This window comes from Crocodylus porosus, unplaced genomic scaffold (assembly GCF_001723895.1).
Source record: "Crocodylus porosus isolate Cpor-Errol unplaced genomic scaffold, CroPor_comp1, whole genome shotgun sequence".
In the NCBI taxonomy this organism is placed as follows: domain Eukaryota; kingdom Metazoa; phylum Chordata; order Crocodylia; family Crocodylidae; genus Crocodylus; species Crocodylus porosus.
The window spans coordinates 20,961,553-21,033,276 of record NW_017728915.1 but is presented as its reverse complement, the minus strand read 5'-3'; the positions used below and the strand labels follow the sequence as shown (position 1 = coordinate 21,033,276).

Sequence of the window (71,724 nt, the reverse complement as noted above, 5' to 3'; positions counted from 1 at the left end):
TAAGGTCACTCTTTTCAGATTTCAGTTAAAGTGGATCTGACTTTTTTTTTCTCATTTTCTAATATGTTAAGTAGATCAGAGGTTACCAACCGTCCCTTTTTGTTCCAGAACTGATTGCAGCAGTTGTAACCATATGGTTTAATGACAGGAACGGGGAAGAATAAGGCAATCTAGGGTGGAGAACCAGGGGAGAAAAGCATCCAGCTGGAACTTCAAGAGGCAGAGCCTCAGCTGGGGTAAATCAATAGAGGGTATAAAAGACAAAAGAGCCATGTGGATTTACATGAACTGAGGATCTGGCTCTAATTCCCCTATTTCATCCAAGGGATGTTCTAGCCATTGCATCACACTTCTACTGCTCTGTTACAACAGACCTTATTCTTTCAATATTTAGATGTATATGTTGTTGCATAACCAAGCTAGCTATTCCTGCTAAGTTGTATACTGCACCTGTCCAGAGAGCTATGTATATGTAATGCTGGCAGGGGGAGTAGGAGCAAACAAATATTTTAAGATGGACATTAGGCTTGGAATGAACCTGCCTTCGTACCTTTAAGCGTGTTTGTCTTTAGCTTCATACTTTAAATTAGGCATAGGCTTAAATGCTGTGCTGAATGTCTATATCTCATTAGCAATAGCATATGGAGGGGTGGACTGGGCACCAAGTGAGGAGGGGCATCAAAATCATCCTCCATGGTGGGGCTACTATGCTGGAAACTTCAGAACAGTCCCTGGCAGCAGCAGCAGGAAGTAGGGAAGAAGCGGGGCATGACCTCTAGGAGGATGAGGGGAGCAGCACAGTGTAAAACCATTGGTGCAGTCAAACAGGGTTGCCAATCTAAGAAATTCTTTTTACTGCAAACTTTTTAGTGACAATCAAACCTTTTTAACTTTTTTTACTATGGTTGATGTTAGCCCTTTAAATTTGAACCCTGCCCTTCCAGCTGGGATGTGGCAACAGGGCAGGGCCTGGCAAAAGAGTTATATTTACATTGTGTAGAAACAAATCAGTCAAATGTGATAGTAAAAAAAGTTTGGCTGTCAGTAAAAAACATGGGTTAGGTTGGCAGCCCCGGACGAGGAGCTCTGGCAGGGCAGCAGCGCAGGGCTGGGGGTATTAATTGGCATGGGACTGTGGCTAGGCAGCAGTGTAGAGCTGGGGGCTACCACTGATGGCCATATCCATTGCAGTCCAGGGACCCTGAATTCTCAACAGGCCATGCCCCGCAACTTCTGGCAGCCCACCAAATTAATGGCAGGATAGCTAGAAATGGTTCTTCCATTGAGCTAGTGCTTGTTTGGGCAGTCCTTCCTTATAATGGCAAGGACTGACTCAAGTTGGACAGTCTCTTTCATAGTTTCATGGTTTCATAGTTAGGAGGATCGGAAGGGACCTAAGCAGGTCATCAAGTCCAACCCCCTGCCATGGCAGGAAAGGATGCTGGGGTCAAACAACCCTGACTAGGTGATTGTCTAGCTTCCTTTTGAAGACCCCCAGGGTAGGGGTGAGCACCACTTCCCTTGGAAGTTGGTTCCAGCTCCTAACCACCTGACTGTGAAGTAGTGCCTCCTGATATCTAGCCTGAACCTACTCTCAGCTTATGGCCGTTATTCCTTGTAACTCCCAGTAGTGCTCGGGGGAACAGGGCCTCTCCCATTGCCTGCTGGTCTCCCTCAGCAAGTTTGTAGGTGGCCACCAGATCCCCTCTTAGCCTTCTTTTGTGTGGGCTGAACAGGTTCAGGTCCTGTAGTCTTTCCTCATAGGACCTGCCCTGCTGCCCCCTAATTATGTGAGTGGCCCTCCTCTGGATCCTCTCCATGTTGTCCACATCCCTCCTGAAGTGCAGTGCCCAGAACTGGATGCAGTACTCCAACTGCAGCCTGACCAGTGTCACATAGAGGGGGAGGATCACCTCCTTGGACCTGCTCGTGATGCATCTGTGGATGCACAAGATGTGGTTAGCCGTCCTGACTGTGTCCCCACATTGGCAGCCCATGTTCACCTTGGAATCAATAATGACTCCAAGATCCTTTTCTGCCTCTGTGCTGACAAGAAGGGAGTTCCCCAGCCTGTAGGTGACTTAAATAGTCACATAAAAGCATGTCAAAGCAATAGTCCAGAATAGTCACTTCTTGCTTATACTTGGTATTTATAGTTGTTTCTATTCAGCCTTTCCAGCTTTCTTTCCCCCCCACACCTCCAATTGTTAGTTAACAGTGCACATTTTAGATTATTGATTAGCTGTCTAACTCTGGCTAATTTCTTCTAGTTGTGTCTTGTAGTATGTTTGTCCAAGCCCACATAGCAAAAATGTTTCAAATTGTTAAACAAGTTTTGCTATATTATCTCTCCTGAGTGCATATTGTGTTAAATGTGTATTTGGATCAGTGTGAGTTGCTTTCATGTTCCAATTAATTTAAAATATTTAGTATAATAGCCAGGGTGCCCTATTAAAAACAGCACTTTACTGGAATTTCATGATCTATAGCACACCCTAGTGATATCTGGAAATAATGGAGTTAGACCCTAACATTTCTACCTTGTTCTGTAGTGGGAAAAAAGTATATGATCCCACTAAAAGGCTGAGATCCCAACAGGAAATGCTTTCAAATCTAATTTGGGAGAGATCTTTGAATGTCTTTGTCTGTAAGACAAAAATTTAAACTTGGGGAACTGCGAGAATACAGTATATTCTTGGATAAGCGAAGCATCTGTTTAATGAATTCATCTGGTTATAAATCTGAAGTGTTGGGCGTATTTTAGTAATAGAGGATAAGGCAAAGTAGCAAGGACTGCATGAGAAGAGAAAATGATCATTCCCTTTTAAGTTTGGGGGCAGTGTGGCGAGAGGAACTAGGTAAAATTAAGTCTTTATCAATGTTATGAAGGAGATCAATGCTAAAGATTCTACATAGGACTAAAGTCAGGAATGATCAATAGATTTCTCTTTTGTTTTAGCACGCTGCAGCCAAAACTATTCAACCTAAAGTTAGGCAATGTAATCCCTGCTTTTGCAGCTGAATAAGTAGCTTGGCTTTCAGGGGTGCTGACACACAAATATAGATTTAGATAGGGAACTTGAGGCATTTAGGATGCTGACTCTGCAAAGCAGTATGCAAATGATTATTTTTTAAACCATGTTTACTTTGCCTTTTTGCAGAATCAGGCCTCCCATTTGAATTATTTTGTAGTTTGTTTGTTTTTTTACTTCTGTAAATTTTCTACTTACTCTGGGTCTGGGTCCCAAAAGAGGCAAGATGCTGTTGAAGGACAGATGGAAGGTCATAACAGGACAAGTGATGGGAACAGGGAGGGAAAAAGAGCGATAAGGTCTATGAGACGATTTTCAGGAAGTCGAAGTGGGGTTTTCAATGAATGGGTTGTTGGTAGAGCTACTTGAGGATGGAGGAAATAGGCTTGAGGAAACCAAAGAGGAAAAGGAAGCCAAAAATAGTCAAAGTGAGAAGGGATAAGGAGCACTTCTGAGAAGTGGAAATGAATCAGTGATATACAGTACATGGGGAATTGAACTGATTGGTAAACATACCAATCAGGAGAGAGAAGAGTTGAGGCTCCAGAGATCATCTATAATTTATAGACCATAAAGATAAGAAGGCAAACATCATACAGACTCATAAAGAGAGATTCCTGGAAGTAGTGCTGAACTGAAGTTACAGAGCACTTCGTTGCTTAACCAATCTGGACAAAACAATGATCCCAGATCCTGGTTCATATTCTAGGCCATTTGTGCTGTGTCAGTTGCACCCATAAACTTGCTCCAAGTGTTAGTTGCCTTTGCAAGCCTCTCGCAACTTCCTCTGCTTCCCTTTCTGATTGAGCAGGCATGCTGTTCAGAAAAAAAGAATGAGATGTGCACACTCCCCCCAGGATAGCAGTGCCTGAAGCTGCTGTAATTTATGAAAGTTTCCAAACATACCTACTTACTGGTTCCAGTGGTATACCACTTTTGTGTTCTTGAAGCCAGTGACTGTGGTTGGGCATTTACATAAATACCTTTACTTTGATGGTTGGGCACTCTCATAACTACCAATACCTCTACCCAGCCCTCTCATCTCTTGAACTGAATGGGCTTGTTCAGCATAGACCTTCAATATATTTACAAAAGCTATATGGAAGAACTTAAAGTGGATTATTTTCCTTGTATCCATCCATCCATGTACCCACCGATCCATCCCATACTTGTTGTGAGATGTGTAGCAATATGGGGAGGAAGAAAAGTTTTCCTTCAAGGAGTATTCCACTTCCAATGATGTCAGCTTATCTAGAGACTAATGGAAATGAGCATTTTGTTTTATGTAAATAAAAGAGAAAGTTTGTAATAATGTGTGTTGTTTATTTAAATGAAATGTAAATTACTTTGTGAAACTTGGGGGGTTGGGAGGGAGAAGCAGCACAACTGAAACACACAATTGTTTCCAAGAATGCCTCACATTCATTCCAAATCCATATACAATATTTCATTCATGCTTAATTATTTCCCCAATGCTAGCATAAGCATTACTAGTTTCCTTTGTCTTCCTGCTTTTGCATGCAGTGTGATTAGCAAAAATGCTTGTGCACTACCAACTCCTGCACATATGGGGTTTAGCCTCATTGTTTCAGGGGTGGAGCAACAAGCAATATAAACATTAGTGCTGCCAAATTTGTCACACGTGAGCCCTCAGAGGTGTATAGATATCACTCATTTCATTTAAATCCCCTTCCATATTTTGCATTACTACCAAAACTGCAACTCCATTGTCTGGGTGTATTATTTGAAGCAGCTTTTCTCCCATTGTTTGTATACTGTAATCCTTTAGGTTTCTGTAGTCATCGTGAGAAGCTTACTTGAAAGAAATCACTTAGCTTTTACAGATCACTCTCTCCAAACCTGCTGGCAAAGGAACAGGCCATGACTAAAGCATGAGACCTATGATCTTTCAGAAGAAAATCTCTTCAGTAGAGTTTGTAATTTGTTGCTTTCATGGGGCTCTATTCTCAGGGTTTGTACTCAGTGTTATCTTTCCTCCCCTGTGGATTTTTCTACAAGGCATGATGGGAATGTGAGCTGAAAAAAAGTAACGCTGGCTATAGATATGTAACCTAGCACACATTTTATACCCGTTTCAAATGCAGGCAAAGGGAGACATCTACTGTTTGACAGAAATTAAAGATCCACATTTATTCTAACTATAACAAAATCTTGGCTATTTATCCCTCTGAAGGACATAAAAACACATCATTCTCCAACAGAGTTTTGAAGACTTAGCTCCTGCCTGTTTGGGGCAAACGTAAAAGATCCCATTGAACTTTTCATAGGACAATAGGCTGGCCAAACTATCCCCTTTCTGGTTTTAGGCTGTCTGCTTGGTTAATAGGTTCCGAGTCAGGGGTGGAATATTTCAGAGGTGATGTGACACATGTAGATATTTGGTATATAACATGCTTTGAGCAGTGTGTATGCAAAGTGATTTGGGATAATCTGGGATAAGTTACCCACACAGTTCACTTGAACAGTAAGATCCTTCCTCTGTAATTGGCCTTCCAAATACTATGCATGTCCCAGTTTAGCTGATGATAGCTCAGATCACAGACCAATATTCACTAATACAAATTAAAGACTATTTCGAAGTTTGCATGAAATTGGTTGGATGCCAAGATGCTGTAAGAGTCTGCTTACTGGATCACTTCAGCCACCAGGTCCTAAAGTTCCCACCTAAGCTCAGTGACCTTGGCAGCTTTAAATTGTTCTTCAACATTTTCTCTAGCACACTGAGCATAAGGTTGCTATTGCTTAGTGGATGCATTTCTGTCTGTCTTTTTTTATGAGTCTCTTTTAGTGCTCAGTGCAAAGATAATACCATTGCCAGCTAGGTTTGAGTTGCCCGGTGTATCTTTAATGGTATATGTAGGTAATGGTGCTGTGCTGTAAACTATGTATTCCAAAACCAGCCTGGATTCTTGGATCATCTTTCAAGCTCCTGATGACATAAGGCAATCAATAGTGGTTTGTGACCTTCTGCACTAGTAGTCCATCTTTTTGGCACTGAAACTGATTTTGCCCATCTTGGCACTCCATCACCTGAGAGTGTGAAGGAGAATTAGGGGAAACCTTTTAGAGCATCTATGATATTAGTGGGATGATACAGCTCTGTTGCACAGTTTTTCAAAATCACCTGGTTCCCTACAACCTGATAAGACAAACTTGTTCCCTGCATAATACCTCAAGAAGTACATAGAGAGCAGGGGAGGGACAGATGTTATATGGATTAACTTAATATGCAAAAACCTGCTATGTTATTTATTTGTATTCAGCTGGAAGACAGACTAAGGAATGCCACACCAGAAAGAGGAAGAAAGAGTTACCACTGAGAATACTCTCTGGTTGCACTGAGCCTCAAGAGCTGCTTTGATGATTTCTGCCTGTAGTTTTACCTGTAGTAAATCATTCACCTGTTCAAAAGTCAGTGGGAAATTTTAAAAGATCAGCACTTTTTTGTTATTGGGGTTTTTTTTTTGTAAATCTTGCCACTGGTGTAGGGATTTGAGTACGGATTTAGCTTCCTGCTCTTGAAAACATGTCCTTTTTGCATTGTGAAGAGTTCCAGAAAAGGCATGATTCCTGATAAACAGAAGAGACAAGCTGAGCTCAAGCACTAGTTATAGCTGTTTCCTTTAATAAGTGGTTCTTCTTTAAGGAGGGCTCCAATCCTAGAATTGTGTTTCTACCCCTACTTCTGCACTCACATTTTTTTCTCCACCATGGAGCTTTACTTGCCTTGATGCTCCAGAGTGCACTGTGTATTTGGTAGTGTAGAGAACCGTGAAGTTTCAGATGTGTGCAGTATGCAAAAAAGGAAAATGAGAAAGCTCCTATTGCAGGTAACATAAGGAATAGGCAGGGAACAAAACACCAGGGCAACAAATATTCAGAGAATAGGCAGGGAATTCTGGACCCTTTCAGACCAAGTGGTGCTAGCTCACTTTTTCCTGATGATTGGCCCTTTAAAGCCATGCATTTAGGGCTACTGTGAACATGAGCAACAGAGAACTGTGTGATCATGCAATATATGAAAACCTGCACTTCAGATGGAGGGATGCCTCCCACACTTTTAACACTTCCACCGTCTGAAAGAAATGAAACCAACTACACCTACTGGATATGTGCTGTCACGGACCTTTATCTCTAAATGAATACATTTTCATGCCTCTGTCTCTCTAACTACTCCATGCTGCTTCCCGCCCTCATCAATTATAGGGAGCATTTCTTACATGCTTTTGTGAGTAGTAAAATAATTGGCGATAGTAGTATTTCAAGTATCACCGATCTTATCTGAGTTAAGACCAATTGAATGTTTGGGAAGTTCACATCTCAGAGCTATTGTTTTAGGCTCCCTGGATGCAAGCAAACACAATTGCACTTCAAGTTTCGAAGGTTTTCTCAACATCCTTAACAGCTAAATGCTTTTTCTTCTCAAAAGGAGGATGAAACTCTGGAGAACACTCAAATGGTCTGTTATAGACCACTAGCTAGTGCTTCACACCCTCCTAGGGAAGTTTCTGGCCAGTCTTGCCAACAGTCACCACACAGTCACCCTAAGTTTCTGTCTCCAAGAGCCAAACCTCAGCAACACACAGGCTGGAGATGCCTGCTTTTAGGGGACCCTGCATAATCTGGTGTAAGCCAGTGGATGTAGGTTCAGAACCAGCAATGATACTTCTCTTTGAGAAGGGCTGGAGCTCTCTGAAAAGACAGCAGCGCCTCTTCTCTTGATGACATTCACTACATCCACAAAGGTGCCTGAGTCAAACTGTGATGCTCAAAACTCCTATTCAAATGCTCCCTAACCCCATTAAGTGCTTAGTATCCATAAGTCCCTCCATTTTTTGCCAGTGAAGTTTCTCAGGAACCCTTCTGCTTCTGTGCTGAGCGACTCAGTTGTTCTGGGATGGGGTCACTCTTCACCACTTCTTTGGAGTTTGTTCCATTTGCATGGTTTAATTAAAGATTTATTAGGCTAGGAGAGCAACAACAGAACTTCTTTGCCTACAGATCTAGGTACTTAGCAGGGGAAGTGGCAGGGAGCACATCTGGGTTCCAGTCCATGCTGTGAAAATTGTTTCTGTATTTAAGCAAATGGCTGTTTAATGCAAAATACATTACAGTCCTTGGAGCAAGGCCTGGAACCCAGGACTCCTCTCCTCTCAGCTGAGTGCTGCAGCTACTAGGCATAGAGTGATGCTCTCACTCCTTAATTAAACTATACAAAATGAACCAACTTCAGCTGGAGAGATGGAGAATTCCTTGCCCTCACATTCACCCAGCAAATAACCTGCAGTCAGCCAGTTAGATAACTGTCCTGCAAAGTTGGGAGATGAGGGTTGTAACCACCTAAGGATTGAACTGGGGTGTATGCACCAAGCACTGGGCTATGGCATAGAAGTGGGAAGTGCTCCCAGATTTTATAAGAAAGGAATGATCCCATCCCTCATTTTGATAAAATCATCTTAGGCACTGAATTCGAGAGGGTTCAGGGCTGTGAATCTCAGAGGGCTCCCCAGATTAGCGCTTGAACCCTGGAGACATCAGGAATCTAAAAGTAAGGTCTACTTTTTGTGCTAAATTCAGCAGGCCCTTCCCTGCTCCTATAAGAAGCCATGCATAGCCCAGTGCATTCATTACATCACGCCCTTGTTTTCTTCTTTCTCTTTTAGTTTTGCATGCAGTGTGATTAGCAAAAATGCTTGTGCACTACCAACTCCTGCACATATGGGGTTTAGCCTCATTGTTTCAGGGGTGGAGCAACAAGCAATATAAACATTAGTGCTTGTGCCCAGTAAGATGTTTGATTCAGCTGTTTATATCCTCTGGCCTCTTATGCAGTTGCCAGCTTGTGTGTGCAGTGTATACATAAGCAATATTAATTTGCAGGGGAGATCCATGGATTTGATGGTAAATTCTCTACAATGTAATTTAACAAATGAGCTCACTGGTTACTTACGGAGCTGATTAGATCAATGTTCTTCCTGAATGTGCATTAAAGAAGTTTGACATAATAGTTTCTACAGACACTGGCATTTAGCACCATAGAAATTAGAGGTGCCTGTAACACAAAGCTTCTTCCAAGAAGCTGATGTCTTGGAAACATGGAACATGGAAACAGAGTATATACAAATTTCCTACATCAACCTAATTTAAACTTTTTGAATTGATTATTTCTTTGAAACCAAAGAATTCCCCATAAACATAATATTTACATTTGCTGAAAGAAGACAATATTATCACATATGTTGGGCATTATGTTGGACATTATGCCGGAGTCCAAATAGTTGAAAATTTATGTAATCCAAATAGTTGGACATTTATGTTGAACATTAAATAGTCCAGTATACACAAACATTCATGCACACACACACACACACACACACACACTACATCAGGTATAGTTTGGGGGTTGAAGCTGTAGCTGTTAATGGAATGTGCAAGCTGAATTTTTATACTGATGCTCTTATTTTAATGTATTCATTACAAAGACTAAATGTATGTAAATCAACTTACTTGATAATTTACAGTCTGGTAAATAGGTTTTCTCAATACTATTGCTGTAGTTAAGTACTTTTAAACTCACTATTTAAGCAAATTTAACTCTGAATTAATTAATATTTTGGGGGTGAAGTAGTTGCTGTACACAATATAATATTATACTTCCAGAGAGAACTTTCCCATTATATCTTTTTTACCATTATTTGTCATATGTACCATGTTTGCAAAACAATATCCAGAATAATCTAATAGAAAACTCCTTCCAATTATCCACTGAGAAATTGGTCTTTCTTCTGCTTCAGATAATGTCACTTTCAGTAAAGAAGACAAAATGCAATACTTTCAGAGAAAATTTCTGGACCCCACTGTGTGTTCTGAGACCAGAGCATGGCTTCTAAAACTTGCCTCTGGTACAGCGCTAGCTATTGCTCAAAACCAGACTGTAAAATCCTGAGGTGTAGTTGTACAAACCTCATCCACAGCCTGATTAGCATTTAGTATAGTACATAATCTGGTAAAAATTATACATTATTCTCTTTTAGTAACACAATGTTTGTCAGTTTGTTCAGTTTAAGGGTTGTTTTCTTCCAAGCAGCAATATATGGACCTAAAACTGCACATAATATGACTAGGTGTTAATGTAGCCACCAGATGGAGCCATCTGTGTAATAAAAGCAATTTGAAAGGACATTTAAATTCATTTAATGCCTGCTTTGTTGCTTCAGTAAGAACAAGAATTTGACTTTTGAGCTATATATTCCTTGGTCTATACAAAATATTTGAGGGGAATTTCAAGCATGTAGTGTAAGAGTAAAATGATTACTACTGAATCTAAGAATATTTCTCAAATAACAGTACCTTAGCTTATGGCATGGGGTGCAGTTTGAAATCCTGGCTGGACTGAAGTCAGTTTATCTAAACAGCAACTCGCACTGACTTCAAGGGAACCATGATCTCACCCATGTTGCAGTATATAATACAGTATATACAGTAACGCTCATTTCCTAAGTAGGATACAGTTACCATCATTACTATATATTTTCATTTTGCTGATACATTATCCTAGAAAAGCCTATAGCAACTCCCTGGCATGCCCATTGATCTAACCCCTAGAAAGTGTAACTATTTGGAGTTTTCTGATAGGGGCAAGAGAGATGGATACTGTTTCTTTTCCTGAATGTTACCCTTGTTCATTATTCCAAATTACTCCTGTTGGAAAGCTGTTTATAATTGGAATTTCTGGGCGTTTATGAACTTTTTTCAGGAATATGTGGCATTTTGGCTTTATTTTTTTTTTGGTTACATTTGCCTTCTACATTCAGGTATAAAAATTCAAGAGCACCAGTAGGGCTGTAACATTTCAAGTCGTTATACTTGAGAGAGTTATTTTATGTGCCTGTATAAAGTATGGGGAGGTTAAGAAGCCCCCAGTGTAATGAACAGGAAAAAAACAGGCACAGAAATAGGAAGCTTTATTTCTCCTTGCTTTCTTTGTGTCTTCTTTTCACTTCCAATGAAGAGGTCTGATGGGAGATGGTTTACTTTGGAGAGCTGGCATTACAATAGGGCTTCAGTGACAAATAAACAAAACAGCACAGCTAATAACTCATGCTTAGGAAACACAAACGGGTTTTTTTTAAAACCTTAGACAGTAACTTTTTATAGATCTTACTGGTGTTAAGAAACCGTGTGATGTTCCTAGAGCCATATGTGACACAGCTGTCCAACACTGCTTCAGTTTGTGGTTTGCTTGATTACATATGGTGCTGTAGCTGAGCATCACATCAAGCTGAAATAAATCTGGCTGAAAGCAAGGCACATACTCCTACCCTGCTCGGACTAGGGACACCCAGTTTGCATTTCAGGGTGAATATATTTATTTATTTATTCATTTTTAAAGAGGAAATACATTAAACCCTCTGAAGGCAGCTTGTTCAGATGCTCTCAGTACTGTTAAAAATCTTGTCTGTGACTAGATAGAGCAGATGCTTCCCTGAGTATTCAGTGCTGCTTCCCAAACAAAGAGCAAGTTCCCACCGAGTCACAGAGAAGGGTTCATTGAGTCCACCCCCATGCCCGAGGCAGGATCCCCTGTGCAAACCATCCCATACAAATCTACAATCTAAATCCTGTGCTAAAACCCACCACAATTCCTCTGTCAGCAAGAGGCAAAGGCTGCTGGGAGATCCCCAAGTGCCAGGGGCGGGAGCCTGGATCCTCCCAACATGTATGCTCATCTTTGACTTTACCACTGTGACCGCTTCCACCATGGGACCACCCGCAGCAGTAAAGCCAAGCACCTGTCTATCTACCAGACCAGTTAGAACCATAACAAGTTAGGTTGGGAGGGACCTCAGGAGGTCACATCTAGTCCAACCCCCTGCTCAAAGCAGGACCATCCCCAGCAAGACCATCCCAGCTCAGGCTTTGTCTAGCTGGGTCCTAAAACCTCCAGAGATGGAGATTCCACCACGTCTCTGGGCCACCGGTTCCAGTGCTTTATTACCCTCCTCATGAGAAAGCATTTCCTTGTATCTAACCTAAACTTCCTTTTAGGCTGCAGCTTGAGACCATTGCTCCTTGTTCTGTCATCTGCCACCACTGAGAACAGTCTAGCTCAGGGGTGGGTAAAATACAGCCCATGGAGGAACTTTGACTGGCCCACGGCAGGTTCCCTCTGTCCTCCCAGGCCCAGGAGCCAGCCAGCCATCCTGCTACCCCCATGCACAGTGAGGCTGGGGTGGCTCCTTCTGGTTGCCACCACCAGCCCTGGCCCCAGCCCATGGAAACCAGCAGGGACCCATGTGCACAGCCCTGACCCTGGCCCACCTCATGTCTGCTCTGCACCTGCCTGGGCTGGAGCGAATAAGCTCTGGGGCAGCCAGCACCTACGCTCACAGCCCCGACCCCACCCTTCCTTGCACCTGCTCCAGACTGGCCCACGCACAATGAGCAGCAGTGGCAGCCGCAATGCCCAGGCAGAAGCTGCTGCTGGGCATGGGGGGAAAGCTGCCAGGCCCTTCCTGCTGCAGCCGCCTGGAGCCTGTGACTGGGTTGCCCTGTGGCTCCTCTACACCACGGTCAGCAGCGCCACCTCCGGGCTGCCCAGCAGGGCAGCAGTGGCAGTGGAGAGGAACTGCAGGGCAGCCTGGGCATGGGATATGGGCGGCCACAGCAAAAAGGCCCTGGCAGCAGCAAGGGGGAGGCAGCTGCTTTGCCCCTGCTCCCAGCAGCAGCTTCTGCTTGGCAACCACTGCTCGTCTTGGGAGAGCTGGTACAGAACAGGCATGGGGCAGGCCAGGGCTGTGTGCGTGTGTCACAGGCTGGTCCCGAGCTGGCTTGCTCCAGCCAGGGCAGGTCCAGAGCGGGCGTGGGGTGGGCCAGGAATGGGGCTGTGCGTGTGGGTCCTGGCTGGTCCAGAGCTGGTCCGCTCTAGCTGGAGTGAGTCCAGAGTGGGCATGAGGTGGGCCAGGGCTGGCACTGGTGGTGGTGGCAGTGTCATAGAGGAGCTGCAGAGCCTGTGGGCTCTGGGCTTGGTGAGCTGTTGCAGGGGACAGGGTGCTGATCAGGCTGCAGCAGCTCCCCAAAACTGCCTAGGTGGCCTGCAGCCCCAAATAATTGCCTGCCCCTGGTCTGGCTCCATCCTGGTAGATGAAGGTAGTTCAAGGTTGAAGGTTGCTATTGGGTAACCTAATAGCAGAGTAGTTGAAGGTTGCTATTAAATCCCACCCCCGCTCCCCCACCTTCTCTTCTCCAAACTAAATAAACCCAGTTCCCTCAGCCTCTGATCATAAATCATGTCCCCCAGGCTCCAAACTATTTTTATTGTCCTTCACTGGACTCTCTCCAGTGTGTCCACATCCTTTCTGTAGTAGAGGGCCCAGCACTGGACACAGGACTCCAGATGTGGCCTCCCCAGTGCCAAAAAGCGGGGAATAATCACTCCCCTTGACCTGCTGGCAACGCTCCTACTGATGCAGCCCAGCGTGCCCTTAGGCTTCTTGGCAACAGGGTGGAGGTCATGTATAGTTAACCTCCCACTTTCACTTCCAGTGAGAAGATCTTGGTTTTACGCCCACTTTATGGAAACGGGAGGCTCCTCCCTAGCTTGCTCCTGTGGTCATAGCACTGAGGGTGAGCAAATCCCAGGGGCATCCGACCCCTAAGCCTCCGGGCTTGGGCCTGCACATAGGATGCCCACCAAATGATCTGGAAACATCTGAAGCCCCAGGCAGGGGTGGAGGCTGTTTGCTGGGAGCAGGGCCACACATGCTTCTTGAACGACTCACGCACTTGGAATTGATTCGGCTTAAAACGTGATAAATATTTCTTTAAAAAACAAACAAACAACCAACCCCCCCAAACAAGGGCCCACTGCTGGCTCCTGTTCAGCACCTCACACGCCGTAACCCCGCTCAGTAGAGCGGCCGCCCAGGAGGGGCTGAGCCCCCGTAAGAGCCGAGAGCCCCCTGCAAGATTTGACATTCATAACGCGGGGAGGGGGCGCCGGTGGCATCTGATGGGCAGCCCAATTTTGTTACAGACCCCCCCCCCCGCAATAAAAAAACGAAGCCGAGTGCACTCGGACTTTGCACTGGTCCGGAGCGAGGTGGCGGGGGCCGCATCCTGCCGTCCCGGGGCGGGGGCGGGGGCGCACCGCAGCAGCTGGAGCCGCCTCCCCGGGCGGGGCCTGTGCTTGTGCCGGCTCCGCTCCTCCACCCGCGCTCGCAGCGCCGCCATCCCAGGTAGGAGGCCTGCCCGGGGTCCCCGCGCACGGGGAGCAGCCCCGGGGCCCGCTGCCCCGGCCCGGCCCCCTGCCGGCTCCGCGCCAGGCTGAAGCGGCTGCCGGAGCAGCCTGGCGGGCCCCTCCCCCCCGAGCCTGGCCCGGCCGCCTGCCTCGCCCGGGGATGCGTCCCTTGGCCACCGCACCGCCGGGTTTGTGGGCAGGCCGCCACCCTTCCCATTATGCCTAGGGCATGGAAGCCACCACAAAACCCTTTTCCCTACTGGAAATAACTCTCAGCCCTTATCTTGGGGGAAAGACGGCAAAGAAGGAGATACCAGTGCGGTCAGTCAGGTTTGTGGTTGGTCTAAGGACATCCGCAGGCAAGGCTGGTTGGGTAGGTGTGATGTCTTTTATTAGCCCACCTGAGCAGCTGGGGGGGAGCTCTGGCTCCGCGTTAGCGCTTCAGGCACGGGGGGTCTCTGCTGGTCTGAGACGCCGAGGCATGAGAGAGGCTGAAAGCATGGCAGGGTGCCGGGGGAACGAGTAGGGGCTGGAAAGACAAAAGGTGAAGCCGCAAAGGGGCGGGCAGGAGCAGGGGAAAGAGAGGCCAAGGGTGAGCAGGGGAGACGGTACAGAGTAGTGATTCAAGGTAGAAAACGGCTGTCTGAGCAAAAACTAATAGCTGGAAATTAGGAATGCAAAGGGCAGAAAAGGAAGGGAGGGGTAGACAAAAGAAAAACGTAGGAGGTCAGGTCTGGCAGATGTCAGATGGTGAATCAGATGCCAGGCAGGTTGTAATGTGTCATAAATCCAGTGTCTGTATTGAGGACATGATTTGCCAGTCAGGTTTGTAATTGAAGTGAAATGGCACCATTGACTGGATGGTTGTGGGCCCTGTGAAAGCTGCAAGTCTTCGGGCGGGCGGGGGTTTCAAGGAAGAGAGGAACACGTAGGCCAGACTGTGCTTTGGAAGGGAGACTGCAACAAGGACAGGGGGACATCTAGGAGAAATAAAGGAAGGGGGCATTGAAACTGGTAATCCAGTTGCATGGAGCTGTGAAACAGAGGCGAATTGTCTTAAATTTGATATAGGTAGGAGGAGCGGTGGGAGTGACTGGGTGCGGGAATGAGGTGGTCACATTGCTGGGTTACTGACAGTGCCCTGTCCATCTAAAAAGAAGCAGCCATTTTCAGTTTCAGTTTGTCAAATGGGTGAAATGGTGTAACCAAGGTCAGGTGGCCAAACTGAAAGCAGAACTAAAAGTCGTGGCATCCGACCTCCTGGCTTGATGCTAGCCTTGGCAAGGAGATGAAGATATCGGGCCTCACGGGCTTCATGGCGGTGGAGCCAGGAGCAGTGTATCTGTTCTGTAGAACTGTAGGCAGGTGACTGGCACCAGCCTTTCAGCGGTACAGCAATCTGGCCTCCTAAGTAGGATGGGGGAAAGTCAATTGTTTTGTAAAATACAATTCATGTGTTTCATAGTTTCAATGTAGTTTTATTTTAAAAATCAACTATGAAATGGACAAACCAACGCTCAGTCCTCAGTTTACAATTCTCTTGAAATCACATAAATAAATGAGCATAGCATCAATAAGGTCTTCTCAGATGTTAATGAGCTAAAGTCTACTCATAATCTCTTTCATGATACTGAGAATCAAAAGAAAAAAAACTTTACTTTTTGAGGTCAGTGGAAATCTTGTAAAAATCACAATATTATGCACTGTATTTAAGTATTTGCCTTTTTCCTCCAGTTTGTGCAATACAGCAAGTGCTAGTATTAGCATGTATTCAAATGCCAGTGGTTTTCTCTTTCCGCCAAACAGAAAAGCTGTTGTCTTAATTTCTTTTAGTTTCAGTTCAGGTGCAGTGCTGCAAATAGTGTTTCTCTTTCTTTTTTTCTTTTGGACTCACGCATTCAAGATTTGAGGAACTGATTGGGAGATGAAAAAGTAGAGAAGCTTCTAACTTCTGAATAAAAAGCTGGTGGAAAAGGTAAGCTATATTAACTCTAATCACCTGAAGTGTGCTGTGGTGTGCCCTGCTTCTCGTAAAAAGAGATCTTGCATTTGAAAGCTTGTCTAATTTCATCCTGACTACACAGTTGCTCCCGTAAAAGATGTCCTTGCCTCTCACAAATACCTAAAGGACATGTGTCAAAATTTCAAAAGTATTTAGGCACTTCAGGGTGCAGGTAAGTACAATTTTCAGGTGTGAAATTTGTAACTAGTTCTCAATTATTTCAGTTCTATTTGGGTTTTTTTTTTTAATGGGAGCTAGATGCTTTGGAAAATCCCAGTCCATATCTTAAGGCATCTAAATATCTTTGAAATCTACCCAGCTGTTACTAGAAGCAATCCAAGCTGACTAATGTTACTGTTCCTTTTGTTTAACAAATCAGTTAGATTTAGATGCAAAACATGCTTTGATAAACTTAAGTAAATGTATTGGATGCTTTTTATTAGCAGTGGTATAGGTTGTAGCCACGTTGGTCTAATGACTTAGGTGGACAAGTTTCTTTGGGTAAATCTGAAATCTTTTATTAGACCAACCTAGATATTTGGAAAAAAAATCTTCTTTGCAAGCTTTCAGCAGTGCCTTTTTGCTAACAAAAAACAGTGTTGCAAGGCTATTTTTTGCTACTTTTATTAAATTCCAATAATTCCACAGCTTGACACATTTGAGTAAAGAAATTATAGAAAACAAGCACTATTATACTGAAAGATAGTGCGTGATATAAAATGTAAAAATCAAGGGTCTGAGTAAATATATGTTGAGCTACAAAATTGTTTAAAGCTATATACTAAGGTGTAAATAGGTACTATAAATTTTCCTGGTTTCAAAAAGTACTGTATCCAATTTAATATAAGAGATATTTAGTTTCAAATTATCACATTTTAATGGTTATGCCAACCAGTAATGAACTTCTGTTTATAGCAATAAAAGGTACAAATTCAAAATGAGATTAAAATTAATTGTGAATAAGGTTTCCTGATGCAAATGATTAAATCAATAAACCTTGCTCACAAATAAAACGTCTACATGAAGGGGTGAAAGTGAGACTTTCAAAGGTGCAGATGAAACAATTTCCATCAAACTAACAGAGCACAGGTAAGGGCTTCTTAGGGGGCTCCTTTGTGTAGGTAAGCATGTTATTTAAAGATGACGCTTTTTTCCAGAAATTCGTCAACAGCAAGTCCCTGCCACAATTTATGATTTAGCTAACAGAGATGACATCCGGATACAGGCAAGAGGCTATAAGCTGAACTGTTTCTTTTACCATGCATTTCTTATCTGCATAAAGATTCAAGACTGAGGAATGAGGACCCTATTTCCACTTTAAATCCATAAGATTACCAGAGGATTTCTAATTTTTGCTGTGTAATCTCAGCCTGAGAATTAGGGATATGATCTGGATTAGAGCCTGGGTACCTGCTGAGTTCAATGCCTGCTTTCTCCCCATAGGCAGACTTCAGCTGAACCTCAAGACATACTGGCTGCTTGCAGATGTTAAAAAAAACAAAAAAGCCGTGCTTTACTTGAAACTCGGCATGTTTCTGCACTGAGCCTAGCATGTGCCCAGAAAAGGCAGTGCCTTAGTTGTACCCTGATGTCTGTATAGATCAGGCACTTTAGTGGAGCTTCTTTGGTGCTTTTATCTAATAGTTGATCACCTCAGCTTCAGCTAAAAGCACCAAAATGCCTCACTGAAGCACCCAATCTATTCACTGAAACACCCAGTCTATACAGACACTGCAGAGCTGGGTTGAAGTAATGCGCTGCTTCTTCTGGTAAAGCGCAGGATACACAACTGCCGGGTTAGGAGGCAATCTGCTCTGTGCAGTGCAGCATGCTCGAGGACACTGCTTTTGAGCAGAACAGATACATACGGCCTCCAGATTTGAGCAACTCATATTAAAGAGTCATAGAGATGGACATCTCCAACTGATTATTAAACACAGCGGTTCTTGTACCTCCCAGCAGAGGCTGCCTGAACATCAGATCAGAGCATCATTCTGTGCTGACTCCCTACCAAACAGTGAGTTTACGTCAAAGATTCTCTTCCGCTTTGCCCTACGTAGCTGAAAAACACTAACCCTGATTTCTCAACAGCTACATTCAGCTGAGAGAAAATAGATCTGCTGACTAAGAAGACAGACCTTTTTCAGCAGCAGAAGCTGAGATTCCTCTCACAAGAGACAAAAACAACCCTGCTTCTACAGCTAATGCAAGACCAGTTTTCAAAAAATGCCCTTCAGGTTCCTATCACAGGCCAACAGCATGCAGTAAACATGGTGACAATACTCAAATTCAGAGAGCATACAGTATTCAGGGGCTGTTACAGGGAACTCTAAATTTCAGACTAAATATCCCAGCAATAAAACAGTCTACACAACTACTCAACCAGTAGCCAGCTTTACTATGGTGGCCATTGAAATAATGGACACGGACATCTGGATAGACTCTCCAGACAAGTGACAGCAGCTTTCTATGAAGTCATTACGTATATATATTAGAATAACAAGAGGGAATCTTTCCATTAAAATCTGATTGTAAAAAGAATAGAAAAACAGGACTCCAAGAGATTCCCAGCTCTGGTTTTATTATGTCTGTATGACCCTGCCTTCGGCAACATACTTATATATTTTAAAATCATGACCCTGATATAAATGGCTGTTACTGTCATATAGTCATCCTCTGTGACCACCAAATTATCAGTAAACAATTAACGAATGGAACAATGAACAATCATTAGACCACAAGGAAGAGCCTAGATTTAGCAATCTGCATAATCACTTGCCCTGATCGATAAAGTCCCAACGGTGGTTGGGAGAATCTTCCATTTTGATGCAAAAAAAGCTTTCACTTCCAAATTCTGAAGTGTCAGCTGAGAGATTCTCTCCAGCAGTGGTTACTTCTACTGCTGCACCCAAACAGCTTTTCCATACAGGAAAGTTGCAGCAAGGAATTAACCAAGTGCACATTCATTTAACTTAAGTCATGAATGAATTGACATGCTCTGTTAACAGAACACTTTAAAGGTTTCAGTGTGAAACACTAAGTTAAGAAATGCCAACATTAATGTGCAGCTTTAGTTCAGGCTTGGTGCATGTGAACATGCCTACATATTATTTTTCTGCAAGACCCCCATCTCATTTAGTACACAAAATGGATGGTTCTTGCTTAATGAGCTGTAACTCAGTACTTTTTCTCCTGCTTGCTCCGTGTGCAACCCTAGGCCTTACTGGCACTGGATTTACAACCCAGTTCTGATACCTTGTTCCAGGGAGACCCAACCTTTAGACCGACCATGGCACCTTCATTTGATAATAGGGGAATTTTACTGATACACTGTGATAGCAGATAAGAGTAATGCAGGCAAAGCAAACAAAATAACACCTGCCCTCCCCCTCCATCCTACTTGTCTACCAGTCCCCAGGATTTAGAAGGACACTGGTGCACCTGGCCAGTATGCAAGGACTACCTGGCGAACGGTTCTTTCCATGAATGTCAGCTGTCTTGGAGGTCAAGGATCGATGTCTACCCCGCCCTCCCCACCCCACCAAAGGGTGGGTGAGACAGATCGGTGGTGCACCCTCTGCCCATGGTGGCTTCAGGATCCCCCCGCTGCTCTGAAAATCCCTCCTTTTGTATTATTTTTCTCCTGACAATTCTTCATTTCCAGGTATCATTGATTGGTTTCCCCGTGGTCATCATACTGTCCACATTCTGTGTTGCCAGCCTCCACAAAGGCATCATGCATTTGTATCTTAATTCAGTCATTTGCCAGTGTCTTACTTTGGGCATCCCCCCAAAAAATTGGAAAGCTGAAGGGCTTTGCAGCTGGTCCCTGTGATCTGATGTCAATTCTTCAGGTTCCTTATCTTGGTCTGGAACACTGTCTCATGTTTTCAATTTCCCCAGATGTATGCACCTGCTTGTGTGCTAGGTTCAAACAGTGTCTGCCTCAAAGGCTGTAAGCATGAAACTTTGCCACAAACTGACTTTTAGAAACTAGTTAACCCTTGCCATTCCCCTGGACCATTGCAGTACTACCAATGCAGTATTTACCTACAAGCCAGTTCCTAATAGCAAATCTTTAAATATCATTTTCTAGCCATCAAGCCATACTTAGGGTTATAATACACACACACTGGGGAACCAAATGAAGCTGTTCTCTGAAATCTTAATTTTGGTATTTTGTAATTTTGAGCATGTGGCTTTACCACTCAAGGGTACATCTGCCCTGCTGCTCTTCAGATCTGTCTCCAGCATGCTTGTGAATGTTAGCAGGAGTAACCTCTTGAATGCTGGAAATGTGCAGAGCAGGTGGAACACATTGTGGAAGGCACCCTTGGGGGTGTCTTCAAAGTGGTGTAGACATGCCCTTCTGTCCTCTGTTACACGGGGAAGGGGTGGTGGTTCTTTGTAAAATTATAGCTTTTCAAAAAAGCAGAAGTTTCACCTTCTAACACCAGATCCTTTGGGGTTTTATATATAAGGTTAAACAAAAGACAAGACGTGAAGGACAAGAATCATCTTTATTTTGTGCCTTTTGAATTGACTCTGTCTTGAATGTTGTCTACCACAAGTTCAAATGTTTGCCCTCCTGTTCTGGGGTAATATGTTTTATAACTTCAGAGTTTAGCTGATTCTCTGCTGAAGATGTGCAGATCAGGATATTTGAAGGCTTGTAAGCCAACCAAATATGAATTGCAAAAAATGTATTCCTGACGGCATAGTGACCCATTAGCAGGTTTTGGGAGATTTTTTTTTTGGTTTACAGTGATGTTGCAGTATCTTGGTGAAAAGGCTGTAAAAATTTGATAGGCCGAATATTCATCTATAATTTCAATTTTAGAAATTACTTAACTGTTTGCTAAAATTTTTCATCAGTCCCAGCACGAGGCACCCTCAGAACAGAATGATTTGGCATAAATCATCATAACTGCCAATCTCAAAACAAATGAAAATGTGCCGTACTGTAATGGAAGTATAGCTACACCTATATTCAAAGTTGCCTTACTGGTTCCACCTAATGTGGAAGGGGCACACAATGAGCCTGATCCATCAGCTTTGCTGTAGCTTTCCTTTGGGAAAAGGTGCAGTGCAGATGCAATCCATTTGCTTCCACAATGTGTCATGGTACCGTCACATCAGGGGCTGGTGTTACATCAGTGCAAAGTACACCCAGCTCCTACTGAGGTTAGCAAGAGCTGCCGGCTGACAGTTCCTTTCACGATTGGGCATCAAGGAACTTAAGCATATGAAAAAATAAGAGAAAGCTAGGTTTAAACATTTGAGTTAGTGAAAATGTTCACAATACAAGAGAGGAGAAGGAGGAAATACTAGGGAGGACTTGTCAGATACAATCTTATAGTTGTGTAAGAATAGGCACTACTTGTTTCTTCTTGGCCCTGTAGCCATGTACAGCACTGACACAATATGGCAACTGCTTAAGGTAAAAGGCAACAGACCATGAAATAGAGGGATCACTTTAAAAATCTTTCCTTGCTGTGATTATTTGTCCTCAGGTTTTTTCTTTAAATTTGGACATACATAGTTTTGTAAACACACCAAACCTCTGATTGGGGTTTCACTTGCTGCTTGGTTAAACGGCTAGTTGCCTGTCAAACTGTTATCTTGCCTTCTGAAAGAAGAAATGCTGCTCTGATTTCCAAATCTTTCTTGTTCTGAGTGAGTGGCTAAACACTGTTTTCTGCCCTCCCCCAATTAGGTACCTGAACAGTGGAAGCATTTGGTGTCAGAGGTCTGATACCTATTTACTGTCTTCCAGACTTGACTTATGAACTTATGTTTCCAGGATCCTACTAGCCAAGATGCCAGTCAGCATTAAAGATATGATGCAACTCTTGTGCCATGTCTCTGAGGAGAAGAAAATGAAGGCTGCAATCAAGCAATCTGGGCGAGGAGCGCTGCTAGCGGGTGCAACAGCTTTTTTGGGGGGCTTGGTAGGCGGTCCACCTGGAATAGCTGTAGGTAAATGTAGTTTGCTGTGGCTTCGTTGAACTGAGTGCTGGAATGACAAGACCTGGAGATGATGGAATTATCAAATCAGTGTATGATGTGATTGAAAAGGAAGGTGAAGCAGGGTTTCATAATGGAAAACTTGCCAATTTCATTTTCAATTTGAAAAATACAATTGCATGTACTACTGTTGCCTTCTTGAAAGGAATGGTTTTGACGGTTCCTAATTAACCAGGTACTCTGTTTAAAATGAGTAAACCTAGATCCGTGGTGTGACCCTATGTGCCAGCACAAACCTGCACACAGGGCTGTGTCATCCAACCCGTAGAGCTATGTAATCCAGCCCACGGGGCTGGAAATTTTGTGGTGAGGTGTGGTGGCAACACTGTTTGCTCTGATTCTGGGACTCTTTTGCAGAAGTTAAGGCTGCCACTGCTACCCTACTGCCAAATTTCTGGACCTCTGGGAAGTCCCATAAACTGGATGACACAGCTCCGTAGGTTAGATTAATCCTACAGGCTATAGGTTGAGCACAACTGTCCTAGGTTATTGACCCATTTGGAGCAAGCATTTTATAACTTCAGAGCACAGAGAACAGGGGGTTGGAAATTCCATTTTATTCCTTGTGGGAACTCTATTTTGCTTGGGTATGAAGTGATGCTGAAGAAATAGCTTCAGTTTAACCTTAACCAGAGGAGTGGAGATTCTTCCTAAACAATCAATTCCTTCTGTCCCCTGAAGGATAATTTGTTGTATTTAAAAATGCACTGTGCCTGTTGTCACAGTTGGGTGTGTATCTGTATTCTGTATCTTTTGTCTGCATAATGAAAATGAAATGAAAGCTCTGAGCTTAGTAGCAGAGAGAGATACTGATAGGAGAGAACTCAACTAAATGCCTTTATTTTATGGACCTCTGCCATTGTAAAGCTGGCTTACTCAAGTCCCGATGGCCTCAGACCTTTGAACATTTGGGCCAGGAGTGTTAAAGCCCTTCCCTAGAGTTCAGTAGGAATGCTTGTTATGGAGAAAGATAGTGTACATGCTTAAGTGCTTAGCAGGATTGGGGAAATGTGGTATTGCAAAATAAGCATCCAACAAGCAAAACAGTAGGAAATTCAAAATGACACTGCATTGGATTACTGGCAGGGGAGATTTGTCTTTGTATTTTTTTTAATGCTAGCCACCATGAGAAATTAGGTGAATCTGGGCACGTGTAAATCACTTATAACATTAAGTCTGGCAAGGAAGAACAAGAGAAAATGGCGTAACTTGCCATCTGCTTCCATAAAATGGCTGAGAATAGTTTTAGGCAATTAAACAGTTGGAGTGATAAATAAAAAGGTATATTGTCTGGTTGTCCACCAGGTAATGGAACAAGAGCAGCATATAAAAGGGAGACTAAGTCCCTGTCTAATGTGCAGCTATGACTGAGTTAAAATCTGACGCAAAGCAAAGGCAGAAATAAGTGACCCTCTGACTGCATTAAAGCCTGCCTTAGATGTTTTAAGTGTTCAGTTTGGGTACAGGAATGTGTTTTAATTGTGCTTTACCTGTAGAAGTTTTGCTGTACATGGATTAAGCTGGTGCTACAGATTGGTTAGCAGGAGTTACAGATATTTCTCACGATGAGCTATACAAAAAGGAAACTCATCCTTCATTATGTCCCTGAGAAACTGCAGCATATTATGCTTTCCAGGGCTTGGAACACTTGCCTGAGTCCCTCTGAATTGGTAGGTTTGTTACTGGGGAAAAGAAATGGTCATGTAAAAGATCTTCCTTTCTCAAACTGCTGGAAACTTGCATGTCAATATTTCTAGTGACTTTGGCATCAAGTGTCCCTAAATCAGATATTGATGTTCTCCTAAAGGTTTCATGCAGATGAATGCAACCATCTTTGGCTTTCAGATGTTTCACTGATATCACGGGTAGAATTGGTAGCTCTGTGAACTTGTTTGTCTTTTGAAATATGCTTTCCAGAGGTGTGTAACTTATAGTTTAGGAATAGTCCCTGGGTGCAAGCATTCTGGAAGCCAAGGAACTGGGTTCTGGGCCTGTGCTGTATGTGTGTAGATGTTCCTGATTTTTCTGTGTGGGAAAGCAGTTCATTCAGGACCATCAAGCTTGGTGTTGTGCACCAAAGAGAATTACTTTGCAATTTTGGATTAGAACTTCTTTTGAAAGAGATCATTTTTCAAAGCAGCATTAATAACCACCTACTAGTTACCCAAGATCCTCCCAGTAATCTAAGAATGAGCCAGAACAGCTCCTTGTACAAAATAAGAACTTGCTGGAGAATCTGTAGCTCTGCCTCCCCCTGGGGGAAGTGTTGATTTAACAGTCAATAGGCTCACGATGTCATAATCAGTACAGATTGTAATCAGTGGCTTTGTTTGACCTATTGTAAGTCTCTTTTTGCAAGGACTTTACCAAGGCTTGGAGAATACAACACCCCAAATAACAGCCGGGAAACTTGTACCATGACAAGTGGTTCCAGTGCATAGCAGCACTTGCACCAGTGTGTCATAGTAGATAAGTACATTAACATTGATAGCCAATGTTACTGTGTGGTTTGTTTTGTACTTTCCTTTGCCAGGCTTTACTGAAAGATACAGCTCATCCTGAAAAGACAGGTACCCCCAGGGGTGACCACTTACCTCCAACTTGCAGCTCTAAGTTAGGGTTGGCGTGTTTTGAGATCTGTAGTTTGACTGGAATTGACCTTTCTAGATGCTTTCAATTGGACTTGTACACAAACATTAAAGTAAACGTGCTTATGGACACCAACCTACATTTGATTGATAATTAAAATGGTAGCATCATTGAAACCGAATGAGTAGAATTTGGAGATGGCCACTTCAGATTTGGGGCTCTAAATCATCTTTACTTGTTTTCTAGGGGGTGCGGTTGGTGGCTTGCTTGGAGCATGGATGACAAGTGGACAGTTCAAGCCAATCCCGCAGATTTTACTGGAACTGCCTCCTGCTGAACAACAAAAGCTCTATGAGGAAGCCTTTGCAATAGTCAGGAATTTAGATTGGACTGATGTTGTTGAATTGACTGTACTGGTAATGGCAAACGGTGCCCTCCAACAGAAGTTGGCAGGAGTGCTAATAAATTTTCTCACAAAAGAGCTAAATGCAGAAATACAGTATGGAGAATAAACCTTTCTGGAGAGTTTTTTTTTTCTTCCCTTTGTAAAGAATTTTATTCAGACAACTGTGATCCTTTAACCTAGCAATTGCTAATTATTGCTGGTAACTGTAAAGTCTAGAAAGTGTAGTAGACAGGTTTAAGTATTATTTTGGTTTATATAAAGATTAGACTCGATTATTGCATTATCCTAAAACTGACTTACTGTGTAATTGACCATGGGTAAAATTTTCACAAGCATTTTAGCAGTACAGGGGCTTAACTCCCATTTTTTGAAAAAATGGGACTTGGGTCCTAAAGCTATTTGGATGCTTTTTGAAAAGTCTTGCCTACTGTCTGCACTTATACTGTGAAGGTTGTTTGGAAGAATGAAGAGATTTTCTGGTGATGTTCCTGAGCCTTTGTTTGGTCCCCATCATAACTTTATCATACTTCTTGAATCTTCTGTTTCCCTATAGCTGTATTAGAAATCTGGCAAATGCCAGGTTGGATTTTATTGGCGGGAGTAGATAAATTGTGCCCAGCAAGATTCACCATCTCCTATTTCATCTTAGAATTGGGGTTGGCACCTCAACCTTGCCTTGTAGGGTAAAAATAACTTTCTCTGACTGGAAACTTGTTAAATCTGAACTGTAGGTGTTAATTGTTTCTCTCTCTTTCATTAAAATATTCTTAAGATGTAGAAGTACAATCAACAAGTTTGAAAAGAACTCTTTAACGGAGCTGACCTGTCTTGATGCTCCAGCAGTAATGTATGGATTTCTTGTAGAAAATAATGTTCCCCTGCACTCCTATAAAGTCTCCTGTTTGTGTGTGTGTGTGTGTGTGCTTCTTTTAAAACAAATAAGTGGAAACTGGAAACTGAAATCTGAGCAAGAAGGTAGATTTTTACCACATCAACCACTACCTCCTGAATAATGGTGGTGTGGGATGTCTTCCCATCCAGCCTAAAGTTGCAGACTCCAGATGAAATCATGTTTGTTGTCTTCTCTTCACTATGAACAATGAAACAGCTGTAGGATTATACAAAGCTGTATAAAGGTGCCTTTTTTATGTCTGAAAATCCTACAAGACAAGTGAAACTGTGTTTATATCCTGTTCTTTTTCTAGTAGTAGAATACGAATAAAGACTTTTTGTCAGGTTTCTGGGGAATAGATTTTAATTAAAGTTTGCTGACTACCACTTTGTGCTTTGGATTTATTTGTACAAATGCAGCATGCTCTTAGCAGGCCCTTGTTCACGTCCTGTCCTGCCAGAGTGAGAGAGCTTGGCTGAGTGTTGTATTCCTCCCTCAAAAGTAATACAGCCCAATAAATTGGCAAGCAGAACTGAATTGAGTCAGAACTGGATTAGTCCCAGTGCATTACACCGAAGCAGGAGTCTACATATATGCAGTTTAGTTGACAATAGATGCAATACAGTTAGTATCTTAAAGGATTTTTTTCAGGTAAGCACAATTACCTGTGCACATTCATGCATGCTTTTGTGTCTTAGAAACAGCTTAGCATCCAACATGTGCAAGATCTAGAACAATATAACTTAAATTGCCTTCATAATTACAACGCTTAAATGAGATGTCACCAGAGACGACTGGGTAGTTTATAGCAGGGAGAAAGCCTGCCACCTCAGGATCATGTATTCAAATGAGGCCAAAATCAGCACCAGCTTAAAGATAGCTGACATCTGGTTGTAACATGGCCCACATGAGAAAAGTTGATGACTTAGTCCATTTGCAATTATACTTTGTTCTTACATAGTCCTGTTCATCTGTAGACCTCAAAGCACTTTGCAAAGAGGTCACTCTCATTACCTCCATCTGTAAGACACAGTATGGTGTCACTCAGGGTGGAGAAAATAGGGCCCTAATCAGAAGTTTAATTTGGCCTACAAAGCACTTGTTAATGAAGCATAGAATTGGAGATGGGCAAATAAATCCTCATGGATCATCTTGTCCTGTATTTTGTACAAATCCAGGAGGTACTACCTCTACCCAAGCCCAGAAAACTGCCTATCCAGCCTGGGCATGAAAAACTCTAGTGAAGGAGATTAACACAGTTTCCCTGGGCAGCTGGTTGTATTTCCTTCTGTCCTGATGGTTAAGATGCCTTTTTCTCAGATTTGTTCAAAGTTTGCTTTGCTACAGAGTAAACTTACTAATGGCTAATGACGCACAAGAAAAGCGGTTTGCCCAAACTGAGTTTACAAGGTTGGTAGTTAGGAAAAAAAATCTTTCTCCTTGTGAACTAGGAACACTGGGTATTAAATCATTGAGAAAGAAAATAAGGCTGGTGCCTCACATAGCTGTTTATCTAGCCACTTGTCAAAGTAGCTGCATTTTAATGTCTATATCCCGATTCCTGCTAGCCAAACCTCACTGCATGATGCAGAAAGAGCATATTTCTTTCCTTTGTTCTTCTACCTACAAGCTGCGGCCTTGAGCTCACAACTATGTTTGTTACTTGGTCTTGTCCGGGGGCTTGGGGGGTTTCAGAAGAACTCTTCAGTAAATGTGATCATCTGACCAAAAAGGGCAGTTGTAAGAGAATTTATTAACATCCATCTGTTGTTGTTCTTTGGTGCAGAGATGCCTGTCCACCACCACATCCCTTGTTGGTATTGGAAACAGCCACGGGCAGGAGATGGCATCTTCTGAAATCCATTCCAGCTGCATAATGTCCAGGCTGAGCGTAAGACAGAGTCGTCACCTAGGAAACGAGGTAAAGCAGTGCCAGCAGTTTCAGGAACCAGCTGAAGAAGAGTCACTGCAGGGAGATGCACATATTTATACAAAGAAACCATCTGCTCCAATGCTGGTTATTAACCTGGTTTGGTTGTGGATGTGACAGAATCAAGCTAGATTTTCACTGGCAGATGGTGTATTTTTAGCTAAAATTATCTTTTTTTTTTATTCCCCTCTGTGTTTTTTTTTAAGCTGTCTAGTTTAAAAATGGAAAGCAAACATGATGGGAAAGTGTTATATTACAAAAGGGAGAAAATATCTTGGGTGGCTGTTAAAGGGTGAATTCCAGCCTAGATTAGTAATTGTGAGATGCCATCTAGTGGGGAAAGATTTTCTTAAATCTGAATATAGTGTATGACTCACCATTACTGCCTTCTCATGTGACCACCACTCCTAGCTTTTGAATGCTTGACCCAGGAAACTTCAGTGCAACTGATTTTTGTTGCTATTAGTTCACGAAACTGCTAGACTTCTGTGAGTTTCTGTTAGACAAGAAATATTAATTCAGTACTGACTTGCATCTAGCTCTGTCCTGGTGAAGTTGTTTCATGGTGATGTTTGCATATGAGCCACATAAAAATGAGTGTGAAACGTGTGCATTAATAATGATGATAAGAAAATAAATTATTGACCATTATGATGTCTTGAAGATGGACAACTTGGACTATGAAATGAGACTTAAGCTGCTGACAGTTTGTAAAGCAAGACTTTTTTCCCCCCACATTTACCTTAGTCCTCCTAAATCTAAAATGAACCAAGGTGAACAAGAAATACTTGTAGGCAAAACAGAAAATTGAGAATATTTTTAACTCTGTTAATGATCATTGATTATTCACAATGGCTACAGATTGTGTTGCAGATTGATTCTGATTAAACTGCTCATGTAGAATGGCCTTTGTTCAGTGTGGTTCAGATCTTCACAGTTAGCATTTTTACCAAGAGACATAGGCAGAGGTAAGGAAATGTTATTTTCCTTACCTCTGTTAGGAAAAGTTAGTGCCTGGGCACATTGCAAGGTAGGCAAACCATTTAAAACCCCTGCCAGAACCACTGTGCATCGCCAGTCAAGAAATCTGGGTAGGAGAGAGTTTGCATGTGTCTGCATAAGCTCCCATCACTGCAATTATGTAAATACCTCCTGAAACATAAAAATAGAACTAACAATATAGTCTCTTTCTTCTTTTCCAGACTGCAAGCAAAATCACCTGATTACAGGGTAGCTTTTGTGCTTGCTTGCTTGCTTGTCTGTGTTTGTATCTAAAAAATACGGATTTTGGATTTAGTTCTGAAAGCAGCATGCTCCATGATTATTGCTATTTCTGGCAGAGGAGCTACTTTGCTAGCTGTGAAAGTTCTCTTGTCTCCCCCCTATTGATCAACAGTGTTACTGCACCAGTGGCACAGGGAAGGTGAGAGAGGTCGTGCTTACAGCTGGTGAGGTGATCTCATGTGCTGCTCAGTCCAGTCCGTTGCAAGAATTTGAATAATGGGACAGGAACCCTGAACTGGGTTGAGTCTAGAGCCAGTGCAGAATGCAGACTGCTCGGGTGATGCCTGCGTGGTACCTGGGTTGCTAAGCAAGTGAGCAGCAACATTTTGTACCAGTTGGAGCCTTTCTAGACTTTGTAGCTTCGTTCCTCTAGGTGAACTGCAATTATCAAAACCAGACACCTGCAAGTACATGGAGTAATCCTCCAGACTCCTGAATCTTCCAGCCAGGATTACGCTGTAGTGGATGGGAAGTAATCTCTTGGCTAGCCACAGATGAAAGCTGGAATTGTTTGTGTTGCTGATGTGTGCTTGGGCATCCGATAGCACTGAAGCCCTGGAGTCCTTTTGGACCCATCAAACAGGTACAACCTGAGGGCACATACCCTGGGTAGCAGGGAACGTTATAGGGGAGGTACATTTTTTTTTCCCCCCAAAAGCTTCCTCTCTGCTAATGAGCACTGCTTCCCTTTGGCCTGGTTCAGTGTTAACTAGCTGCTTCTGGTGCTGCATTTGGCTAAATGCCAGGTAAGATAAAGGAGGTACACAGCTGGGGGTTGAGCTCTGTGCTGCTGGCAGTTAAGCCAGTGTTGCCTCACCAGCTGTCCCAATAATTTCTTATGAATGTTGAATAATAATGTGGGGCAGAGAGCTGAGCTTTGGAAGGCTCTTCAAGGCTTTGGAGGATAGCCCTTGTCATCATTTATTTAGTGACTTTGATTTCCAAAATCATTTCAGAGAAACGACTAAGTCAAGTGCAGCCACACGCACGGTGACGTATCATTCTGCCTAGTTACGATGCTTCCCACCCGCCCCCCTAGTGTTTCTTTGACAATTAAAAATGCTTTCAGTGAAATTTGAGCATTTGTTACCACCAGACTCCACCCACTTGCATCTAAGTATCTGTGTAAAATAGGGGTGCATTTTAAAAACAGAGAACTCATGGAGTTTATGAGGCTTCTGATGAAATGCACATCTTTTCGGTTATCTCCACATTGTTAGATGAAAACTAAAGCATGGACAGTTTATGCGACTTACCCTTGGTTACACAGTTAGTGATAGAACTGGAAACCCAGAAATCCTGGCTCTTGGTCCTGTGCTCTAACATTTGACATATTCCTTCACAAGTAAATAGCAGACTTTGGGTATTAGTGGCCCAGATGTCTGTGGTCATGTCAGTGCTCACTGCTACCGTATTAGAATGGAGAATGGCCAAGACTAACATCAAGGGTGAGGAAAATGGCTGATAACCCCCCCCCCCTTTGTCTCATTTCTGCTGCCATTGGGGTGGGAAGGCTGTTTTGTCCTCCCACTGCATTTTTTCCTCTAGTCTAGGGCATATACATGTGCTCTGGGAGGGAGGGGTGCTTTAATTAGGGGAGCTTTCTAATTAAAGTGCCTGGTACGTCTCGTAAGTCAGTGTCCCTGCTCTGAAAAATGGTGGCAGGGGCACTTTAACTAAGCTCGGTTTTCAGCATGGGGACACTAATACACAAGACACCGGAATCTGCTGGAGTGCACTAATTACTGTGCTCCAGCAGACTTAATTAGTCAAGTCTGCTCTGACGTGCTGTAATGTTGGAGCAACTTTGCTGCATGTGTATAGGTGCTTATGTGACTTCATGAGATGAGCCCATGGTGATATTTCCTATGAGCTGCGGCTGCCTGACTCGTTCTCCCATGTAGCCTGTGTCTGTGAAGTCCTTTAAACAGCAGGAGGCTGCAGAGGAGGATTTTTGTAGTAGCTCTGGGTAAAGTGTTTAAAGAAGCTGACACAGCAAGAACTTACTGCGAGGGTCTTTATAAAATGGGGATGACAATGCTCAGCTACTCCATGGAGGGTTGAGAGCTGGTAGTTACTGGTTATAGGTGCGGTCATTCGGAAGGAGTTCTTGAAGGGCACAGTATGATCAGCATTGCATTGCCCACACTCTAGCACATTAAGTTGTAGTGGAAACTGTTACATTTGCTCACCTGGGTTTCATATCAAATGCCTAGTTCTCCAGAAAGAAAGCTTGATTGACCAATGACTGCAAGGTACTGTACCAGCTCCTCTTCTGATGTAGGGATCCTTCTTAGTGCAACTAGTGCCAGACTATTGGGTGGTGGCAGCAATCCCTCATGGTCATGGATAATCGCTCCCATGGGTCAAGTAAGGGTGTGAAGATGAGTCCATCAATGGCTCAGAAGGTTGATGCTAGAGCCGCAGTCTCCCTGGCAGATGCCACAAGTAGTTAAAGGGAGAGCTGAACTGCAGATTTCTCAGTCTTGTTCACTTTCCTTCCATTTCTGTCGCTTTTCTGCCTCCAGGGTGAGATGGTTTTCCTCAAAGTAAGATGTATCTTCTCTCACAAGATGTCAACATGTAGCCCTGTCCTGGGCTTTTTTTCCCCAGTTTGTAGTGTCAATGATACACTTCTTAATGTTTGCCTTGAGGATGTCCTTGAAACATTTCTTCTGGCCCTCACATGTCCTTTGTCCCTGGCTGAGTTGGGAGTATAGCAGTTGTTTTGGTATACATGCATCAGACATGCACACACAATGCTGATGTTGAATAATCAATGCTTCCATGCTGGTGGCGTTAGCGCTGGTGGGACACTGGCATTTGTGCAACAATCCTCCCACTTTATGTCCAAGATCATCCAGAGGCAGTGCTGGTGAAGCCATCCCAGGATTTTCTGGTGGTTCCTGTAGTTCACTCAAGCTTCACAGTCATAGAGAGGAGCTAGGGTTACAGACTTCCAGAGGCAGAGCTGGCACATTGAATCCTATGCTAGATCTCCTTGTCGATGGTGGCTTTCTTTGAGAGATGGCTGCCGAGGTATGCAAAGTGTTCAACCTTCTCCAGCTACTGTCTATCAATGAGGATCTTTGCCAAAGGAGTTAATTGGCTTGGAGCAGGCTGATGAAGCACCTTTGCTTTTCCAGTGGTAAGGGTTAGTTCCAGGCACTGGGATGCTTAGGAGAAGCAGTTGAAGTGCCTTTGTAGGTCCACCATCCCACAGGTGTCCAGCATCTCTTACAGCAGGTGATTCTGTAAATGGTTGAATGCATTTCACACCCCACTTTCCCTGCCTGCCCGGTGTGCCATTCCTGGCTCTTGCTGTAGTAAGGACGGTTTATTTTTCTGTCACCAGGATGCTCTCCTGGTGACAGTAGTAGCTTGTTAGGGACGTTGACACTGTTTAGGAATAAAACTGCGTGCTCATTTGGTGCATAACTCAACTTGAATTCAACAGCAGACTTTCAGCTTGGTAGGGGTGGGTTTTTTTTTTACACAAATGTCTTTGCATTGCTGTGAACTAAAGCTACTAGCCCCTAATTAGAACGTGAGTTTTCAGCTTTACCTTTCTAGAGATCACAGAAATCAATGCATTTTTTAAGCTATGAGCCAGAAACCAAACATTTGTCAAGTAATTGCAGTAAGTCTGGGCTAATACTTCTCATTTAAGTATGATTTGCAAATTCTGCAAGAACATGAGAAGATAGATACATTTATTCCAGAGTCCACAAAAACACAGGCATTCTAGATTTGCTTGATGACTCAGATGTTCACCAGAACCGAGATGCTTGAAGGGAAGTGTTTATGCTAATATAAAAATAAAAGTATTGAAAAATTCAGTAAAGGCATACTTGTATTGTTTGGGAGCATCTCAATGTGGTTGATTATTCCTGAATGAATGGGGTGGTTTCTGTCTGCCTTCAGGCATTTCAACAAGGATCACTCTCCTTACATTCTGGGCTTTGTCCAGGGAAATGGTATGGCCTAAGATAGGAGTCTAGACCTGGGCTTAGTCCCTGTCATACTATCAGTTTGCTTGATAATTTTGGGCCAGTCGCTTTTGATCTCTGAGTGCTACTTGTGAGAAGTGCTGCATCTCAAGTAGGTATTACTGTTATTGTGTGTGATCTCCTTCCGATCCTACAATCAAGTGTCAGAGCAAGGAAGACTTATAAATATTAGCAGAAGTTCAGAATGATTGCTAAGGAACTTAAAAGTTCAACTACCTGCAAAGCCTGGTTGTTTGCTGCTTCCTGAGACAGAATATATTGGGTCTTAAACAGGATTTTGATTTTAGTTAACATGGGCTCTATACACTCAGTCTTCAGGAATCTGTGAATGCCCTTCCTGGTAACCCTTTTTTCCTTCACAATCTCAGTGAGCAATTATCAGTTGGGGTAAAATCTGAACATAATGCTTCAGAATACGAATACGTATATTCTGAGGACAGTCTCACATGGCTTTGACTGTTGTATCAAATAATAGAAGGTGCAGTGAATCCCCTTTGTACTTTTGGCTCAAAGCTGACTTAATAAAGCAAACCTCTGAGGGGTTTATATTTTCGTCTCAGCTGTGCCATGTTTCACGGAAATCCTTGTGCTACACGAAGAAGAAACTGCAGGGGGAAACCCTGCTGTGGCAAATGAAAAGGGAGATTGCCCAGTTTGGTCTGAATCAGCCCAATGAATGTGTACAGCTTGAAAGAGGTTGCTTACGGCAGGGATACAGGAAGTGAAGCTTGTCGCAGGCGGACCCGAGGTGCCCGATACCGCTGCGCTCAGGAGTGAGTGTTCACCAGAGCTGAAGAGATGCTGCAGCCGCATGCAAAGGGGCGCTCGGCCTGCAGCGTGATTCTTCTTAAAATTATGTCTTCAGAGAAGCAGGTTGGCCAGCAGGTATTTTTCGTTTATATTCAAACTTGTGTTATATTCTGACACAGTTTTCCTTTCCCCTGAGCTGAATGTGTTAAAAGTCAACCTATAGTTATGTTTGAAAGGCCATGGGATTGCTTTCAACCCCTTCTTCAGCATTTCATCTCATTGGGAGTTGGGTGCATGGACGGGGGAAGAACATGCCTACATCTGTTCCAGCCAGCCTTTCCCTATCTCCCTTTCTCCGAATTATTCTACTCTCAAGGCCAAAAATCAGGAGGATGCCCTAAGCTTGTTTCCCTCACCTTCACATCTAGTTACAGTCCTTCAAAATTTAATCAGACAAAGATTTGCCCCCTCCAGAGGGAATAGAGCCATGATAAGGATTTGCTCCCACGGTCTGCATCTCCCCTGGGGGGCATGGTCCTTCACTGATGTGCACGTTGTCTAGCCACTTACATCAGTGCAAAATGGGTATAGATGGCTTCCAGTGGTGTAGCTGACTGCGTGGTGCTGGGGCAGTGAAGTAGCATGTCTTTTGATCTATTTCTGGTGGTTCCATAGTCAATCCCATAAAAGGAGTTTACTTTCTTTTTCCCTTCCTCCAGGCCATTTTCTCTGGGTAGCTAAATACCACTTGTTTGTTTCAAAGTAGTGGTGAATCACCCATTTGTATTTGAGGCTCTTTTCCCCCTTTGAAGTTAGGCTCTGTGCAAGCCTGTGGTGCCTCCATGCCTAATCCTGATTTGAGCCTTTCATGTCTCTGGCCCACTCCCTGTGGGACTCTGAATGGTGACAATGGTGGCAGCACATCCCCTGTGAGAAGAGGGTGAAGATTAGCCTTTACATTATAGTGTTCCTAATAAATAGTAACAGGGATAATAATGATCACTCTTGTAGTGCTTTACATCTTCAAAGTGCTGTGCTGATATTAACTAATTAATCCTCAAAGCAGCCCGGGGAGGAAGGTAAGTGTGTATTTCTATTATGTATAATTTTAGCTTTACAATCTTGTTCTGGTAATAAAACAAAATTGGACTGCGTCTTTAGATAGAAATCAGGAAAGGAATTAACCCACCACTGGCTGCTTGTGGTCGCCCTATGAGGGTGCTTGAACCAGCTTCAAAGCTGACACATTTCTTTTGGGTATGGCACATTTTTTAAAACCTCAGGTATTTATGTGAAATGGCACAAAGCAAATCTGACTTCCAGCTTTTTATAACAGCCCAGTTTCCATGCAGTGTGTACCCACAACCATCTCTCATCCCAACAGATGGACAGGGTCAGGACTTATTCTTTGATGCAATGCTGCTATAACAGGAGGACCTGTAGGTGAGTCAGCAGAGGTAAGATCCACCCTCTGGAGCTGAAAGCATGAGCCTGTAGTACCTAATCAGAACAGATGAGTCTCAGGGCAGCCGGAGGCTCATTAGCTCCTTCGTGATCTAGGCACTATAGGAGACAGAGCCATGCTATGTAAACACGTTATACTGACACAGCAGGGGAGTATCTGCATGCTTTTTCACTGCCTCACTAAAGTCTGCTTCAGTCCAACCAATTCCTGAAACTTCAGTATCCACAAACTCCACTTCTTTTTCTAGTCTGCATGCCACCAGGGTGTGCATATTGCATATATGGCACCTCTTTGCTGTTATAACATGCGTGCTACTGTGTGGGAAGTGCGACGTGTACACTGGCCTGAACATGAGAATGTTCCCTCCCCATGATGTGGGAAAAGTCTTTCCTGCAATTGAGGATGACCCACCCACTGCCTTTGTGCCTGCTGTGCTGCCTTGGGAAGGAAACCTTCCTCCCTGCAAGTTTTCCGTTGTACAAATGAGTAATTAAACAAACCACTGGAAAAACTGGCCTCTTTCTCAGCCAGCTGAGAACCTTATATAATATACTGTAGTTGTATTGCAAAATCAGCATAAAAGAAAGTATTCTTCCCAATGTCTTTGAGTTCCACCATGAGGTTTCCATGCCCTCTGAATCCAAATCAGCAATGTTCAGCACAACAAAGTTCAGATGACTAAAGGCTAAACACAAAAGAAATGACATGGAAATGGCATCAGTTTGTTAGTCTGAACTTTTCCAGCAAAAGGAAAAGTTTATGTTAAGTAAGATGCTGCTTTGGTCATGTCATCATTAGTTTATCCTCCATATTTTCTTTGAGTAAATCAGCATCTTAACCTCTCCTTACATTATATGAAAGCTAGTAAATATATGCAGTGCTGTTTTATCTAACCCAGCTATACTCTCATTCCTCCATAAATTGTAGCAAACCTTTAGCTCACATGAGTGTTTGCAATGCAAAGCTTGTTCACATGTAAGCCTGACACTTTCTGCCATTTAGGTCATTAAGATATTTCCATATTCCAGCATGCATGCCCATGAGAAGAGTTGTGCAGGCCTGGTTTCCAGGCAAATACAGCCTCTAAGCACAAGAGGCAAAGAGATTCAAAATGGTGGGAAAAGAGAGAGCTTGAATATTGGAGAGGACGTGAATGCCACGTGCCCCTGGAGGCTGAGGGGACCCGCCAGCAGCGGGGTGGCGGCCAGTGGTGATCGTGGACCACCTGCAGATGCCACCGGCAGTGTCAATGGGAGGGGGAGGAGGGAGTGAGTACAAGGCACTGCCAACAATGTTGGCAGCACCATTTTGCAGGGAGTGCACTGCCATACTTAGGGGATGCACACGCGTCCGTGTACACCCTCTACATGTCACCAGTGGGAGAAGAGGTGGGGGTATTCAGGCTGACACACTGACTACCCCTTGGATTTCCAAAAGAGAGCTATGGTTTTGGAATTCCAATCTGAGGGACACTAAACAGGCTGATTTTGTGGAAGAATTGGGCACCTTGTGACAATGTAGGGAATTTCTGTGTAGCTTCCGAATCCTATTCTGTAGGGGCTTTAACAAGCTGTGTTGTATTTGTAGAATTGCCTGTGCTGCCTCTGTTGCTTTTTACCTCTCTCTTGATATATTATTCCAACTGGTGGTGACACAGGGTAATGAAAAACTCTTGGATGAAGGAAACAGCCAAACTAGGAAAGCAGGCCCTTTTAAGCCAGTGATTCTCAATTTTTTTTGGACTCATAACACCGCCCAGAAAATGCCAGCTCTTACTTTTCTGCAGTCAAAACAACAAGTGAAAATTAATAGTGCAATTCTTCTGTTGCAAAAAACTCAGAAAATCCACAACAGATCAGAATGTTTTTAACACTCGGGATTCCTATTTGAAATCTCTGGTTTATCTTGTGAAAGAAATATGCTTGTACACTTAACAGTGTTAACACCCATGAAAAGAACTTTCCTGTTTGGAAACCACTCTTGATTTAATATTTTCAGCTTTTAACATCTCCTGGTTTTGCAGTTGGACTGCCCCGTGTGATGTCCCGTGGACTCCAGTGGGTCTCTGAGCAGTAGCAAGTGTTTGCTCAAAGTGATCACATGGCACCGTTGGAGCCAGATTAACATTAATGGTGTAGCTTCACGAATCCAGAGCCAGCACAGCGACCCTGCAGAAAGAAGTCTCCCTTTTAGTCACAGAATGAGCACCGTCAAAGCAGCAGAGCTGAGAGAATGGGCGCTTTGGGTTCCTCTTGCAAGACATCGGCCAGTATCTGTTGTATAAACTGAACTGAGATGGGTACAGGCAAAGAACAGCCCCTAACTGGGGTTAATGAGGCCCAGCTGCTTTCCTCCCTCCACTGTAATGTTGTGATAAGTAAAGGCAGCTGTGACTTCAGGACTAGGCCAGGGCAGCAGGTAGGTTTTGTTAGTCTTGAAGAGAGGAAGGCTGTGCATGCTGTACCCTGGGCTGTTTTCTGGGAGGCTCCTCCCTGTGACTTAGTAGGTAGCAGCAATGCGGGAGCACTGGTGGAAGCAAGAGTGACCACAACTAATAAGCGCTGGCATGACCTGCTTCAAATGGTCTCAGCTGGGGCTGGCCTAGCAGGTTCCTGCTACAACCAGCAGAACGGCACTGGTCAACCCTTTCAGAAACTGGTCTCGTTCAGACAAAGCCACACATGCAAATGGCTTCTTGGGTCCCAAAGCCCATGTGAGCTTTATTCGTTGTTTTGAACTGGCTTAAACCTCGTTTGCCACAGAGGGAGGTGGGCCTTGGAGACGTCTGTCTGGAATTTGCTGCTGAATGACTCGCACCTCGGGACAGGGACTTTGAAACGCTTGTGACTCAGATAGTGTTGCAGCATGAATAATGTACCCATAGGCTGTATACCTGGGAGGGAGCTGTATCATTACAACTAACACTGCTGCAGTCTTTACAGCTCGTACGGCTGCAATACCTCCAGGAGAACGGTCTCTCTCTGGTGTGCTTGTGGGATATCTGAAAGGTCTTGGGAACAGAAAGTAATTCTGAAATCATAAAAACGTTTGAAAGTAGGAAAGCACTTTTGCATTCAGGCCTCCCTGCAGCTAAAGGCAAATGCATGATATATAAAGCAGCAGACATGAGAGCATTTGTTTTACTTTGCTTGAAATCCTTCTGGTAACAGGGATTTGTGTTTCTTCCTTGTTTCGCTGAGTCAGGAGAGAGGCCCTGAACTGCCATTATCTCTTTTCAGATCTTGTTTTCTCACTGAAATATTTTGCAATTGTTTTTAGGATAAAAATATAAATGTGAAACACAAGGTGTGATGAAACAGCTAGAGTAACAGGGGCAAACATCTGTTTTTCTCTTCAAAAAAAAAAAAAAAACAAGATCAAAAACAGGCTGCCTTCATGAGAGCTAGTCCCTTCCCCAAAGTTACAAAATGTTCCTTAGCAGGCAAATGAATAACTACTGTACTATACAGTAAACAGTTTATTCACAAGCAGTCAGTCCAGGAGAAGGCTCTTTATTGTAGCAGTCTACCAAACAAAGGCTGCCATTCAGTCCTGTTTTGCCCTCTCCCAGAAATGACTGTTACATGGAAAATCTTAATTCTTATGAGAAAAAGGATCACCATCGTGGTGACTGGACTGGAAAGTGAAGAGGAACTGCTTGCACTTGTCTGAAGCAGTGCTTAAATTAGCTCACGAGGACGACCTGCTCAAAAGGCTCAACTACAGCTAACCGTGGTCTGACTGTAAGAGGACCCAAGCACCCACAGCTACTGCAGGCTTCAATGTGAATGGCAGTTCTTCAGTGTAATAATGTTTTCTCCTAGCAGTTTCTACTGGATGTCTCATTCTTTTAACTTCCCATTTCAATTTGTTATACGGTGTTGCTCCTAGTTGGTAACCATCTGCATTGTGAAACAGACAGCTTCTTTAAAAAAAAACCCATGCAAACTGGAAAGACTTGCAATTTCATCCACCATGCCCGAGATGTGGTCTCTGCCAGGCTGTTGTGTCATGTATGGAGCAAGATCCAACTTGGCCATTCTGGTTGCATGGCTCCTATGGAAGAATGAAAACAGGAGTTCTTTGGAAGCCTCCAAATAAATTAGGAGTGGTTGAGCAGTCTGGACCAATGGTGCCTTGCATGCTCTTTTCACAACCTAATTAATACATAGAAGCTGCAACCTTGATTGGCCTCAAGTGAGTGCATCTAATGCCATTGCTGAACCTGCCCTGGCAAGCCCTGTTTTACTGATGTCCTCCTGCAGTTAGGCTACTTGGGATGTGGGAGATTAAGCAGCGGACAAGGTTCAGGGCTCTTGCACCTGAAGGGCAAAACATTCTCCACTGCCTACAAGATCCTGGACCTACTCTAATTTATAGTGTCTGCCAACTGTAGCCAGTGGGTGCAGGTAACACCCAGCTGTGCCCCTTCTGCCAATCCCAGCTTTTGTGGAAGGAAGGCTGTTGAGCCTTTCTGCCACAAAGGACATACTCTGTACTGGTGATGGCTTCATGATGGTGAATGGAGCAAAGCTGCACTAACTCAATTGTGAGTCTGTCCCACTGTGCTTCATCCCCCAGAAACCAGGCTGCCAACAGTGGCTGCTTTCTAGTTGCTGGCTGAATGCAGTATGGTTTCATTTCAGGCAGGCTGTTTAATTTTGGAAATCTTGCCCTAGTCTTCACCTTGGAAAAGTATAATGCAAGAGTGGCCTGTATGGTGCCTGAGGAAAGGGATGCCAAGGGTTAATCATGAGTCACTGTGGATTAAGAGCCTGTCTATGCTAAGAGCAAAGAACTGCTTGTTGGATCTGCACTGCTGCTACCTCATATGCACCGTGGATCAAAAAAGGCAGTTGACCCATCTAAGGCTCTGTAGACTAAGTCCCTCTGAGCTGTGTTTACCTTCCTAGTTTCCAGTATGTTAAAAAAATCCCAAATTGAATGGACCATCAGCTCTGCATTGGGGTAGAGTTGTGAGATGGCATGCTACCCGTACCAGATCCCTGTTGGATACTCAAGCAGTAGTCTGATTGTGAGATTTGGACATCTAGCTGTATGCTGTGCTCAGGATTAGCACTGTGATTGCTGCAGTACAGTGTGTCCTGGCAAAGCCTGCTGTGCTTTTGGTTCACTGAAGCTCTTAGACCTCTTCCTTTCACTTGACTCACAAATCAAATTTTTCCGTTACTTTTTATTCTGTTGCTTCTGACAGGCTACAGTAGCTGCTTTGTCCACTTCATTATTTTCCTGTTGACCTTGGAGAGCTGAAGCAGTGGGTTTCATCGTTCTATGAACTTTAGCTCAGTTTTCCTGCCATTTTGCTTGGCAAGCCTCCAGCAGTTTCAGTGAGGCAGACGTCAAAGGGCTTAAATCTCACTGCATTGCTGAATTTGGTGAATTCACTGAGGGTTTCTCTCCACTAAAATGAGGAGACAGCCCTCATCCTGCTGTAGAATAAGGGACATCTGTCCATTCCCACCTGCGATGTGGCTTATTCTGATGCCTTGGCACTACTAACAATGCAACACTTCAAACAAGGGCCAAAAGCATCTTGCAGTTGTCTATTAATTCTTGGATACCAAGTAGTCATTCATTTTCTGTATCTCTACTGTGCTTGTCATCCACCTTGCTGTACTTCTTGCTCAACCATTGATTGAAACAGGCATGAACTTGAGTATCTGGATTTTCTTCCCCCTATTTGCTGCCTGGCCCTGCTTGACATCCAGCAGCTCTGTCCCTTGTTGGTCTGTTGGCTCTGACCCTGCAACTCTTCCAGTATCTGTTTCATGCAAGTGGACAAGTAGGTGGCATTACCGCACGGCACCACTAGGGGCTCCGCAGGGAAGACGCCCTGATCTCTATAAAACTGCCAGTCTGCATTTTCTCTCTAAATACTAATCAGTGGATGCATGCAAACCCTGCACATTATTACTGTCCCCTCTTTAGATACCATGCCATCAGTATTGGGTAACAGGTTTTATTTAGCTCAAGGACAGGAAACTCCAACGGAGACAACATTAGGCAAAACAAAAACCAATGTGGCAGTGATAAAAGTGCAGGTGACAAACCTTGCCGTGAAGCCGAGGTACTTAGTCTGGAAGCCTAGCATCCCCAGGGTCTAACCCTAGTTTCAGACATGGAGGCCTCAGATTTTTGGCCACATCCCAACTACAGAGTCAGAAAATTAACAGAAAATTCTTGTTAAATTTCTTCCTCTTTAGCTCTGGGGCCAAGATTGGCTGATGTTGCTGCTGCCCAAGGTGCAAAACCTGCTATGCATCTGGTTGCCAATGTGACTTAATTTTGCGCTGAAAATTATCTCCTTGCTTCTGCCATTGCTCTAGCTCCATTAGTGTTCGTGCCCTGGGGGCAGCCTGACTAATGTCTCCTCCAGACTGCTGATGTATTTACACCTTGAATCTTCTTGACAAGACTAATGCATGCCCAAGAAAAGTGAGAAGCCACTGGCAATAGCACTGGAGATTTTGAAGTAGAAAAACATAGTGTAGATAAGGCCATGGTATCTGTCAAAGCTCTACAGAGAAGTAATGCTAAAAAATAGCTCTTCAATCCCAAGATACTGTGTCTTTGTGACTGCGACTCTACACATTCAGCCATTTCCTTGAGTTTTGTAACGGGCCTTCTGTTGCCTGATTTTTATTCTCATCTACTGCTTGCAAGGAAGAACCAGGAAGGCAAGACAGCTGGGTCATTTCAGCATACCAGGGAAGGGCAGGAACTGCAGCATGAATATCACAGACAGTTCTGGCTTCACTGTCAATTTAGAAATTGAATCTAAGATGTTTAAGTGGGACCAACCTTCACACAAAAGGGTGTAAAATCCATTCATAGATGAAGACCTGTTAACTGCATCATATCTGCATACATGGGAGGAAAACTTACCTCCCAGGGGCAAAAAGATCAATTAAAATCAGAGTTCATCTCTGAGGCAATAATTAGGAAACACCTGTGAGTGACAAATTATACCTACATTATGGACGTTTGATTTAATGACTGCACTCCTCTTGGCTTTGGGAGATTCATTTTAAGGACTGCTTATTTTTACAGTTGTACTTTGTTTGTGTAGCCCATACACCCTCCTTGTGGGTGGGAGGCATCAGAAATACAATCGTTGCTGTTTATAATTATGACCAGGAACTCGAGGGATGGAAAAAAAACAGGACTTGAAGTTCTTTTATTACATGAAAAACCAGAAACATCTGTTTTTGGTCATGAGGTTTCTTGGCCCATTCTCCACTGTATCCCCACCGGAAAATACCATTTCAATTAGCATAGACGGCTGCAACGGATTGCAAAAGACTTGGGAAAACTTAGTCAGACAAAAGAATGGAACAAACAGGAGGGAAGCAGCAGACTTGGCTTTTTTTGTACTAATACTCACTTTTGGGTAGTAAGAAAACAACCAGAATAACAAGCATTTGAAGACCTGTTGCTGAACTTGTGCTAGACTGGACATGAAAGCATCTAAGCCCCTATTTGTGTAAGATACTTTGTTTTGGTTTAAAACAGCACACTTTTGATCACTTCTGTATGTTTTTTCTTATTGGCCATTTCTTTATTCACTCAGTTCAATAGTACAAACTGGCTGGATGTTGGTAGTTTACAAAGAAGGAAAATATAAAATGAGACAAATTACTAATTAAAAAAAAACACCCCCAAACCAACCTGATCATTTGGTGTGCAATGCAGTATTTAGATTGGATTACATTAAGGAAAACCGATTATGATGTTAAAAGTAATGCTCAACTTACACTCTGCCTCCAGAGTCGGAATATAAAGCACACAAGATATGCCAAAAAGGCAGTAACTGATCTTTGGCTGTATAATTACTTGCTGCAATACGACTGTGATTGTCCAATTTTTGGTGTGTTTTACTTGCACGTGATACTATGATAGGATGCTAGAATAAGCAGCTTCTCACTTGAGATGACATTTTGAATATCAATATTCAAATCTAGTTGAACATATAACCTTCAGCTCCTACTGTTCAAACACTCAAGCGTGATTAACTCTGAAGTGAATGGAAATGCTTGGGATTGAAATTAAGCACTTTAATGTCTGTCTGCAGGACTGGGACCTTACTCTGACGGTCAGTGGGAGAACCTCACAGGACCGTTTTGTCCTGGTCACACACCCATCCCACTTCCTTTCAGCACAGCAATCCTATGCTACAATATCACCCAGCTGGCTGGAGCTCTTCAATCCTCATGCCACTAATGTTGATATCTGGTTGAGTCATTAGCTCCGGAGAGAGGGGATCTGCATGGGTGGGGTGATCCTGCTGAGTTGAGCCAGTGTCTTACTGAAGCCTTTTTCTTACCTCACTCCATTACATAAGCCTTTATCCTCTCGTTACCCATAATTATTGCTCTCTGGGGTGGGAGAGCTGAGTTCCTCAATGCTGTGCTAATGTAGCCTGCATTAAGTCAGCAGGATCTTGGCTAGGGCCACATAAACCCCCCCTTTCCTGAAGTTAAAAGCCATGTGTGAAAGTCAAACCCAGGTTTCTTACTGGTATTGCACCAGACTAACTGAAGGCCACAAGCCAGGACTCCATACATGGCATACACTATATATGTATGTTATATATTGATTTATGTGGGTTTAGTGATCATGAAAAATGCCAGCCCTGGCAATTGAAGTTCTCCATTCTCCACAGACAAGGTGCTGGCAGTGACAGTGCTGGCCTCCCTAACCACCACGACAGGGCCCATCCAAGGGAATAGTGTATTCGAGACCATAATACTGCTTGGCTCTTGTATCTCTTGCTAATAACAGATCTCAAAGCATGTAAGAGGTCAATATACATAGACTTTATAGAGGAACACCAGGAAGGTAAAGTGACTTGCCCAGGGTCCATTGGTAGACCAGTGGCAGAGCAAGGAATAAGCCTTGGTCTCTCACACCCCAGGCCAGTGCCCCATACTCTAGACAATGCTGCCTTGCTGCTATCTGCCCTGCTACTGTATCAGGCACAATATTAGGTCTTTTAATTGTCTGAAAAAAGAAAATAGCATAAATAGGGGCCAAAATTTCACTCTCCCATGTATGCTCCCTGCTAAAATACTGAGAGCTCTGTATGTGCACTGGAGGCTAAAAACTGACAGTGAAAGAGTTAATTATGGAATGACGACCAAGATACTACTGAGGTATAAAACTCTGCATCTGCTGGCCACTGGTCCACTTTGTCGTCGTCAGATTTGTCACTGTCTTCACCACTGGAAGCTTCGTACCTTGGCTTGGCAGAGTGGATTTGCTCTGGCTGCCTCTGGTCACCTCCTTCCTGCTTCTCTTCTGCCATCAGCTGCCTGTAGCACAGACTGCAGACCCGCAGGGGCTTGGGGGAGAGCCGTGGCATCAGGAACTTCTGTTTGGAGCAATCCCCGCACACGACAAACCCGCATTTCCGACAGTGGTGCCGGCGAGTGAGGGTAGAGAATTTGGTCTGTGTGCAGCGCATGCAAATGTCGGTCGCTTTGTCGGGGATCCAGGGGGCAGCATGCTCAGTAGAGGGCTGCCGCCCGGTCTTTGTCAGCAGGTGCCGGATGCACTCCTCCAGGTGACTGATCCATTCCTTCCTTTCTGTGAGGGAGGCAGCAGAAACCACAAAGGACTTCTTTGAAGTCTTAATCATCCATCGGTTCTTCATTTGTAAGGTATCTGGCAGTGTCTCCAAGGTGACGTCTTCAAGGGGTATGATGTGCTGGGAGTTGTACTTCCTTTTGTTGATCACTATGCTTCCGTACACAAGGATATCATTGAAAAGGAAGAATATTCGAGGCTTGGGCTTCTTCCGGCATTCCTTGGTCAAAATTCCCTCCCCGAGAAGGACCCTTCCTGGCACAGCTAAGGGCTGTCCCGATGCCCCAAAGCAGTTTTCCACAGTAGCGATGCGTTGGCTGTTAATCTCCGTGTTTGCCAGATGATCCACCATCTTGGCCTACACTGAAGCAGGAAGGGAAAATACAATTATAAAGCTGTGTTCGGCAAATATAGCTGCATCAAAAATAGGTTCCTAATTGATCAACACATTTAAACAGAGGTAAGTAGTTCTCCAGATAAGTTTCAGTAGTAGCAATACCTAACCATGACTTTCCATAGAGTTTTCTTCAAAAGAAAAGGAAGGCAACATCAAACCTCTCATGTGCCCTGTAACAAATTGGCATAGTTGAAGTTGTGTAATTTAAATGATTCAACCCCTGCCACCCTTGCCTTTCCCTTGTGGATTCAGTTGTATACTGGACATAAACGTGCTGTGTAGCAGTATCACTTATTCCTACTGGGATCACTGTATGGGTAAAACCAAACTGACATAGGTACGACTGCAACAAAGCACGTGGTGAACTTAGACTAACATTTTGCAATGCTCTTTAAAAGACAACTGTGCTTCTGAAGTGTATTTGACTGACAGGCATCAAAACTAAACTGCTTTGGCCAGGTGGCTCAGACCCTTCCCAAAGCATCCTTCCTGTTCCCTGTCCCTCTTCCCTGCTCTGGAAGGTGTCATTGTTCACAGGTGCACCTCTACTGATTTTTAGCCTGTTACCAACAACTGGAGCAAGGAGGCTGCTACTGCAAGCATTTTTATCACTTCATCTACACTCACCCTTGTGGATGATGATGTGAGCGTGGCTGAACTCCCTGCTATTATTAGACTGAAAACCTTATTAGTGTAGTGACCAATGTGGTGGAAAGTCAGCGCAGCCTGTGGGTTCGTTCAGTCCTTGGTCTTTGGGCCGAGATGGCTCGTGGGCACTGTCTTTCTTTAGGAATTGGGAATAAAGTCCATTCAAATCAGTGAGACTACTGGAGTGGCCAGCAGGTCCCTGCAGAGACCAAAGCTGCTGTGGCCAGCATTCAGGCAGCATCCCAGGGAGGTGAACTGCACGTTCACTCATGTTCTGAGTCCTCATCTTCCCCTGTGATGCAGCTCTCTGTGGATGGAGACCAAAAACCTCAAAATAAACAAGCCCACACAGCTCAACAGCTGCATTCATTACACCAACCATCTCTCCTGCTCCAGCAGTTACAAGACACATCATTCTGAAAATGTTATAATCAGTATTAAAGAGAAGCAGAGTGCAGCACACTCATTCCTCCCTCCACCTCCACAGTACTAACCCCCTGCTCAACACTCCTTTTAATGTACAAGGGTACGTCTGATAGGAAAGCAGCTCTTTAATGTCCCCCACCTGGGCCACTTCCTTGCTTTGGTTCTGTATTTAGGGCATAACGTCCATGAGAAACATAGCCACTTCCTTTCAGAGCAAGGTAGCTCAGAGTTCATCGCATGTGCATGCAAGCCCGAGTCTGTTAGCAGTTCAGGCAATGGCCAATAGGAAACTCCTTGTTACATTAAAGAACTGGTTTTCAGAAGCTCTAAATATCCCATGGCACCTCGACTACTTAGCTTCAGTGGCTCTGGACAAATGGTACAGAGTGGACCCTGCATTCAGGTAATACCTTTTGCCTCTGTGTGCTTTAAGAGAAACCACAACCACATCCAGAGCACTTGTCTGATGCTGCTGTGTGCTGGTCAAATGGTTTAGACAAGAAGCAGCCTGTTTAAAATTACTGGGCATGTTGAGAATGGCTGAATGCAATCATTTATCTAAGAACGGGGCAAGGAGACTATTCTGAGCCAACAGCGTGCCCTTGTGAAGACGGCTAACAGCGTACTGGGCTGCATTAGTAGGAGTGCTGCCAGCAGATGTAGGGAAGAGCTTATTCCCCTCCATTTGGCACTGGGGAGTCCTGTGTCCAGTATTGGGCCCCCCACTACAGAAAGGATGTGAACACATTGGAGTCCAGCAGAGGGCAATAAAAGTGGTTAGGGGACTGGGGCACGTTACTTATGAGGCAAGGCCAAGGGAACTGGGCTTGTTTAGTCTGGAGAAAGGACAGAACAAGGAGCAATGGCCTCAGGTTGGAGCAAGGGAAGCTTAGGTTAGATATTAGGAAAAACTCTCATGAGAAGGGTAATAAAGCACTGGAACAGGTTACCCAGAGGTTGTGGACTCTCCATCCTTGGCTGGAATGATCTAGCTGGGGGTGGTCCTGCTTTGAGCAGGGGTTGGACTAGATGTGACCTCCTGAGGTCCCTCCCAACCCTCATCTTCTATGACTGAGTTGAATTCCCAGTAGAGTTTGCATGGAGCTCAGGGGCAAGCTTTCAGAAAAGTCCTGCTCCCATTTCAGAACCTAAAGGAAGCAGCCATGTTTTCCAAAATGCTCAGGAAATGCTCCTGTCCATTTGGGAGCATCCGTCTACTCCTTACTCATCACGAGAAGGCCACACTGGTTACCTTTTGAGAGTTATTGAGATCCTATATGTGGTGAGGTGAAGGCAAGCTACAGGAGGCACCAGAGAACAACTGTGTGACTTCCCCTGAAGCAGGAGACAGTCCCTAAGCAGGGACTTAGACTCAGTTCTCTCAGGATGGACTTTTTCAGAGGGATGAGACACCACAGGATATTTAATGGATTCAGACAGTGTTAAGAACCTCTGTTAATCAATGTGCAGTATAGTTTATACCCAACTACAGCGCAAACTTCTACAGCACATTACTAGAATGAAGGAAACTGGCTGAGATTTTTATTCCCTCTCTCTCACTAAAGGAAATGGCAAGGAATTTCTTTGGACTTGGAAAACTTCCCTGAAAGATAAGCTATAGCAGACCATGCCTTCTGCTCTCCAAAGTACAAACTCAGGTCCCTGCACACACAACTGAATAGAGTAACAGCCTCTCATTAGGAATGCAGCTACAGTTCTCTCCGGGCTCTGCCCCAGATCACTGCTGGGATCAGCGTTTCCAAATGGTGACAACGTGGCTGTCACAAGGAGCTTTGGAACAGGATTCAGAGTAGCCTGTAAAAGCCAAGGGAGTCATTAGGTACATGGGGGTCTTCACTAATGCTCTATAGACCTTTTCCTCCAAACAAGACCGTTCTGAATGCTGTTGTAAGGGATTAACTACATCCCCTTTGCGTTGGGGAGAGTTAAGAAGCTGTGTCATTGCTTGGCTTGTCAGATGGACGGAGAGGGTGGCCTAAGTGGGTTTTGCTACAGGCACTGAGATGTCAGAATTTAACTTCTGTGCAAACATTTTTTTTTCTTCCTCTCTGACTGACTGAGGAATAGGACAATAAATGGACTGGAGAACAGTCATTCAGGGAAGGCCTGACATGGCCCTGGGTTAAATGCACATATGTTTTTACAGTGTGGGAGTCTTGCCAAGGTTAGGGATTCTCCCGTTTGAGCTCAATAGGAACAACACCTTAGAACAGGAGCGAGAGATGAGAGGGACAAGGCATGATAGACAATCAGAGGAAAACAGGAGGGGATGAAACCAGGCTGGAGCTGTGTGGAGGAATATGGGATCCAGCACAGTACTGCAGATAAATCTGGGGATTATCAGTGCAAAATTGGGTAGGTTCATGATCCTGCTTTTAGCCATTTCTCTCCCAGGTTGTATTCCCATCTGAAAAACGGGTTAAATAAGCCTCACATATGTCAGGAAGGCTCTGAGATTCATGCCATGTGAGTGTTTTGAGACTGATTCAGTAAATATGTAGCAGCTAATAAAGGTGGAGCCGGGTTCAAACACAATGCCCTGGCATCCCCCACACGCACACGCACACGCACACATGCTGGAAGGATGGTTAGTTTCTTTGGAGGCATTTCTCTGTGACTGTGGTCTCCGCTTTCTCTACTGTTGTATTTTGTAGTTTGTAGATTAACCCTCTGTATTTCAGAAGCATGACTAGACTTCTAAGCGTGTGGAGGGGCACAGGTGAGCATAAACTAGACCAGGGGTCTGCAGCGTTTTTGGCCAGAGTGCCAAGAACACCTGCAACCTCCACTTGTAAGATGTTGGTGTGGCAGGGGCAGATGGGGGGAGCTGCGAGGGGCCCGAGCCCTGTTGTGGCAGCGCAGCCCTGGCCTCTTCCCCACCATCTGCCCAGAGGCGCATGTGCCAAGCAAAATGCCTTGATGTGCCACCTTTTGGTAGCCCTGCCAGGGGTTGCCTACCCTTGAACGAGACAGAGAACTGACACTAGAGATGGAGGATTTCTATGCCAAGACCCTCAGTAAAGTTCTGAAAGCATCCAGAGTCCCTTTTTCCAAAGTAATTGAGGAATTCAGGGGTGCATCTATCCATGCAATTGTGACACAAACTCAGGCACACATCGGGCCAGAATGTATTGTTCTCAGGCACCACATTTACACATGTGCCTGGGACTGCAGCATGTTGAGCTGGGTCGGAGCAGTCCCAGGTGGCAAGGGCCCAAATGGTCAGCCCGTCAGCCCAGGACTGCTCCAACCCAGCATAACATGCTGCGGAGGGGCTGGCTGGGCAAGAGACTGCCGCAGCGTGGGGCTAGCTGGCAGGCAGCCCCACACTGAAGTGCCCTCATGTCCCAGCCAGCTCTGTCAGTGTCTACACGTGTTGCCGCGCAGTAAAGAACACCGCAGCAGGGTATTACTTGTATTTACAAGTACTAACCTAGGGGGGAGACAATTAGTTTACTGTGGCCTATAGGGCTGAACATGTAGACACTATAAGACTTTACTGCCAGGCTAATTAGGCAGCTCTGCAGCAAATCTCTCTTGCAGACATGCCCCAAGTGTGGTTGAAAGTCCAACCAGACTTTCATCCTTTGAACATTTTAACCATCATGCTTTTTTGGCTCCTATGCAGTAAAGAAAATGTGGGAATGCTGCTGCATGGACTAAAGGGAAAATCGGATTGTGCACTAGCATCTTTTCCAATTCCAAAATGAGACAGAAACAAAGGAACTGCCTGTAGCATGTCCTGCTCTGATCTGGATTTCTATTCCTGTGCAGAATGACAGTGTGCTAAGACACTGAGAGCCCCAACCTGCAGTCTGAAATCAGAACATTGACTCAAGGAAAGAGAAAAATGTATCATGACACTCCCTTTGGGAGTACTGCCAGTGCTGGGGTAGGAGGAGAAAGAGTTTCGTTAGATTTCCCTGGTATTCCATGATCTCTGAGGGGGGCATCTGCACCTACAGTAACATTTGTCTTAATTCAGTTTGAAGTCACATCCCCCTCTTTAAGTTGGTCACACTGCCATGTACCCCAGTGATCGTGACAATAAAAATGCCACTGTATGTCACTATCATCACACTACAATCTTTCCAACAACCTCGGGATATCATGGAGTAGTTTTTAGTACCTTTCCCTCCTTTTACAGTTCCCCTTTCCATCCTTCTGCCTCTCCATTCCTTCCTCTTATATACCCTCTAGAAATTTGCTGGGTACCTCAGCTTGAAAGATGAATATCTAATCAAACAGGCCAGAAAGACAACAAGGTTGTTCTCTACTTATTCCCTAAGGAGTTAAAGGCTCAGTGAAGGGAGTGTAACCACATCATAAACTTCTCAGATGAACTGTAAATTACACTTGGTTTATGGATGATGCACTAGGTTGCTTAGGGACAAAACCAATTTTACTCTGGTAACGTGATTAATTTGAAATGCTATTTCGTTTTCTATATGGATGGAAGGTGTTGCATGAGTTTAGAAATGTTCTTACTGCTGAACAAAGCAGGCTTCTGGGAGTTAACATTCCCCGCCCCACCACTGCAGTGAGAACCCGTACATTAGAAATTACAAAGCAATAAGTAAATTAAAAATATATCAAAACATATATTCTGATCCATCCAATTAATTGGGGTGAATATTCTTTTAATTCTGCTTTACATCAAAGTTTGTTGCAGAGAATTGTTGGTAGTTAGTAAATAAATATATGACTCTATCTGCCTCCTAAGATTGATCAGTGAACGGCAGAGCATGTGGACACACAAACACAGGGAGAGTCCAGTTGCACAGCGGGGCTACCTGTCCTTTGGGAACTGGTTTCAGAACATTTCAAATACTCCAAGCATCCATATTAAGAGTAAAAATGTTCTCCCTACAGACCTAGACCTTAAACAACCTGCAGAACTGATGGGAAAAGTAGCAGGGAGTATATTCACAGAGAGGAAGTAAAAGAAAGAGGCACAACAAAAGCAAGATGAGCATAGTAAGTGTAGCTGGTTGAAGAGTAGTTTAATTTCCCTTGACCATGATAAATGGCTCTTCTATTCAGTTAGCTCTAGTTCAGCATTATGCAATTAACATATTTCATGAATACTGATGACATTACTGATGAACTGCAGTATTTCATCAACTGTATTTTAAATATTGAAGAGATGGTTCCTTGGCATATGTCAATTAAGCGTGCAACTGTTCCTTTAAAGTGCTGTGGAATAAGTCCTAGGGGAACATTTCCTTGGAGGCTGGAGCTCACTACTTTTTCATGTGGGCTTGCTGGCTTGGGGTATGTTTTCCCAGGTGGGGTACCCCAAAAGTTAGATCTAGAAAGGAGACTCACAATGCTGAGTGCAGGAGCACCTAACTTGTGGGAGCCAACCCACTGCATGTTGGATGTCCCAGCTCTCCCGAGTGGGTCTTGCTGGCAGAAAGGCAGAGGAAGGTGTAGTCTGTGAATCCCCACTGGGCCTAAGTATGAAAGAGCAGCTGAGCATTAAGAGAAGGCTGCTCCCAGGCATGCTTTTCTTTTGGCTTGGTACTAAACAACTGCCCTTGTATGGTACAAAGTCCTGGGCTGCTAAAGGTGCATGTTCTTTAAGAGATGTAGATGCATGCAACTGCCTGTACAAAAGTGAACGTGTGATTGTAGGCACAAATTAGTTGTTCACAAAAACCACACAGAACAGTTGTGTGAGCAAATACAATCCGCACATGTAATTCCAGGGATGGTGCAGGCAAATTAGGTGCACAGCTAGTTTTGAAAGAAAAAGAGCGCTGCAATGAAACCGTTTCCTGACTGTCACGCCAGAGCCCGTCACAAGAGATGAGCTGAGTACTGATGCCGATTTCCTGAGTTTAGAGACTTTGTTCTCCTAATATTTATGTTCTGAAACACAGAGAGCTTACCACATAAAACGCACTCGACACGAGTGCTATTCCTTAGATGGCAAAAAGCTTCGAGATTGGCAATTCATACTGAAACGCACGTGGGTACTGAGAAATTCACCTTCTTCTTTGCCTACACATGGCTCATGGTAACCAAGGCTCTTAAAGTGCATCACGAATACTAGACTCCTGCAAAACGTGCATTTGAAAAGGGTGAGAACTGCCGCCATCAAATGCCGTGGGAGTTACAGAAGTTTGTGCCGCGACTGTTCAGCGCGGGCTTGGCGCACCAGAGCAAGGGGCGAAGGCCGCCCGCCACGAAGACCTTCCAGGCTAGATACGCCAGGCGGGGCGGAGGTGGGCAGCCCACAACAAGCAGAGCGTGCTCCTGGCTGCACACGGCTCACCTCGACTCTGGCCTGTCGTCCGGGGAGCCTGCCCGCTCACCTGGGCTCCGCGCTGGGCGGCTCGTGGCCAAGGGCAGGCGGCCAAACCCGCGGCTCAGCTCAGGCCGCTCTAAAAGGGCTCAAGGGAAAGGGCGGCGCTGGCCGGGGCGACCTCCCGAGCTCGCGCTCGCTCGCAGGCCGGGCGCCCTGATCTCGACCCGCGGCTCCAGGGACTCAGCGCTGGCTGCCGCTCGTGCCCGGCGCGCGGGGGAGCCCGACGGCAGGGAAGGACCCGCCCCTCGGCGCCGGCCCGGGCCGGGCGCTCCCTGGGCGCGGGAGGTTTACCTGGTGCTCGTCCCCGGATCCTCGCTTCGGCCGCTCCGCCCGCCCGGGGGCTCCGAGGCGCCGCCGCCGCCGCCGCCCCGCGCTGGAACTCAGACGCCGCAACATTCCATTCTCCCCCGGGGGAGGCGGGGCGGGCGGCGGCTCAGCCAATCCGCGCGTCCCGGCCGCAGCAGGACCGTCCGGTTCTGGAAAGCGGAGACTCAGCATTCCACACTGGCCACGCCCCTCGCGGCACGTTGACCAATCAGGGAGCGGGAGTAGGAGTCGGCTCCTGGGACAGAGGTGAGTGAGGGGGGACCGGAGCGGGGCTGCGGGGGGAGTCGCCTGCGGCCGCGGGCGCCCCCGGGAGGGGCGGGGGTGTGGCGTCTGGTGGACCGCTCTCCTCCTGGCCCAGCGAGCGGGTGGCCCGTGCAGCCCAGAGGCAGCGTTTCTTAACTGTGAAATTATCGTATTGCAAGTTCACAATGATCGTATTGGCTGAAAAAAAACTATTGTACCCTGGAACACCGTGCAAACAAGTGTGCGAGTCTTCTCCTTTACTTTATATTGCTCACTCTAGTCTAGCTCGCTCTGTCCCGTGAGTGAGTGAAAACGGGGTTAGCCAAGTGAAAGCAGTTCTTTATTTTGAGGCAAGCAAGTATAAGAAAGTGCTGATAGCAAGCCCCAAAGTCAGTTAAAACTCCCAGAGTATGACTTGGGTTTTTTAAATATGTTGTATCAATTAGCTGCCTCAAAAATTATCGTATATTTTGAGCACTTATATTATTATTGGTAGTACATCGTACAATTATTGTACAAGTATGGTAATTACCAGACACCTGGCATCACTGCCCAGAGGGCTTCCAAGGAGGGCTTGTGGCTGTGGGTGTGGCTGATGGGCCCTAGAGCCCCTAGGTGTGGGCTGAGCCTGGGGAAGCATCAACTCATTTTGTTGCAAGGCTGTCCCAGATATTCCTGCCATTAAACTATGAAGTGGTCCTAGCCAGAGAACGGCACGTCTGCTTCTTCTGCACCTGCAGACAGCAGTTCGCATTGTACTCCTGGCTGCCTTGGTGAGGAGAGGCCCTGACTGCTCATGGAGCACTCTGTTAAGCTCTCAGGCTGGTTGGCACTTCCTGGCTACATGGTTAGGAGGGACAGAGACTTAACACATGGCCCAGAACAGATTTCAAGTATTGCTTTTAATAAGCCTTAAGATCAGTTTTATTGCCCCCCTCTCCCCCCCAGTACATCTCACCCCCAAAGGGATCATGCCACATAATTTAACTTCTTGGTGCGCTTCTGCAATGGAATGACAACATGGCTGCGGTTTTTAAAATGCTCCACCTGAAAGAGGCCGTGAAGCTTTTGTAGAAACTTCTTAGAAGGTTGAGCTGCATGAGGCATTGGGGCCGGTACTGCTGTGACTGGTGGAAATGTTTTCACGGGCTGGAAGATCACAGGAATTTGCCACTGTACATGAATTCATGGTTTTGTGTAATCTTGCCTCGTGTTCACTTAGGTTTTCCGTGGCATTTGTCAAGTGAGAATGCCAACATCAAGGCCATTCTTTTGTATGCAACTGATCTATCCCAGAAGTGTCTTTATTAAAGAAGTTAAATTTGCTTGACTGCTTTTGTGCATTGTGGCTGTCTGGCATATAATATCTGCAATATAGTATGCATTGTATATAGAAGTCCTTCAGTCCTTGATCTGAATGCAGTAGCCATTGTGGACAATGCCGTGAATCCAATAGGAAAATTAAGGTCATACTTTTGTAATCTGGTGATGTGTAACCTTGTCATGTGCATAGATGCTCACTGATGGTCATACATGATGCATGCCCCATCAGTCCAGAACATACTTTGGAACACTTTCTGAACCCTGAATGTCCATATCAGACCTTGGAGGATGTTCCTCTTGTCATAGAGCCATATAAAGTGAGCAAAATGGTATAACTACCCGAGGCACAGTGCCTTGGCATAGGCTGAAAAAAATATTAGAAACTACTGAAAAGCACAACCAAGAAAAAAAGAACACATCCTCAGGTATATTCAGTTTACACCTTCTTAAGGGTATATCTTGCAGCTATAGTTCTGCATCTAGAAGGTTTGCATAGCGTCTTCTTCAGAACTGTCAGTAGTAATACCCTTCGCTGAGGATTTGCTTATAATCAGCATGGGCTAAGCTTTGCCAATGAAGTTTTGGGTAAAAATTCTGAACAGTGCCCACAAATGCTGGGTACCTTGTTTTGACACATACACTTTGATTTTTAGAGCACTTACAATTCTGTCTGAAATCTCTGATGCTCAGCAGTGGCTGTTCTGATATCCAGGCTCTTTAACCAGTCAAGCACACTAAAACAGAGGTACCTAAAATTTAGTGGCAATGTCTGAAAATGTAGATTTTCACCCAGTTCTCCATAGGGTCCTCGGGGATTGTAGGAGCCTACTCTGTTCTATAATTGAGAGACTTGCTCATGCTCACTATCCATAATATTGTTTCATTTTTAATGAGAACTGATAGATCTGTCAAGATATTAATAATGTTTCTTTTCCAGGTTTTCACTATCTCTAGTAACAAAAAAGACAGTAGCTCAGTTTACGTTTTAGCCCAGTTTGTATTTCAGAGCTAAAACATTTGCCCAGTCATAGGAACTTGCAAAGATTGGTTTTGTCTAAGGGTGTTTTTTTGATGCTTCACACACCACTGCTGCTTCTGAATTTTGTAAGTGGATTAATCATGCATATAGATTAAACCCATTTCTGTGGTGTTAGTAAGGGTTAGTAGACTGGGTCTCTAAAGTGCAGATGTAGTTTTTAAAAGGTAGGAATTACAGAGGGAAGAAGGCTTGGCGTGTAGTAGCCGAGAACAGGTTGTTGTGTTGAGTGGACATTTTCATCTTGATTCTGTAGTTTTATTGCAACACTCTTTTTCCTGTGCTGTTGGTGAGATGTGCTAAGGATAGAGATCAAATACAGAGGAACACTGAATAAAACAGAAATCTTTAAGCCACGGGTGGTAGGCAACTAATTTTTTTTTTACCTGCCTCACCCATGTGTTATGGGAATGAGTGTAAATGCATTGTTTAATGATGAACCCATATAACAAGATCTTAAGCTGATTTAAAACAGTACTACAAAATTGGAAAGGTCCCCATGCATTCAAATGTAATACTAGGTTTGATACAGTTTGCTGTTGAGAAAATCTAACATTCGGGTTGGGTGAACATGGTGACAAGATTATTGTTCTTCTCTCCATCCTTAGTTCAAAGTAGAACAGGTCAGCTAACTGCTGTACAAGTTTAAAGAAGACCCCTTTCTCTGAAAAGTGTGTGCCATCACTTGTCTTTTTACTAGTCAGTTGAGAACTGGCCTTTTCATCTTGGTTTGAGAGTTCAGTGGAAAAATAATCTTACGGTTTAGGAAATGATCCTAGAGGCCACCTGACATATGGGTTATTGAACTGATGGGGGTTTCTTTTTTCTTCCGGTTTCAAAAATTCAGTCAGGAAACCCCCAGCTTGAAGTACCAGCCTTTTAAAGTCACTTTATCTGATTGTAGTTGCCTCTACTTAATCTATTGCCTGTGGCATCTTCTTCAACACCAGTAGGTTTTCAGTAGCTGAAATCTTCAGCCTAAGTGGGATACAGTAATTTCAAAGCAAGAGAAGGAAATATGCAGCTGTTCAGGCTGAGTCAGCCAAAGGTAAGCTCTGCAGGGGAGAAAATGGGTCTTTATTATCTTCTGTTGGCAAAGTTACTAGAGCAGCCAGCAGGAAAAGGATTAGACTGTAATGTTAGCAAAAACATCTGGCAAGTTTTGAGCAAGGTGTGCGTTCCTTGTGGCTGTAAAAAGCTGGATATTTTATAAAACTGTTGTGAACAAACTGAGTGCAAATGTTCAGTTAATATGCTTAAAACTTTAGAGATGCTGTGGTTGTAAGATCTCTAATAGACACTATTTGTACTGGATTAAGTAAATATATCATTAGAGGGTATATAATATTCCTGTCTATACTTGAAGGTAGACTGTAATATAAACTGTATAAGCATGAGTTACCCGTGTTTGGTAAACCAGCCTGTAAATTATACAGATTATTCCTAAAAAGGGTCAATAACAATCTTTATACCACACCACCCTGACCCGCCACTGGATTCAAAAGAGAGACTCATGTTGAGAACTGGCTCAGCTTTTAGAATTTGCACTTCTGTCATTAACTTGTCTCATTGCAGTGCCTAAAAGTAGTTATTGTTTCCCCCTATGGTAAAAGGTGAAGTGTCTTTGACTCTAAGTGAACTTGCAGGAAAAGTAACAAAGCCTATAAATATATAAAACATTTGAAAACTGGTTTGAGGTATCTTTTTGGGCTAAAAAGTGGCTATTTCTATGATATCTTAATAGGTATCGCTCTTATACCACCCACATCCAGTAAACCAGGATGTGGTGGGCTACTGGCTAGAAGTTCCAGGTATATTTGGCCCAGTTAATATGAACAGCTTGTGTATGGGAAATTTCTTTCTTGATGCTGTTGTTTTGATCGATCTGGCTCAAAATCTGTAGCGTCTTCTCTTTTTAAAGCTTTACTACTGTGTTTTTCTCGTACATGGAGATATAGTGTAAGGATCTTAAAGTATTACCTAAAGAATAATGATGGGCATGATTTTATGTTCTTTTTACAGATAGGGAGACTGAAGCACAGAAAGTGACATAAGATGTGCAGTCATATAAGACTTGATCATGCTTCCTTTGAAAACGGGAATAGCATATATTTAACCACTGATTTCCATGGGGAATGGGATCAGCTCACGGTGAGTCACTGCCAGACTGAGGAATAAAACCCAGGAGTCCTGACTCACAGTCCCATGTTACTAACCATTCGACCACATTCCATCTCATAAAGCTTAAGTGACGGGGACAGTGCCAAACGGGAACACCGTACATTCATTCAGAAGCAACTAACAAACTTAGAAGGTTGCAAATTTAGATCATCCTCATCTTAGCCACCCAGATAAGTCAGTATCTTAAGCAGTTTGGTTATGATATCTGTAGAGTCTTAGAACCCTGACCTGGTTGGTTTCTAGGGGCAGCTGGAATCTGAATGTTAAATAATAATTCATTATGAATATGTAAATTGCTCAGGACATAGTCACATCTTAGGTAGAAATAGCACTACATGTCTGCAGAGAACCACATTTTAAGAAGAAATAGAAAAGGGAAGTGTTAATTTCCTATCAGACAAGTTTATATTTAGCAGTATTTTTGAATGGTTTCAAAATACTTTATTAAGTAGACTCAGAAGAAGGACATTACCTTTGCTGACGTTTGTGTTCTGCTCTGGCAGGGTCACACGCAGTTCAGCTCTTGAAAAAGTTCTGAGAAATGTGTGCTTCATTTATCCCTTGCCAGGTTTGGATGACAAATTGCAGCAGTGAAACAGCTAAATAGAGAGAGGAGTTTTAGGGATTTCCCTAATGAGCAAATAGCAGCTTCCATAGCTTGTTATAGCCACGGAGGCTGATCATCTTAACCTCAACAATTATAAAGCCTGATCCAGAGCTTATTGGACTCAGTGGGAATAGTATTGATTTTTATGGGTTTTTTTTAATCCAATCTATAATATAGCCCTGTTTAGATCCATCCTTTTTTTACTGTAAAATACCAAGGATGAAAATACTGTCAATGAAATATATCTTATGAGATGCTGTAAAGACATAGTCATAGTGTATGATGGGTAGAATATGACAAAAATAATAGACAAAATGAACTTAAGACATGAATAAATAAAATCTAATTTCTTATATATGCCAGATTGAGTTGCAAATCAATAGCAAGAAATTGGGTTATATCAGAGGAGACTGCTGAGCATCAGGGAAGGTTCCTAGCATTGGGGAAGTGAGATGAGTCAAAACAACTTTGCTCCAGGTGTGGTTCTGGACATGCTGTGTCTCCATGTTGCTTCTGCTTCCTGACATCCTGGACTGGTTCACGTACCCTTCCTTTAAGACTCTGAATACAAAGGCCACATCTTATTCCCCAATTAGGAATCCAAGTGCACTAACCAGTGTTAAGAATGTGTAGTGTATGGGATGGCTAAGGCAATGAGCACATTGCCAATGCCTCCCCGCTGATTTACAACATTACAGACAACCTGGAAGTAATGTTGGAGCTGCTGTGACATTACTGGTCTTGCATAGACCCCATAAATATAAACAAAAGACCTTTGCAACGGTAATAATTGTTGACTAATAGCTCAGGAGTGAGAATTACAATGGGCATTAGTTCCCTATTTACTACCAGTTTCATAGAAACATGGAACCATGGGGCTGAAAGGGACCTCACAGACATGTTTGGACAACTTTGTAGCTGGCCCTTGCAATGCCATATTTGTATATGTATTGTTCATTGTGACAGTTTATTGTTATGACATTTCTTTGAAATGGTGAAGCATATTTATTCCCATTCTACAGATAAGGAACTGAGGCACAGGGAACCTGGAACTAGCTTGAAGTCACGGGAATTCTACCGGTATTTTTAATTGAATGCAACAGCGGTTAGGAATGTTTCTTCATCCTCTGGCTGCCCAGGAAACTGCCTTACCTATTCTTCCAAGGATATAGGTCCTTGAGATACACTTATTCTCTTCAGGTAAGCTGCCTGCAACTCAGTTTATTTTAGGCCACATAGGAATTACAATTGCAACACAAACAGATTGCTCTGTCTGAAGTGAGCATAACAACTTCCCTGGCTTCTCGTTTATTATCTGATTGGATCTGAAGTCATGGATTTAATCTGCAAGGGCCTAAACAGGCTTGAACCTGGCTATCTAGATTCAACCCAAAATAACTTTACAATATACAGCTACAAGGACAATGTCCTACCAGGTCAGTGTAATTTGGAACGCTTAGGATAAAGCTATTAGGTGTTGAGGGGCATAATGTCCTTAATTTCAGAAGTCCACTGTTCAGGGAAGCCAAGTATAAATGTCTTCCAGTGGGAATGCAAGGCCTGGGGTAAGGTTTCTGACACGTTCACACTACCAGCTTTTGCAAAACCATCCAAAAAAGAGAGGAAGAGGAAAGAGGCAGATGGAAAAAAGAGGGAGATAAATGCTAGAATTGTGAGGAGAGGTGATAAGTGATCACTTGGATACATGTTCAGCACTTAAAACCCCTCTTAGCATATAAAATGAGCGTAGAAAAAAGGGAGAAGTATCTTAAAAGGGTGTTCAGTAAGTTGAAATATGTTCAGACAGGCAAGCTTTATTGCATCTTCCGAGTTCAACCTCCTTCCCCAACTAGCATTATTCTGTGCATGTTTCTCATCTAAATTCTTCTTCTTCACTATTGCTATTTTATTTGAACAGTGATCTCCTATTCAGTATCTGCTTTTATTGCACTAGGTAAATCACGATGAGCGATTAGGTATTTCAAACACTAAAACTTAGGTAGATTAGGCATTGCAAATATTAAAACAGAAAAAAAATATCACAGAGACAAGAGTGCGATAATAATCAGTTAATTTAAGAAGCTGTAAATGCATTTGTCTGTGATTGACTGATTATTCAGAGACACATGAAAGTGTTTCATTCAGAAGGCTCCCTTTTCCTATGTACATCTCTTTTATTTATGTGGGAAACGTATCAAATCTCCTTAGATTTTCCTTACAGCCTCAGTTGGAAAGGAGCACCTGTGGAGGGAATTATTGCCCAGCTAGAGCAAGAGTTTCACCAGCAGGATAACAATTTCCCTCATTGCAAAAGGTCCATACAAGCCCTATGTTCTGTTTCAGGTGTGTTAAGGTAAGGAGAGGTTGGTAAATGCCCACAGTGCTGGAGGGAGTTTTGTGCCTCCAAGGTGTAGGCAGGAAGCACCCTCAGGTCTGTAAATAGCACACAGAAAACATGAATAAGGCAGCACGTCTTTCTAAGTGATTGCCTGACATCATGGTGAGCATGCGCAAGTGGGCTGTGATGACATCAGACATTGGAATGAATGGGGAAGTTCTGAGGTCAAGGATCATCTTTAAAGATGAAAAGAGATTTGCTGACTCCTGACTGAGCAGGCTGCCTTTAAGGGATGTTGTTCCTTAAAAGTTAAGTACACCTGAGGGTAGAGGAAAGTGAAAGAGGATCACTTGTTAGCCTGAGTGGGTAATGTAGTTGCTTCGTGTGTAAGAAGAGGGCTTTCCTTAAGGGTGGATGTTTGGTTAAAGTTTGAATAAGCAAATATAGGGATGCATATCCAGATTGTTCTGAACTCCCAAACCTTTCTGGAGAATCTTAGCTCCATCTTTCTATCTCATACTAAAAGCCTTGTGTATTATTAGTACAGTCATATTTGAAGTGCTTGATTTTTTTATGTGTTTAAGATAACAGATTTTCAGTGGAAAAGTAACCTTATGTCCCCACAAAAGCCTATTCTCTCATACAGCCAATGCAGACAAACAAGCCCTCTGTTATAATCTCCTTGGGAAAGAACAGATAGCCAGGGAGTAAACCCTTATTCACTGCTTGTCAGATCTGTAAAGGAGTCTTAAAATGGAAGGACATTACATTTAAACCTTCCTAAAGCCCCTTTTTATTGCCAGAGTACTGTAAAGGAAGCTTTAGTGTAAATGAGAATAAGGCTTCTAACGTAGCATTATCAACCTGGTTCAAAACACCTGGAGGGTGGAAGGTCAGCATTATTTCTGTAGGCCTTTCCCGTTGGGTATACAGTTCAATCAGGCTGCCTTTGAGGACAGAACACTGAATCAGTGCCCTTCTAGTATTTTTAGAAAACTGGAATTAGATGCGTCAGAATTACTTGCTCAGAAGGAAGCCCTGCCTGCTGTGGGGAAGGAAGAAAGTTTTATCAGGGAACTGTGTGAGAGCTGAGTTTAACGTAGTTCCCATAGTGTCCTCTCACTGGAGTGGGAAACACTTTTTTGTGACAAGAGGTGACAGAGAGTGTAGCTCTGCCACTGGACATATGTCCCAAGAGGCGGTAGTCTTGGGACATGTGCAGGAGGAAATGGTGCATCTGCCTGGCATTTGAGTCCCGGAAGCCATGTGCTAGTTGCTTTAGTGTGTCCCAGTGCCCCACTCACACATCTGCATCGGTAAAAGAAATGGGATCTGTGAGAGGCAGTATTCACAGATATTTCCTTCTTTGTGGCACTCGGAGACACGTACAAAATAAAATATTTCCTTGCCAAGCCCCCTGCCCCAGGGTAAAGTTATGTGAAGGGCACTGCAGTTAGTTTGGCTCTACACGTTTTTGGCTGTTCAGATTTCATTAACTGGGGAGCTTCCTCTAATGCCTTAGGCCTTATCCTTCATAATGCACGCAACTTGGGAGAATCTTTTACTACTACTGCATTCATTATCCTTCATTAATACAATTAACATAATAGTGATTAGGATTCATTAGTCTCTGCAAGGGGATAAAGCCAGCAATACATATCTCAGAATCAAATACCTCAGCCCCTTGTCTTGGGATTGCTTTATTTTGGAGTTGTTTATCTTTTTACATCCTTTTGCCTCCTGGAAAAAACAGTCACTTAATTGTAAAACTCTTTGGGTCAAGGGAATGCACTGCACTGCTCTTCCAAGCATGTTAAATAGGTGAATTGATCTAGGGGAGCCATATAGCTCAGGCATGCTGCTCAACAGTCTAAACTACTAACTTCATCTTCTTCAAGATCAAAAGCTACTTAGTTTCCCCACATCAAAGACTTTTTATAATCGCAATAAGACAACTCTAGAGAGAACCATCTAATATTAACTCCAGGGAGTAATCATCTAATCACAATCTGGGGGTGATTTGAGGCACTCATCTGGACCAAATGCCTCACAACACCCTAGGAGTGGTTTTATTGCATGATAGCAATACCCCATTGAGCCTTATTGCTTAATTAAAAACAAATTCCCAAGTAATTTATTTTTTTGCCTTTCCATAAAAACACAGTAGTACATAGCATATATAAAACATCCATTAAATGGTGGTAGATGCAAATTTATATTGTGAGATACCATCCGTTTCTTTACCACTTGGGGTTGAAGTTAAATGTAAAACCATTTCCTCTAATCCATACACTGCTGTGTTTAGAGAGGAATAAATATAGGAAAGAGAGGTTCATTGTAGGATGCCTTGTTTTTATTAACTGATCTATTTGGACTGCTCACATAGGAATTTATGAGTTCCTCTTTTCCATCCCCAGAGTGATTTACAAATGGTAGCTAATTCTCATATCATGCCTGTGAGGCACCACCCTGTGAGGAAGGTAATTTTACAGATGGAGAAAATGAGGCAAAGATATCTAGATTTCTCTCCAAAAGCACAACGGAAAAGTGCACAGCGAATGGCTTTGTAATCCAGGATTCTGCTATCGCATCAACAATTGAAGTACTAAATGACACTGCTCTCATAATGGGGAGGGGAGGATATTAAATCTCCTTGAGCATTAGACTTCTAACTAGAGGTAGAAATGGCTCCAACTGGCCAATTTACTCGAGTGAGAATCCAGAATTAGTAGTAATAATTTTTGGCTTGAGTGTTCTACTTAGCAAAACCAGAAGCTGGTTTCTGGGTGAAGAATGACATAGTGACAAGATCTAGCTAGCACTTTGGTCATATGCATGTACATTTTTGTGGATCAGATGCTGGTTACTCAAGGAAATGCCAAGAACTAAAGTCAAAAGGGAAGAAGATGGGAGATGCAGTTGTCCCAACTTTGAGTGAGTGTCATGATGTAAAGTCAGACTGGTTAATGATGGTTAATGATGGTTGAAGACTAAGGCAAAGGGGTCAGAGAGATCTGTCCCCTTATTATATTTAGGTTTTTTATCACTAGATGTTTTTTAAAGAACTGTAATGTAATAATTTTGGGTGTTATTGGTAGCATGCATAGGACACGTTCATGAACAGCATTTTTAATCTGATAGTATTCTTTTAAAATAAGCATTTTACAGACAAATAGCTAACAGTTTTACCCAACACTCATATTAATACAGCTTTCACATAACTCACTGCAGTTGGCTAGCATATAACTCGAAGTTGAATGAGTATCTAGTAGAATGTTTTACAATGTGGATTTTAAAGATCTTTTAAATGGTTTCCCTTTCTCCACAACGTATCTGCCATTTTACAAAATCCCATTTAATTTATCTTCATATATCACAATGATGGTCCCAAGAATGGAAAAAATATCCTGTCCAATAATGGTGAGAGTTAAAAGGCTAACTCTTTTCAAACCTAAACCTTTCTAATACTGGCGATGCCTAGGGGGTGCATGCAGGTGCACATGCACCCTGAGTGTGGCGGTGCATCCCCTGTGGAAAGGCACCACTGATACTGCTGGCAGTGCCTGCGGGGATTCACCGCTTGTCACCCCTCCTCGCCGCTGACACTGCCGGCGGCATCTGCGATGGTCCACAATCACCACTGGATGCTGCTGGCAGCATCTGCAGGTGGTCGCCAAACACCAGTCAGTGCTCACCATCGCCCCCCCACAGCGCCGCCACCGCCTGTGGGAGCTCGCCATGCCCGGCACATGGCATTCATGCTTTTAAGGCCCGTCGCACACAAGGAGGAAGTTCTTATGAGGACACACAATTCCACTGAACAGAAACGGTGACATGCAGAAAAGCCTTTCAGCTCAGTTTTGAGTTCTCTGGATTTTTATCTGGGTGTCATCAGTGTGCCAACAGTCATATGGGGGCTTTGGCTACATTTCGATGAGGCTTTTTGTCTGTCCTTTTATGTTGCAGCTGCCAGAGGCAGTTGATACTAACTGGACTTTCTGCTGATAGTCTTCACTTCTAGTGAAGTAGATAGTCCTTTACCTTGGTGTGCCTGGAGACTGAAGTCTCTGTGTCCTCTAAGCCAGTCCTGCCCTATCAAGGTTGGAGCACAATGGTGGGGCAGTATGAGGAAGGGTACTACTTTAGCCCTACCATAATATTTTCAGCAAGTTCCAGTTGGCAACAAGGTTTTGAAACACAGCAGTGGGTTTATTGGCCTGTGTTGCAGTTAAGTGATGGGGTCCTACTGTAGTGACTTCCACCTTCACACTTCCTGGATGGTTATCTGTATCCATTGCCATTCCCGCCTCCTTATGAATTATTGCTGAAATGCTAACGGCTATTCAGAGCACAACCCTTCCAAGCACTAATGAGACCAGTTTCAAGGCACAAACAAAACACTGTGATGTATATGATAATAGCTGCATTTGGCCTTTAACAAGAAGAAGTTTAGTCTCTTTATGGTGAATGGGTCAAGAAAATAGGTAACTTTTGTTTTGAATAATTTCGCATAGACGGTGAAATAAAAGGGGATATTTCAAAAGTTGAAATGCTTCACTTGGTTTGGTACTGTTTGCCATTTCCATCTTCAGAGAATATATTTGCAATAAGAAAAAACTCAAATGGTGCGAGAACCAACAGAGAAAAGCAGCTGGCCAGGGGATAGAACACGTGCTACATTAGCTATCGACAGCGCAGTAAGGCAACTGAGTTCACGTAAGGTAAGGGAATATAAGGGAACATTTCCATACCCTGCAGTGTCTCTTCCTCTGTGCGATTTTTTGCTAGAGCAAATAGCTTTGTGAAACTGTGAGCATTTTGCACCACCTTGTGGTACTACTTCATGCTTGTATCATGCATAGACTATATGCATATAGATATAAATAAGCATGCAATCCTACAATATATTTTTCCTTGATCAAAAATATTAGAAATTGGCCTGCATTTAAATTAAAAAATAATAGCAATGTGTTTAAAGAATTGGTGCTCTGGGATACGATAAAAAGATTCCTCACTGCCTTGTAGCTTTTGTCATTGTTGATACAACTCTAGTTGTGCAGATCAGAATGGTAATATTGTGCAACAACTCTACATACATGCAAATGATGACAAAGGTGCAAAATTGAAGGCTAAGATGGTTATTGATTCTGGATTCTACTAAAGTATCTTGCCTTCAGTCAAAAATTAATGTTGATATAATACATATAGTTCAGGTTCAATAGAGCTTAATTAGGTTAAACAATTTGTTCACCATAGAAACTCATTTTATATTAAAATGGAAAAAATCTGTCAGAGGAGAATGGGAAATTTTTATCATTCCCCATTGTAAAGCTCTAGGCTTTTGCATGTCCCTTAACAATTGATACTCAATTTAAAAAACATTACAAAACTGGAAACAAACCTAGCAGTGTTTAACACCCAATCTTGTATGAGTTATGTTGTTCTAGTCCTGATATTTGCAGGTAGTTATAAACACTGCAGATACACGTGATTAGGAACCAGGATCTTCTGCTTTCCTCGCTTCTTTTAATACATGTTATCTCTGTGTTTCCTGGAGATTAATTCTAGAATATATGGGACCTACGTTCTCTTATATAAAGCATTAATTTTCATTCCAAAGTACTGTAAGGCAGAACGATGAGAATGGAGGTGAAGGAACATAAATTTTATGGCCCCAGCACTGCTGTCCTTACTTGTGCAAATCTCTCATTGATGTGGTATTATTAAAATACAGAGCTTTTCCATTAGAGTGGCTGCTTGGAGGCCTGTGTGAAAGGGGTGTGTTTATTTCAGTCCAGCTCCTAGGGGCAAGGTGTTTGTGTCACAAGAATGATCTCCTCACCAGGCTTGAGGGGCTGCTTCTGTTCACAGAGGCCATGGCTGACTGGATGGGGGTGCAAACTACCTTTTTGAGCCTTACTGTGGTCCTCCTAAATCAAGACAGAAGTTTGCACTGCAATTGCCTGTGCTGCTCTTGTTCTGGGGAGGTAAACAGGAGATTTCAGCTTCTAGGGACATTCCTATACCATGAACTTGCCTCACCAGGCAGCACCGCTGTAAACCACGCTGTGTTCTTCTCTGCCGGTTCCCTCCAGCCTCTCACTGAGATGCTGGAAATGGGCTAGCTTGGGGGCAGAACCACTTGCACCTAGTTATGCTACTCTTGGTTCAGGAGGCATAGTGTACAGAGCAGTGCAGCCTGACATGGTCAAGTAGCAGGCTAGGCATGCCATGCTGTTCGGCTTTAGCTTGGTACCTTTTGCTCCACCGTCCATTCGTGTATGCGGGCCGGGTTCTGAGCAGTGAACGCGGAGACCTTGGACTCCTTTGCAGTGACGAGCCCTTGCCAGGGTTCCCTGTTCACATTCCTTCCAGTTTCCTCAGATTTCAGTTCTCACCTTCAAGCTTTTACTTGCTTTCTGGGTTCGTTAGTCCTTCCCCTATTAAAGAGAATGTTTTTTCTGTAGTGGGCTCTATCTGCCCTTCCTCAGATTTCCCACAGGCTGTAACATGTCGCCCACCTGAAAGAATTCATACACAAGAAATTATTTTGGAGGAATGAAAAATTTAACTTTATACATGACCTCAAGAGTGTGATAAAATCAAGTCCTTTCAGACACCTGGAGCATGAAGGACCATCAATTTGCAAACCGCTGACCAGGTTGCTTCACCGATATTTCTCCTATAATCAGGTTAATGTTAATGCAGATCTATATTGGTGCTTTGTAGCTAAAAAGAAGGCTGCTCATGAACAGTAGCGCTTTGGAAAAAAAATTCTTCTTTGAAGTTTGCTGTTCTGAGAAACAAATGTCAAATCAATTATCCCACCACAGAACTACTGTTCTAAAAATACAGCTGTTAAAAATAAAGTGCTCTGGTACAAGAGTGATGGGGCTGTGCTGCATAAGAATCAAGACAGAAGATTCTTTAGTAAAAGACACCAACCCCCACTCCCTCCCAAAACAAGTAAACTTTTATATTTTCCTGCAGAGGTTTTTAAAACTATATATTTTAAATCCTTGGTTGACTGGACTGCCAAGTTGTACTCTTATCTGAATTTTTATAGCTGTTATAAAATCTGATAGATAATCCTGCAAATAGGGTCTTGTAACAGAAAGGCTGAGTCCCTTGAGTATAGCCTCGCAAAAAGTGATGCTGTAATGAGCTGCAATACTGAGATAAGACAGAATGAGATGAAGATTACAAGGCTGCCTTAACTCTGAATTTCATCACTTTATGAAATTTAGGCCAGACCTTTAGCATTATTTTAAAGTAATTCTGTGTGCGCACAGTTGACTACAGCTTCAGTTGCACTGACAGTTTTTATGAATGTATCACATGTGATCCAGCTCACACCTAATATGTATTCAACAGTGAGGCATGCAGGACAGGACTCAACATGGGAGATGATCAAGAACAGTATGATTTGTTTCTTTGTGGTTTTTGCCTCCGTGTTTCCATACAGAATAAATGAAAATCTGTTCCAGAGTTCCCCTGGAGCCCAGGCTGCAGAAGGATACCATGTGCCAGTGCTCTTTCCCTCTCATTATCATACGCTTGCAATCAAACCCTAATATTTTAAATAAAAACCTGCAGAATTCTTTATTGGAACCATTAAACCTTCTATCTTCATTATTTAGGATGGCTACTTACCTTTTACTCAATGAAGCCATAATGCAACTGCTTCTATAAAAACCATTGAAATGGCTACTGTGGCAGTGAGTAGATTTTCCTCTGTGTAAAATAATCCTCTGCAAGTGAGACATAACTATCATTTACATTAATTAGGCAGCTATATAATGGGGTGTTCAGTAGCTATTACATCATTTAAATTCTTCAGTGAGCACCTCAGCCACCCAAGAACTATCCAGCTGAACATTTCCTAGTCCATAATTTTGAAATAATCCTTTAGAGAAAGAACATGCACAGCAGAAAGTGCTGCAGATGATCTCACTGAAAGAAAATCTCGTTTTATGCAGATTTATGGGGCCATTTTGACATACACAAAGAGTGTGTAATCCCATTGTCCCACCCCCAAGCTAACAATGCTATTTCAAGAGCACAGCCAGTGGGCTTGGCACTTCGGAAGATGATACAGTCGCCGTCCCGGGGATGTTAGTCTAGGGCACTGATCCACCCACACAGAGGGAGCCTGCCCCAAACAGCCCCTTATAGGATGGGGGCCTACTTCATCTAGCTATCCAGCTCATGCAGGCCTGTCTGTTGAATTTGGTGGTACCTGAAGGTTGGTTTTTTGTTTTTTTTTTTTAAGTCCCAGCTGGTCAAACTGAATGACTGTGGGAAGCCTCAACTTTCATGATTTTAAGAAGTGAGAAAAACCTTGGAAATGCCAAATGCCCTCATGAGGCATACAAACCAAAGGCAAATAAAAATCCCAATGTATTTATTTAAGACAATCTACTGATTTTTAAGCTGATCTTATGTTTATTTTGGGCCCAAGGAATGCTTTTGAAAGGCTTGGGGCACAGTGAGAATCTCTGAATGATTTAATTAATCTCCATGGGATTTCACATGCGAAAGGATTATATAAAGAAGACAAAGTGATAACTTTCATGTAGTACACTAGAAGTAAAACAGAGCAGGGAGTGAACTTAGCAGGTCTCTTGGGGTGGGGGAAATCAATGTTAAGGAGTTAGAGAAGTGGGTAGAGCTAATCAAAAATGATTACATCCTGTGGGGAATTCTGATATTTTGAAATTGTTTGGGTTTTTTTTTAATCTTGAAACAGGGTTAAAAGTCAAAATATCTAAACTGTGTGTGCAAGAGAAACTTCTGAAAACATTTGATTTGGAAACGTCTCAATGTTCGCTTTTAGAATTGTCGACAACAATGTTTGGATGCTTCTGAATGAAGCATTTTGGTTCAGGTTGTCAACTCCAAGCAAAATACTCTGTCATGTCAGGCCAGGTGAAGATTAACTTCTGTTGGCCTGAGCCCTTGTGGTGCCTAACAATAATTGCAGTTGCAGCACTTTCATGTCCTTCTTTGCAGTGGGCCCTGCTCTGTGGGTGGACTGCACCTTCCGTGATGCACCAAGGTTTCTTCTGGTAGCAGAGCCACCAGGGTAGCTAATGGGTGTCCTCCATGAGAGCGAAAGACAGTTTAACATTAAGGAGGAAGACAGAAGATAAGTTGGAAAAGGGTAGAAGCAGGTCTTTTGAGGGGTGTAGGTACTTGTGAAGAGTGCAGGAGGAAAGAGAAGTGTATAGACTGGAAGAGAAATAAGTGTGTTGAGTTGTGCAGCATTTCAAAGTTAAGGATGAGAAGCAAGGAGAAGCCAATAAAGGTGAAGTTAGAGAGAGAGAAGTAACATGCAGGGCTGTGCAAGACTTCGGGCAGAGCTTCGGATCCAGAGACACTTCAGACACTTCAGGGTACAAGCAGGACGTCTGGGTCGCAGCGCCGCCTCGTTCAGCTTCCACAGCGCTTTGGAGCCACCTCCGACATGTGGCCATAGGATATAATGGGGAAACAATAAAATATCTATATCTTTGTTGTTTTTTGTCTGATTTGGATAACATTTTCCAGGGTGGTAGACTCTGTGGAGAGAATAAAGCCTGCCAACTTTCAAAAAGATTGGTGTGGGGAGTTGGGTGAAACAGCACCCCAAATTCTTGAAAGCAAAACTCCTGTCACATCTAGGCATTACAACATAGCAGGGTGAAAACTGCAGGGGTGGTAGCTCTAGCTGAGGCCACAAAGCCTGCCAAGTTTCAAGAAGATTGGTGCAGGGGGCTGGGGGGAATTGCACCTCAAGCTGCAGACAAGCACAACTGGTGCCATGGGTGCTGTGGGACTGACTGTGTCTGTCCTCCGGCGGGAGGGGAGATGCTGCTGCAGGCCTGGCTGCTAAGCTGCTGTGCTCCCAGTTACTAATCAATCACGATTCACTCAGGGACTCAATATACAGGACCCAGCTACTACATAACAACTTAATGAGCATCAATTAGCACCTACAAAACCAGGCCAAGGAGAGGAAAGACTCAATACAGACAATCAACTGCCCCAAGACAGACACAGTCTTGGCAGGAGTTTTGTCTGTCAGCAGCTAGGGGTGCAGGGCCCCGGGACCCCCCTGCACCGATCTCCTCGACAGCTGGCAGGCGTCACAGCAGGGGCCACCATCCCTGCAACTGTCACCCCGCTGCACCTTAGCACACTCAGTGTCACCCATGGCACCAGTTTTTCTTGTCTGCAACTTGAGGTGCAGTTCCCCCCAAGCCCCCGCACCGATCTCCTTGAAACTTGGCAGGCTTCATGGCCTCAGTAAGAGCTACCAGCCCTGCAGTTTGTGGTGTAACACACAGCCGTGACATGAGTTTGGCTTTCAAGAATTTGGGGTATAGGTCCCCCCAAGTCCCTGCACCAATATTCTTGAAACCTGACAGGGTTCCTGCTCTCAGCAGAGGCTACCACCCCTGCAGATTTCATCCAAATAAGAAAAAAAACAACAAAGTTATAGATACTTCATTGATTCCCCATTATACTCTATGGCCGGATCTCTGAGGCGGCTTTGGCTGGATCGAGGCGGAAACCCGGCTGGAGATCCGGATCGGATCGCGGCCATCCGAAGCGGCCGGATCTGAAGTA

General features: G+C 43.7%; 2 protein-coding genes across 6 annotated transcripts; one reads left to right on the top strand and one right to left on the bottom strand.

Moving 5' to 3' along the window:
- The first annotated feature begins 14,197 nt into the window (after window positions 1-14,197).
- On the top strand, window positions 14,198-26,594 carry CUNH19orf12 (chromosome unknown C19orf12 homolog). Of its 5 annotated transcripts, XM_019535801.1 has the most exons (5): window positions 14,198-14,290; window positions 16,196-16,267; window positions 21,697-21,734; window positions 22,098-22,273; window positions 25,157-26,594. In XM_019535801.1, the coding sequence occupies exons 4-5, from the start codon at window positions 22,114-22,116 to the stop codon at window positions 25,420-25,422; spliced, it is 426 nt and encodes a 141-aa protein (XP_019391346.1). In that variant the 5' UTR covers window positions 14,198-14,290; window positions 16,196-16,267; window positions 21,697-21,734; window positions 22,098-22,113; the 3' UTR covers window positions 25,423-26,594. The 5 variants fall into 5 exon arrangements, with proteins under 5 accessions (XP_019391346.1, XP_019391345.1, XP_019391347.1 ...); XM_019535800.1 differs by lacking the exon at window positions 21,697-21,734; XM_019535802.1 differs by lacking the exons at window positions 21,697-21,734; window positions 22,098-22,273.
- Window positions 26,595-44,584: 17,990 nt separating this feature from the next.
- On the bottom strand, window positions 44,585-53,508 carry PLEKHF1 (pleckstrin homology and FYVE domain containing 1). The gene is made up of 2 exons (XM_019535799.1): window positions 53,350-53,508; window positions 44,585-45,616 (listed from the first exon to the last, which is right to left on the bottom strand). The coding sequence occupies exon 2, from the start codon at window positions 45,603-45,605 to the stop codon at window positions 44,787-44,789; it is 819 nt and encodes a 272-aa protein (XP_019391344.1). The 5' UTR covers window positions 45,606-45,616; window positions 53,350-53,508; the 3' UTR covers window positions 44,585-44,786.
- Window positions 53,509-71,724: the final 18,216 nt, after the last annotated feature.

Bases quoted from the DNA above. Each gene is read 5' to 3' on its own strand.
- CUNH19orf12 (XM_019535800.1), top strand. From the start codon at position 22,114: ATGCCAGTCAGCATTAAAGATATGATGCAACTCTTGTGCCATGTCTCT. The intron at 22,274-25,156 runs GTAAATGTAGTT...CTTGTTTTCTAG, and splicing joins TCCACCTGGAATAGCTGTAG to GGGGTGCGGTTGGTGGCTTG.
- PLEKHF1 (XM_019535799.1), bottom strand. From the start codon at position 45,605: ATGGTGGATCATCTGGCAAACACGGAGATTAACAGCCAACGCATCGCT.